The 56,479-nt window shown below is 46.5% G+C and overlaps 9 protein-coding genes across 9 annotated transcripts; 6 read left to right on the top strand and 3 right to left on the bottom strand.

The window, feature by feature from the left end:
- Positions 1 to 27,152: 27,152 nt before the first annotated feature.
- Positions 27,153 to 30,701, top strand: MYCFIDRAFT_178849 (uncharacterized protein; the record flags this gene model as incomplete). Its single annotated transcript, XM_007932841.1, has 17 exons — positions 27,153 to 27,167; positions 27,212 to 27,588; positions 27,624 to 27,646; positions 27,686 to 28,019; positions 28,063 to 28,073; positions 28,108 to 28,146; positions 28,170 to 28,346; positions 28,384 to 28,485; positions 28,551 to 28,589; positions 28,628 to 28,755; positions 28,789 to 28,851; positions 28,928 to 28,957; positions 28,988 to 30,331; positions 30,364 to 30,409; positions 30,439 to 30,477; positions 30,521 to 30,636; positions 30,666 to 30,701. The coding sequence occupies 17 exons, from the start codon at positions 27,153 to 27,155 to the stop codon at positions 30,699 to 30,701; spliced, it is 2,919 nt and encodes a 972-aa protein (XP_007931032.1).
- A 127-nt stretch (positions 30,702 to 30,828) lies between these two features.
- MYCFIDRAFT_78435 (uncharacterized protein) lies at positions 30,829 to 32,007 on the bottom strand (the record flags this gene model as incomplete). Its single annotated transcript, XM_007932626.1, has 1 exon — positions 30,829 to 32,007. The coding sequence occupies one exon, from the start codon at positions 32,005 to 32,007 to the stop codon at positions 30,829 to 30,831; it is 1,179 nt and encodes a 392-aa protein (XP_007930817.1).
- Positions 32,008 to 33,667: 1,660 nt separating this feature from the next.
- MYCFIDRAFT_178847 (uncharacterized protein) lies at positions 33,668 to 34,144 on the top strand (the record flags this gene model as incomplete). The annotated part of the gene is made up of 4 exons (XM_007932840.1): positions 33,668 to 33,839; positions 33,871 to 33,973; positions 34,002 to 34,061; positions 34,090 to 34,144. 4 exons carry the CDS (start codon positions 33,668 to 33,670, stop codon positions 34,142 to 34,144), a joined length of 390 nt encoding a protein of 129 aa, XP_007931031.1.
- A 38-nt stretch (positions 34,145 to 34,182) lies between these two features.
- On the bottom strand, positions 34,183 to 37,472 carry MYCFIDRAFT_178846 (uncharacterized protein; the record flags this gene model as incomplete). Its single annotated transcript, XM_007932839.1, has 19 exons — positions 34,183 to 34,200; positions 34,240 to 34,269; positions 34,303 to 34,347; positions 34,381 to 34,447; positions 34,478 to 34,516; positions 34,542 to 35,953; positions 35,987 to 36,195; positions 36,219 to 36,246; positions 36,297 to 36,364; positions 36,391 to 36,487; positions 36,529 to 36,539; positions 36,568 to 36,603; positions 36,628 to 36,761; positions 36,830 to 36,959; positions 37,000 to 37,084; positions 37,116 to 37,213; positions 37,255 to 37,270; positions 37,330 to 37,402; positions 37,450 to 37,472. The coding sequence occupies 19 exons, from the start codon at positions 37,470 to 37,472 to the stop codon at positions 34,183 to 34,185; spliced, it is 2,619 nt and encodes an 872-aa protein (XP_007931030.1).
- A 45-nt stretch (positions 37,473 to 37,517) lies between these two features.
- MYCFIDRAFT_178845 (uncharacterized protein) lies at positions 37,518 to 38,864 on the top strand (the record flags this gene model as incomplete). Its single annotated transcript, XM_007932838.1, has 1 exon — positions 37,518 to 38,864. One exon carries the CDS (start codon positions 37,518 to 37,520, stop codon positions 38,862 to 38,864), a length of 1,347 nt encoding a protein of 448 aa, XP_007931029.1.
- A 36-nt stretch (positions 38,865 to 38,900) lies between these two features.
- On the top strand, positions 38,901 to 40,567 carry MYCFIDRAFT_209059 (uncharacterized protein; the record flags this gene model as incomplete). Its single annotated transcript, XM_007932837.1, has 8 exons — positions 38,901 to 38,932; positions 38,984 to 39,030; positions 39,087 to 39,213; positions 39,291 to 39,512; positions 39,545 to 39,731; positions 39,763 to 39,810; positions 39,844 to 40,114; positions 40,155 to 40,567. 8 exons carry the CDS (start codon positions 38,901 to 38,903, stop codon positions 40,229 to 40,231), a joined length of 1,011 nt encoding a protein of 336 aa, XP_007931028.1. The 3' UTR covers positions 40,232 to 40,567.
- MYCFIDRAFT_157487 (uncharacterized protein) lies at positions 39,230 to 41,244 on the bottom strand (the record flags this gene model as incomplete). Its single annotated transcript, XM_007932836.1, has 1 exon — positions 39,230 to 41,244. One exon carries the CDS (start codon positions 41,242 to 41,244, stop codon positions 40,228 to 40,230), a length of 1,017 nt encoding a protein of 338 aa, XP_007931027.1. The 3' UTR covers positions 39,230 to 40,227.
- Positions 41,245 to 43,013: 1,769 nt separating this feature from the next.
- On the top strand, positions 43,014 to 47,052 carry MYCFIDRAFT_216745 (uncharacterized protein). Its single transcript, XM_007932835.1, has 6 exons — positions 43,014 to 43,630; positions 43,748 to 43,765; positions 43,976 to 43,994; positions 44,556 to 44,911; positions 45,070 to 46,678; positions 46,728 to 47,052. The coding sequence occupies exons 1-6, from the start codon at positions 43,571 to 43,573 to the stop codon at positions 46,847 to 46,849; spliced, it is 2,184 nt and encodes a 727-aa protein (XP_007931026.1). The 5' UTR covers positions 43,014 to 43,570; the 3' UTR covers positions 46,850 to 47,052.
- Positions 47,053 to 47,914: 862 nt separating this feature from the next.
- Positions 47,915 to 51,678, top strand: MYCFIDRAFT_78429 (uncharacterized protein; the record flags this gene model as incomplete). Its single annotated transcript, XM_007932622.1, has 4 exons — positions 47,915 to 50,011; positions 50,068 to 50,251; positions 50,307 to 50,365; positions 50,431 to 51,678. 4 exons carry the CDS (start codon positions 47,915 to 47,917, stop codon positions 51,676 to 51,678), a joined length of 3,588 nt encoding a protein of 1,195 aa, XP_007930813.1.
- Between the last annotated feature and the right edge of the window lie 4,801 nt (positions 51,679 to 56,479).

Raw genomic sequence — 56,479 nt, 5'->3', positions numbered from 1 at the left:
GGGAAGGGGCGGGGGCGTAGCGTATAGTAGTTATTATCGGTATAGGTATAGAGGAAGAAGTTAAAAGTATAAGAATATCGCGAAGCCCTAATTGTTGCCGCCTACGTAACGTTATATAGGTAAGCTTTCGCAACTACGGTAACTACGCCCCGGCAATAGTAACTACGCCCTAGCAACGGCAACTACGCCCTAGTAACGGCAACTACGCCCTAGCAACGGTAATAGAGCGTAGTAAATACAATCTAGTAACTATTATAGCCGGCAATCGTAGCCGGCAGTCGAATAAGAGTGTCCTTATAGCAAAACTACGCCCTAGCAACGGCAACTACGCCCTAGCAACGACAACTACGCCCTAGTAACGGCAAAAGAGCGTAGTAAATGTAATAGAGTTACTATTATAGCCGGCAATCGTAGCCGGCAGTCGAATAAGAGTGTCCTTATAGTAAAACTAATATAGTCTCTAGTTTAAACTAGGAATCTATGTAGTTCGAAAAAACCAAACCGGAACTAGGGAGCTAGTTCGCCGCTAAGAAACCAAACTATATACGTTTGGTAGTTCGGAAACCGAACTACTACGGGGTCTATACCTAATACAATATTATAACTAGCTATATTAGTAATATCTAAGACAATCTCCTCGTAGTGCTATTAGATAGCTAGTAGTAACGGTATCGTCTCTCGTTCTATACTAGGTAGCGGTAACCTATCTACTGCTATAAGTTTATACGCTCCTTCTCTTCTACTTCGGGTTACGATCCCTCGGCTTTTAACGAATAATTCGGAGGCAAAGTTCCCGCTCGCTCCGGAATCTATTAATATACTCGTCGGGTGCCCGTTAATAATAACTTTTATACGGAAGACTACTATTAATGCTTAAGCGCTTTCGGTGTTAAGGAACTCTCTTAGAACGCTCTAATCTAGAGAGTTAGTCCGTTTCCCGACTAATTAGTAGCCTAACGTTATTCTAACTAGCTACGGATCCGTAGTCCTACCGTTCGTGCTTCTTCGGTATATAATTTTTCTTCGAGGGTATCGTTATATATATCCCGTCCTTACGCTACTATAGCCTTTCGGTATTACTAATTTAATCGCTAGACCGTCTAACGTATATTTTAAGTAATAATCGTCCTCTCGTCGGGTAGGACGTATCCGTAGGGCGTAATTATACTTCCTATCGGTACTCGCTCTATAATAAAGTTATAGTACGTATAGTCTATAGGTATCCGGGGGTAATTCTAGAATTTTGCCTGTAAGCTTATCTAGAAATAATTAAATTAGATAGGATCGACCTTCCGTTACCCGTTAACCTTTAGAAACATTTCCTCGTATTTACGTACTAGATATAAGGCGATTGTTCGCGCTGCTATAGGTGTATCTATTATAAACGTAAGGATCGTATCGTCGTTAATCCCGAATTCGTCTTTACTTTCTTTATTTATAGTTTCTTCCTCGGTATCTAGACTTCCTTCTAAATCTTTTTGCTATTCCTCCTCTTACTAAGGGGACTCCGGTACTTCTAGGATAGCTCCTAACTCCTCCCTAGGAGGGAATAAAGCTTCCGGATCTCGGTTTTCTTTATCGTCGGTATCTAAGCAAGATTTATTAATCGTTTCTTCTTCTAACTAGGATTTCGTATCTTCTCGTACAAGTCGCCTAATCTAAGGGAAGAATCCTACTTCTATCTTAGTAGAATAATAAATTTAGTATTAGTCGTCGTAATAGAATCTCTAGTAAAGGGTTCTATATATAGGTTCTTATCGTCGTGCTATTATATAGATTTGTCGTAGCTCTTTCTTTACGACCTCTATATAGGTCCTCGGCGCGTTATTAATAGAGTATAGCTCTACTATTATTCGGTAGCCTTCTCTGCCTAAGTCCTTTCGTTGTATTATATTAAACTATTAGCGTCGCACTATATTCTTGCTATAGTAGTTCCGTACTATATAGCCTTCCTTGCTATACGTATAGTAAGTTAATCTTCCTACTTTCTTAGGCAAACTCTTACCCTTTCTTCCTTTAAATACTCGACCTTTCTAGGTAGCATCTAGCTCTATTAGTTGCGTACTATAGTAGTTGTTCCCCTTTAGTTTATCGTAGGTACTATAGTTTCGTCTATTATCGTATCTAGGAGTATAACTAGCTTTTCTAGAAGTCTTAGAATCGTAGCGTCGTTCTAAAGCTCGTTCGTAGAGCCTATCGTCGAGATCGATCGTAACCTTAACTAATGTTCCTATATTATCTATTTTTCTACCGTCGCGTATAAGCTCGTCCTTAACGTTATCCTTAAGACCTCGCCGATATATTGTTATAAGAGCTTCGTCGTCCTAATCCGTAAGTTAGGCGTATTCCTAGAATTTAGCGGCGTAATCGGTATATAACCCCTTCTAAGTTAAGTGTTAGATAACCCTAACTGCGGTAGCAACCTCGTTAGAAGATCCGAAGACCTTCTTTATCGTACGCTTAAGATGTTCGTAGCTTACGAAGATTCTATTCGAGTAGTCGGTCCCGTTACTATCTAAATAGGTCCTAAGAAATAGTTTAACCTAATACTAAGCCCTACCTCGTATAAACGTCGTTGCGAAGACTAGCTTTAAGTTGTCTTAAACCTAGTTAAATATAAAATACATATCTATCTAGCTAACCTAGGTATCGAACTTATCTCGGTCGCCGTAATAAAAGTCTAGCTTTCCGATCTTAAAGGAATCGTTTCCGGTATAGGTTCCTAGTATACTACTAACACTAGAGGTAGTACGTCGAGTACTGCCTATCTCGCTAGAGGCGGGAGTTCCCCTTCCGACTTATAATAAGGCACTTATCCTAAAGGCGTTTAAAGTATTACGGTTACTCGCGATAGATCGTTAGGTAACTTCTTATTACGTATAAGCCGAGGCTTCTTTAGAGAGGCTAATATAAGCGGGAGGTAGAGACAGAATAATTAGTATAAAGGTAATTCTAATTAGTAAGTAGGTAATATAAGTTAAACGCCTCGAGCTATAAGGGCATTCCGGCGTTCCTAAATATAAAGGAGACATCTTATCTATAGTCGTAAGCGACGTAAGCAACGCTATCGCTCTCGACCGCTCCTATCGCTCCTAGTAAGATAGAGCGATAGCTTAGCCTACTAGTCTTAGCGTCGCTCTAAGATTATATAAGGACTCTAACTAATTAGATCCGTAATATAGATACCTAATCGAGCTTTAGGAGCCGAGAGAACCTTTAAGCCGAAATCCTCTTTACTAGTCTAGTAAAGGACAAGTCGAAGCTATAGAGAAGCTACTTTTCTCGGAGCGAATAGAATAACGGAACAGTAACTTAGTACCTATATATAGGCCTTAGTTATATAGTTTCGGCAAACGATAAGAAGGGCACTATAGTGCGTTCGTATAGTTCCGTATATAAGGTTAGCGAACGCCTATAGTTATATTGTTCTCCGACCGTTAGACGTAGGCTAGTCTACTTAGTTATATATTACAAGGTTTGCGAACAAAAGTTATATAGCCGCAGATAGAGACTAGCAAGATTTGTCTAGCACTAAGCGGTTGCCTAATACATCTATATATAGAAGCGTATCTCTAATAAGACCGAAGTCGATTAGATATTATAAAGTACGAAATGTCGTACTAACCCGTAGAATAGCCGTAGTACCGTATACCCGGAGTTTGTTAGCGATTCGCTAACAAATAGTAGGCCGGCGGTAAACAGTATACTCTTTCTAGCCTAGTAGCATTCGTAGTATCGATTAGGGTTAAGAAGTAGGCTAATCTTAAGCCTCTCGTTTAACCTCTAGTAATTAGCGTTTAAACCGTTCTTAATAAAGCCTCCGGACCGTAGAAGACAGCCGCCTAAGCATAATATTAAGAAGCTAAGTTAGATAAGTAAACAACTACGCCGTCGCCGGCGCTAAGAGACCTCTACGGAGCTACCTACGCTTATAGAAGACGACGCTCTGCTTAATACTGCTACTAGAAGCGACAGTAAGGGCATAGAGGTTGCTAAAGAAGCCGAATAAGAAGAGCCTATCGACTAAGAAGACTATATAGAAGCCGAGGAACAAGATAAGGATATAGAGTAAGAAGATAAAGAAGAGTATAATATTAACCTGCTATAGACTATTGTTTGCGGCCGCGACGTACTATCTAGCAAGCTAATAAAGATAATGTCTAGCAACGACTGCACTATTTATAAGGACAACTAGACTAAGTAGAAGAACGATTAATAGACCCGCCTTCGAGAGCGTTATAAAGAGCTACGCTTCGAGACTATTGCGAAGGCTAAGCGCTATCTATAACACCTCGAGACTAATATATCTAGAGGGTGTATTCGAAGGGCTTTATAATAGCTCTACGAGTAGCATCTGTAAGGCAAGAAGGGCCTTACTATCTACCTAAGAATACTAGTTTCTAGGAAGCCGCCGCCGCTAAGAACGCCTGCTTCTTAAAGCCGTAGCAATAGTAACGCAACGTAACAAGCTATTCGTAAGCTTCGTGCGTCTTAGCGAGCGGCAACTGCTAGAGCTAAAGACGTAGATTAAGAGGCCGACGAGACACCTATACCTAGCGGAGATTATTAATATCTATTACGCAACTAGTAGGTCTATAAGGATAACAACTACGCTAATCGTAGCGGTTACTGCTAGATTAATAGAAGCTAACGGTCCGAGAATTATATAAAGATTAGTCCTAACGTGCTTATTCGATAGGCTAAGGCTATTCGAATAGGCTATAATCTACTAGATCCGACGGCTCCGCCTATAACGATTAATTATCTAGGTAAGAGCCTAACGGCGACAATAATAAGACAGAAGGCAAGGGCAGAGGTTGTAGCAAGCGGCAATCTAAGAGCTATAAAGGGCACTACTATAGGCAGTAGAATAATTACTATCTATAATTATTTAGCGCCCTATTCCGAGCGGCTAACTAAGAGGTTACGGACCGACAATTATAGGTCTAGTCCTATTAGATCTAGCACTATAGCGCCTTCTAGTCTAGCTAGTAATCCTAAGCGTATAATAACGCCGCCGGACATTTAACTAGACGTGTTCTTTAACTAGTTAAGACGATAAGAGCGTAATAGTTAGCGAGAGCGGAAGACTAATATAAGGGCAATCTATAACGTTATAAAGGGAGGGGATTACAACCTAGACTAAGTAGCAGTAGTAATACTGTTAGAGTAGAAGACAATAGGTTTGAAGCTAGGCTAATACGGTCGGATAATGCGTATACTATAGAAGTATAATAGAAACGAGCGAGCGCTATAGGAAGACCTATATTAGAACGCCGGTATATAGATTGCTATAGGTCGATAGGGCGGCGGTATAGCCGTAGGATTTCGGACTTTACTATTATACTATATCTTAGCGAGTATTAGGTAGTTTTATACGGTATAAACGGGAGGTTCTTCGTTAGTATTAAGAGTATCGCAATACAATTAAAAATGTATTAGTTACCTTATATAGTAGTATTATTCTAGGTGCCTATCGTTAATAGTTAATCGCGGCTTAGCGCGTTAACCCTAGTAACCGCAGACGCCGAGATATCGGCGGTTTCGGACCGAAATCTCCGGTAGAGAAGGTGTTAGAGTATCGCGAATTTCTAATATCTTGCGAGCGCTATATCTTTACGCTAAGTGCATATTTTTAAAAACGGATAACGGGAGGTTGTTTAGCGGCATTAATAGTGTTGTTTCCTACTAAAGACATAATATAGATATATTGTTGTAGTACTATAGTAATGCCCTATTAGTCGTTATAGATTCCGGCTTTATAAGCGGGTACTCTCCGGATCGCGACTTAATTGCGACACGAATATAGCGATATACTAACGGCGCTAGCTTAAATAGTTTCGAGGTGCCGCTAGCGATTAAAATAATTGCGAAACTACTAAATTCTAGGCTCTTCTATCGCAATAGCTACCTATAGCGTATTAGAGGTATGCCGATTAGGTATCTTTATAAATTTAACTAATTTCGAGTAGATTGCGGACAGTTAAGGCGACGAGGAGATTGTCGCTATACTACCGCCGAGAGGCGTAGAAGGGCATATCGATACTTCTACTATATCGCCTTCGTTAGCTTATTCGAGAAGCTTATCGCCGTAGCTAGTATTGCCTAATCTATAGTATATAGAGGCAATTATAAAGGACTATACTGCTAATACTACGCGTACTATAGTAGAAGAACTAAGACAAGAAATAGAAGACTAAAAGAGCCGTATTGCTAAGCTAGAGATAGTTATCGGACTTAATGAGTCTATAGTTAAATAAGTAACTATAGTTAGCTATATTATACAATATCTCTCTCTCTATCTCTCTTAATTAGTAACGATATCCGCACTGCTAGAACTACGCCGCTACGTATCTCGAGATAGCTGTCTCGTTAGCCTCTTTAATAGCGTATTTAACAAAGTATCCGAAGTCTTCGAAAGCGCCTACGTCTTAAATGTAATGCTTAATCTAGGCCTTTAAACTAGCGAACGAGTTCTCGATAGGGTTGTAATCTAGTAAGTACGGCGGCAAGTACTTTAGTTAGACTCTAGTAGCGGTATAGAGGTCTTTAACTCGGTAACTTCTATAGATTAGCGCGTTGTCTATTATAATCTACTAACCTAAGCTAAGCTATAGTAGTACTATAAACTCGAGCTAGTCTTCGAAGATAGCGGTAGTAATAGATCCTTAAAGAACGAGGGTGCCTTCGAGATAGCCGCGAGAGGTTATCGCTAGTAATATACTCTAACGCTTCGACCTCTATATAGACGCGTCGAATTAATAAGGCACGCCCTTCGGTAAGTATCTAGTCTTCCGCTATCTAGTGCGCTTATTACTAGTACTCTTATCGATATAATATACCTTATCCGCGTTCTTACCGGTTTGCTAGATCTCGAAGTCCTTACGTAGCTCTTAGTTGCGCTCCTTCGTAATCTATATACTAACTTTCTTCGTCTATTTGTTACGCTTTAGCGTACGAAGGATAATATAGCGCGAGGCGACGATATCGAAGGTCTCGTAGAGATACTAGATAATCTCTTCGTAATAGGCGATAGGATATTTAGTAAGGAACTCGAGGATGCGCTAACTAACTATTAGTACTCGAATACCGACCTAAATTGCGCCCGAATACCTACCTGCTAAAGGACGAAAACCAATACTACTACTACTACTAGCAGCAATAGTATAGGCAACCGAGGGTAATATAACCTATAGCAATATAGGCAGCTATATTTAGCAAGATAGGATAACGAGACTGCCGCTTAGGCTAATAACTAGAGCCCTGCAATATAGGCATTATAGAAGTGTAACATGAACAATGTGCTATACGAGGTTAGTACTCTATCTACTCTATAGAAGGAGGCCTCTTATATAGGCTTAAAACTAGCCTATAGGTATAGGGCCGGTTACTAGCTAATATCCCTCCCTTTCTTCGTATCTAACTAGACACGCTTTACATTGCGCGCTTAAAACAAACATGTATGCATCCTTAGCGCTCTTAGCTAAGGCTATTTTTTTACAACTCCGTAATAATACCCCCGGGGTAGCATTAATCCTAGATACTATAATTATGCAAAAACGACTTCCTAAGTAACACTATACAGACCTACTATTGCTTTAACGCGCCGTAATCCTTACTAGCAATAACCTTATCTGCTAGTCGGCTCTCGAAATCTCCTCCGTATACGTTAAAGCTGTTAGTACCGAAGTACTGTCCCTCGTAGAAAGCTTAATTAACGAGGAGGTTAGTAGCCTTTTCCGTCGTAGCTTTCTCCTAATCGTATAGATACTCCTTAAGTCCTTCGTTATTAAGCTAGAGGATCTGTTTAACTTCGTTCTAAACAACGTAACTTAACTAAGGAATCCTACTAACTAGGGCGTCGGAGATATAGCCGAGGCCTTCGACTAAGATAGCCGTAGGGAAAGCGAATAGTACGAAGGAGTTAGAGGCTAGGAGGGCGGTTAGATTGCGGTGCGCTTTAGTAACCTAAGGGACTATTAAGTTCTCGTAGCCCTTAACCTTAGTGCCGTTAATAACGCGAGAGTAGCCTAGGTTAATTAATATACGGTTGCTCTTAGTCTTTAGATTACTATATAGCAGGTATAGCATCTAAATAGAGACCTCGCACTCCTTTAGAGGGTTGAGGATCTACTCCGCTTTACGTCCCTTACTATTAGGCTAACTATCGAATATATAGTCGAGGTCGTTGTCGGTAAGGTGCTTGTTAGTAAGCTTGCCGATCTTACTTAGTAGGACTAGGCTACGAGCCTTAAGTTTCTCAACCTAGTTGTTAGGGCTAAAGAGGCTATACGTGATTAGTATGTAATTAGGCCGAGTGAAGCCAGGGTCTTAATGCCTTAGGCAGGGCTTGGCGCTTAGCGTTAGGCTAACTCTCTTACCTTCCTCCCTCTCCTCCTAGATCCTTATCGAATACTATACTAATTCACTACCACCCTATCTACCTACTAATATAACCCTTCTTATACAGTATTCGATCTACCCTTTAAGGGTAGTAGCTAGATAGTCCTTATTTCAAGCTTTTAGCGGTATAGCTACGAATAAGACTAATCTAACTATATTGCGCCCGAAGAACGGGACCTATACGTACTATCCTATCGAAACAACCGTACTAATTATCAAGCAAGGCCTTCTACACGGCCTATTATACTAAGTTAAGCATACTAAGCCGATATCTACTAATTCCGCTATATCCGCATCTTAGGGGCTAATAATACATTATTAGTGTCGCCCCTTATAATAGCCGGTTTATTACGAAACAACAACCGTACTGCCGCTAGTAGCGCTAGTAACGACAACGCTAGTAGCACAGTTCCCGCTAAAGTGCCTACTAAAGTGCCTCCTACTAAAGAGCCTGCCGGAGAGCCTATTAAAGAAGAACCTGCAATTCTAGGTAACGACCTAGAATTGCCTGTCGACGACATTCTTAACAATATTGTTAACCGTCGATATAGCTAGCTAGCCTTTAGTCCCTAACTAGTAGCGAGACTTTAAGAAGCTACCTAAAACAGGCTTACTACCTTGCGTTAAGAACAACAGCTAAAGGATAATCTTCTCGAGATTCGCCGCCTCTAGGAATCTCTAACAACCACTGCTAAGCTAATAGTAGGACCTTCTTTACTACCTATCTAAAAGAAGGACGCTAAACTTAAGGACTGTACCGTGTTTAATAGCTCTAGTCGAAAGCAGTACAACGACTACATTCGTAACTGTGAACTTAACTAGCGCAATGCACTAAGAGCGCTACTAGACGACTATTCCTTAGTCGTATACGCTATATAGTACATCAATAGCGACCTAAAGCGTATATAGGATAACCATTTCGACTCCCTTAATAACTAGACTACTGTTTAGTAGCAAACCTATAAAACCATTATGCTAGACACCCTTAGAAACCCTATACTGAGGTAACAATACGCTTAGGACCTGTATCTTCGAGCTAAATAGAAGACTGATCAATCGGCTCGCTTATTTAAAGCCTATTTAAAAACCCTTAAAGACGACCTTCCGCCTAAGACTAATTCTATATAGATCTCCGAGATACGCCTAAAACTTAGATAGGAGCTTATCCTCGAATTAGACCGTCGCCGTGTGTTCGAACAAGCTAATCTAATACGTATTCAATTCATAGTCGAAGTAGAAACAGCCGAACGGGCTGTTTAGCTCTAATAACGACTAGAATTAAGGATCCGACTAGCTAGTACTAACCGTAGCAACCGTAGCCGCGGAGGAAACTAAGGTTCCTACTAGGACAACAATACTAACAATAGGAATAGTAACGATCGTAGAAGAGGCCGTAGCCGCCGGCTATATAGAGGAGGCCGCGACAGGGGCCGTAGAAGGGGCTCGTATCCCTATAATACTAACCGCTCGACTAACAATAGTAGCAACAATAGCTACGGCAACAATCTCCCGACCGGATTGAAGTGCTTCAATTGTAATAGCACTAGCTATCTACTAGGCTAATGCGATAAACCTAAGGACTAGGCCCGAATTAACCGTACTTCCGCTAAGTATAGGAAACACCTTTTAGCCGCTAATGCTACCCTAGTCGGCTCTTTCAATTAGTCGAAAAAAGAGTAAGCGCCGCACTAACTATTAGCCTTATACGGCGTAAGACTATCGACATTGTGCTAGCTATAACACGTTCCTGCCTTGTATAGGACACGAAGGGCACTACCTATTAAACTAAGGTTATGCTAGATCTAGGAAATTCAGTTAGCGCCCTTATTAGCTATCGCCTAGCTAAGCAATTAGACCTTCGACAACTGCCGAAGACTAACCTACCAACCCTTGCTTAGTTTAATAACGCTCGGCACTTGACCTATAGGGCCTACTATGTTCCTATAGCTCTAAAGGACGACCTCGGAAATGAGCGCCTACTAGACTTTACTGCCTACGTAGTAGACATAGACAGCCTCCTATCCGATATTGTTATTAGTAACCCTGTTCTTAAGTACCACGCTATAGCTATAGACCTAGGCCTCTAGAAGTAGCGATTTAGAATCGCTAAGAAAGAGGACATTAAACACATTAATGTTAGCGAGTGTCCTAATAATATTAGGGTCCTATTTATTAGCAACCTAACACTAGCCTCCGCCTTAGCTAATCCGACTGCCGACCTGCTCGGTAGTAATAACGATGAACCTGTGCCCCCTAATAGCATAGATCCTAAACAACTTGAGCGTATACTAGAACCTATTCGGGAGACCTACATTGATGTGTTTAAACACTACCTAGCATCGATATTGCCTATGTTTAAGGAGACGGATTATAAGATTGATATTATAGAGGGCAAGGAGGTTCCTTTTAGCCCCCTCTACAACCTTAGTAAGCGAGAGCTTGCTATATTGCGTAAGTACCTAGAGGAAAACCTAGCTAATAGTCGAATTCGGTATAGTAATAGCCCTGCTAGTGCACCTATCCTATTCGTACTAAAGAAGGATAGTAGCCTGCGCCTATGTATCGACTATCGTAGGCTTAACGCTATTACTATCAAAGACCGCTGTCTACTCCCCCTTATTAATAAGACCCTCGATCGCCTTTCTAGGGCTTACTACTATACTATACTAGACATTAAGGATGCGTACTATCGTATCCGCATTCGTAAGGGTAACGAATAGAAAACAGCCTTCCGTACTCGCTATAGCTATTTCGAATATTTAGTTATGCTATTTAGCCTAGCTAATGCCCCTATAACATTCTAGTCCTATATCAATCGAGCCCTTTTAGGCCTATTAGACTATCTCTGTATAGTTTACCTAAATAACATCCTAGTTTATACACATTTACCTAATATTGCAGAACACTAGGCCGTAGTGCGCAAGGTCCTCGACCGCCTGCGAGCCTATAGACTGTATTATAAACCTTCCAAATGCACCTTTGCTACTAAGGAGGTATCCTTCCTTAGCTTCCTCGTATTAACTAAGGGTGTTAAGGCTGATCCTAATCGGATTAAAACCATTACTAAATGGCCTATTCCTACGTTAATTAAGGAACTATAGTCGTTCCTCGGCTTCGCTAATTTCTATCGTCGCTTTATTAAGGGCTATTTACGGCATGTGATACCCCTAACTAAGCTTACCAAAACTAAGGCTAACCCGACTAGGGAGTTTAAATAGACTAACAGAGCATAAGCCGCTTTTAACGGTCTAAAGCAACGCTTTACTAAAGTGCCCCTATTGCACTATTTTGTACTAAGCAAGCAGATCCGTATTAAGACTAACGCTTTATAGTTCGCTATATCGGCTATTATGTTATAGCAATTAGATAAGGACCGTTACTAGCACCCAGTTGCCTTCTTTTTACGAAAGATAATCGATATAGAGCGTCGCTACGAGACCTACGAGCAAGAGCTCCTAGCTATTGTCGAAGCCTTCAAACATTAGAGGCACTATCTCGATAGTACATAGCACACCATTCAGGTCTATATAGACTATAACAACCTCCGTAGCATTACTAAGGTTACTAGGGTTATAGGTCGACAGGCTAGATAGGCCGTCTACCTCGCCGGGTTCGATTTTAATATATTACATCGGCTAGGCGTAAGCAACCCTACTAATAGCCTATCGAGGCGACCTAATTACGACAGCGAAACCTAACACATTAATTCATTGTTTCTAACCCTGTAGCATAAGATTGCTATAGCCCGTATCGTTAATAAGCAAGCGTAGGATAAGCGGACTTCCGGACCCCGCGGCGGCAACAAATACTATAGCGGAGTTGTCGTTCTTCTAGTGTACGTTAAGAAGGACGTAGATCGCTCGAGCTATAATAACTCGATTAAGGACATTGCTATCTACAGTAATAGTCTATATAGCGACAGCACTGTAGAAGAGGTTGCAGTAGTTCCGGCTACTAGTGCTATTAGATGTATATAATACGTACCTCGTTTAATAGCAAGGGTGCTATTAAATAACCTTATAAATAGGGATAGTTAATCGTTTATAGATAAGCTATTACGTGCTTAGCAGAGGGACGCCTTTGCTGTCGAGCGCATTAATAAGCTTGTAAGTAGGCGAACGACTCGATCTAGTAAGAGTAATTAGTCGATCGACGACAAAGGTTACTTAAAGTTCAAGGGTAGATACTATGTCCCCGCTAAACAATCGATCAGATAAGAGCTTTTAAAGAGGCACTATAATAGTGAACTCGCTAGTTACTATAGCATAGAGAGGTCGTACGAGTTACTATCGCGTATATACTACTAGCTAAATAGTAAGCGGCATATAAAGGAGTATATACAGACCTGTATAGTATACTAGCGAGTTAAAGCACTAAAGCACTTACTATTTAGCGAGTTATCTTTACTCCCTGTTCTAAAGAAGCCTTTTATAGAGCTTACAATAGACTTTATTATAGGCCTTCCCCCTACTAAGCGAAGAGGAAGCAAAGACGTCTTTAACGCTATATTAGTCGTTGTAGACCGATTCACTAAGGGTGCTCGCTATATTCCTGCTCGCAAGGATTAGACTGCTATTAATATAGCAGAGGCGCTGTAGACTAACATCTTCTATACCTATTAGGGAACCCCTAAGGGGATCGTGTCCGATCGTAGATCGATACTAACATCTCACTATTAGAGCGAGATTTGCTTGCAGCTAAGACTGAAGCATCGGCTATTAACAGCCTTCTATCTACAGACTAACGGTTAAACAGAGAGGCAGAATGCTACCCTATAGCAGTACCTACGCAGTTACATTAATAAGAGCCCCGAGGACTAGGTCAACCTCCTATAACTAGCTGAATTTGTGTACAATAATAGTGTCTACTTATCTACTAAGGTCTCCCCTTATTTTGCTATAATAGGCTAGAACGCTGCCTTACTATAAGACCTATTTACCTCGCTCGAGGCCGAGCGTAAGGAAAGGGAAGCGCGTTAAGTACCTGAAACACTAGCGGCTATTAAGAGGGTTTAGAAGATGCGAGAAATCTATGCTAAGATAGCCGAGAAGTTGACAAAGGCTTAAGAGTACTAAAAGACCTACTACGACAAGCACTATACGCCGATAACCTTCAAACAAGGCGATATAGTTATGCTAAGCACTAAGAACCTCCGCATCCGCAAGCACCTATTACCTAACGGCAAAACAAGGCCTAAGCTCGTACTAAGATACATTAGCCTATTCCGCATTCGAGAAGTTAAGGGCTCCTCCGTACAGGCCTATTAGTTGTAGCTTCCTCCCTATTATACTATCTATAACACCTTCTATATATCCCTCCTTAAGCTATATTACCTACGCGAGGGGGATAAAGCACCTACTAAACACGAAGACATACTAGCGGATAGGGAAGAGCTATAGTCTATAGAACGTATCCTATAGCACCGGACTAGGAAAGGCAAGAAGGAGTACCTATTAAGATAGTAAGGCTATTTACCTAAATGGGACTCGTAGGAAGCTAAAGGTTCCTTTAAGGACATAACCGAGTTATTAGATAAGTATTAGACTAGCGTAAAGAACAAGAAGAAGGCTAAAAGCTTATAATATTACTACTAAGCCTAGGAACAATGCTACCCCCGGGGTGCTATTAGCTAACTAATTAGAGACAAGCAATTGTTAGTAATAAAGGACAATAAGACTACACTAGGCGCACTACGACGCGTTAACCAATTGCCTGCTCTTTCAAGGACTCTACCTCTTTACTAATGCGCCCTATAAGGCCCTTCTCCTAGTATTTAGGTCCCCCTTTTGTTCCTTTATTCTATCGAGGCCTCGAGGCCTAGGCAATCGGCGCGGCCGGCGCGGCTATATTAGTAACGGTATTACGGAGTGTATTGTTAGTCGAAGAAGGAAATTAGAAGCAAGGTAAAGTTAGCGCTAAGACGACTAGCGCTACTATTATCAATATTACTTACTATTGTCGCTACGCCTATAGACGTAACCTTACCTACACTACGAGCCTAAGGCACCTTTAATCAAACTTTGATTAAAGCTTTGAGCCTATTAAAGGTTTAATTAAAACTTTAAGGCCAAGTCAAAACTTTGACTAAGTTAAAAGATTAAGCGACTAATAGACTAACTAAGGGCAAAACTATAGAGCTAAGCTAGCCGGGGTCGATCTTGCGGATAATAGGTTACTCCTCGATCTATCTAACCCTTTAAGCGAGGCGAACCTCTACTACTACACTTACAATAGCCTTTACCTATAGAAACTAGACGAGCTGTGTTTTTTCTAAAAAAGATAAGATAAGATTAACAATTGAAGGCTACTAAACCTAACTAATTAGGGCTAGTGAAACTACGAACAATAATAGCCCTCGTAATAATAAGAACAAACCCTCGGAAGCGGACAACCCTTAGAAGCGGATATAGCTAGGTCTTTTAGAGTAGACGTAAAGAACTCGGTACGACATTACGTAGAACGGAGGCAGTGCTGCAATACCTCGTACGTCTACCTATTATAGTAGGGAAGACGCGCTCGTATTATAATTAGTCGAAGGCCTCCAATTCTTATAGATATATATTACTTTATAGTTCATTGTATAAGGAGATAGCGCAGTTAGAGTTGCACATTGTGTTATTTAGAGGTAAGGTTTAATATAGTTATATAATCGGTAGTTGCGTGTTTAATTTAGCGCGGATTAAGCAGCTTATTAGACCTACTAAGTTAGCAGCGATAGAGATTGGAACAAGACCGGCTACGAGGGCGCGGCCTTTAGAAGGGAAGCGTATATTAGGGCTAAAGAGGCTACACGTGATTGGCATATAATTAGGCCGAGTGAAGCTAGGGTCTTAATGCCTTAGGCAGGGCTTAGCGCTTAGCGTTAGGCTAACTCTCCTGCCTTCCTCCCTCTCCTCCTAGATCCTTATCGAATACTACACTAATTCACTACCACCCTATCTACCTGCTAACATAACCCTTCTTACACTAGTTCGTAAAGACCTCGGGCTAATATATACCTTCGATAATAGTAGAGTAGCTAGTCTTATCCTTAGATATAAGGCAGACCTTAATGCGTAGGTAACTAGCACCCTCGCTAGCTACGAGCTTAACTATATCTTATCCGAGACGAGCAGACTCCTTAGAAGGATAGTTTTCGTAAGTACCGCTAACCTTAAAGAACTTAGTAGGCTTAGGGACGGAGATAAGCTCGTATACGTAATTAGGTCGAAGGGCGACAGCTAAGAGCTATAGGGCAGGGTGCTAGCGGACAATTTGGTTGCTTATACTATAAGTTTAAAGGGCATTACGGCCTTCTTGCTTAGACTTAGGCATTACACGTATATACTAAAGGTATATTTCAAACTCCTCCTATATTAGATCGATAAGGAAAGGAAGGTATGCTCTACGAGGCTCTTGTAACTAACTAAAGACTTAAGGGAAGATAGCATTGCTAGTCTAGCGAAAGCGGTCGAAGGAGGTGCCTTAGCTAAGGATACTAGTAACGAACTTGCTCTAGCGATCTGTTAGCGTAAGGGCGCGAGTAATAGTACTAGTAGGATTAAACGCGTAGAGTCCTAGAGATGTCGGGGCGGTAATAGGGCGTCTAGGAAACTAGTTAGTATAGACCTAATTAGCCTTAAAGGCAGCGAAGGCATCTTAATTAGCGATATTACGACTAATCTTTAATAGGCGGCTAATAAGGACACTCGTCTTAGCACTAGTATAGAGACTACACGCCTTAGCGGCCTTCTTAACATAGCTAGTATATATAGTAAACGGATCTTCGCCTAGCTTACTAAGGTCGTCGTGCTACTAGTAGATAGATAGGGCGACAGATGCTTTGCCTATATCGGCCTTATAAACTATATCGATCTCGGTAATAAGATGTACGATAGAGTTACTCTTATAGGAACTATAGATGTTCTTAGTTAATAGCATCGGCGAGAGGCCTCTATGCCTACGCTTACTAAAGGAACCTTCGGAGGAAACACTATCTTCTAGTAGCGTATCTAGTATATTAATATCCGAGTTACTATAGTTAGTACTAGAAGGTATAGTAGACTTCTTAGCGGCCTTCTAGAATGCCTAGCGAGCCTACAACGCCTTCTAACGCGCTGCTTCTGCCTTAGCGCGCTTATCTTAAACTTCTTAAGGGACCTTACGGTTGCGGGTCGAGCGGCGATCTTATACCTACATCTCTATAGCGAGTGCTAGACTAGCAGCCGTATCGGCTTCCGTCTTAAGGCGAAGGACCTTACGTTCGAGAACATCTACGATAGGGGCCTCTTAACCCTTAACAATAAAGCCTATACTATTAATGCGATAACCCTTCTCTTTTAGTAGATCTTTAGTAGACTAGGCGTTAAGATCTACCTCGGCAATAGCGTCCTTATGCCGCTTCTAGTAGGCTATTATAAAGTCGTTAAGTGCGAAGGTTAAGTTAACTAATTGCTTGCCGTACTTCTTACTAGTAGTAGAGACTCGATAGATTATAGTATAGGAAAGGTGCTCTACTCCCTCGCGACGGACCGGATACTTGTTAACAAACAACGCAACCTGCTTAGTACGCTCTTGTCTATCGTAGGCGAAGTTAATAAGGCTCTTTAGGAGACTACTCGGACCTCCCTACTACTCGAAGGCTTAATTAAGGTTCGTAAAGCGTATACGAATCGTAGTACCCGCCGTCTCGAGGCTATAGACGATAGGAAAGGCTTAATAAAGCTCTATATCCTAAAGAACGTCTCGCTTGAAGATACGCTTACTAATGTCCTAGCGTAAGTTGTTTATACCGTACGATACTAAGATAGTAGCCTTCTTAATGTTTCGATCGATAACGCGTAGTAAGGTACGAGCGGTCTTAATCTTCTTTTAGGGGTCGTCGATAGCGGTAACGATCTAGAAACAGTGCTCGAGGCTAGTTATAGCGACTAAGGCGCTATCGGAGGGGGCTTCGATCGGGACTAGTACGCCTAGGTTTAGGGCTAGTAGGTTGCTACTACTACTAGCGCCTAGCGGATTTAGAGCGCTAGAAGACATCTTAGTCGACCGGAGCGGAAAAAAGTTAGTAACAAGCTTGTAAAAACGTTCGTAGCTTGTTAATAATAATTAAAGGGTTTAAATAAAAGAGGGGGGGGTAGGCGGTAGTAAGTTAGTTAGTGTTCGAGCAGAAGAAAGAGCTTAGAAAGCTCGCCCTAAATAGGGTACAAAGGTAGCGTAGTCCGTATATTCCGGTAAAGCAAACGGATAACGATTATATATAGACCCTAAAAAGTAAAGCTGCTTACGAGACCCCTTTATTAGTAGGGCAGCTAAAGTTTAACAATCGATCTAGCTAATTGCTAGTAGCGACTACGCGCCTTTATTAACCTCTAGCTTTCGTAGATTTCCGCGCACTTGAAATGTAACTAGTTAGTTCGAGTACCTAGTAGTAATCTATAGTAGTAAGGCTAGCGGGACTAATAACAACCCCGGGGTAGCATTAGCTTTTCTCTAGAGATGCTCGGTAACTAGGAGCAAATCGCCTAGGCCTAGCGCAGCTTATATTAGCCTATAGCACTATCGTTATAGATATAGCATCACCTTTTATAGCAGTAGGTATATAAACGTAGCCCGTGCGTTCTTCTTTCTTCTAGATACTAAGCTTAGCGGCCTAAGGTCCCTATTCTTAGAGGCTATAGGCCTAGGTTGCTACGTCTATCTAAGAGCTAGGAAGGGAGAGGGATCCTCCCTTTCTTAGTGTCCTACGTAACTAATGCTAATTAGGGCAGGAACAATCTTCTCTAGCGGAGTATCTTATTGTCGCTACTACCTAAGGGCGGTTGCTAGAGACTAGGAAACTAGAGGGAAGTAGTCCTAGAAGGGCGGGAGGTTAGGTTCGGCTAGCTTCCGAATGCTACTCCCGGGGTGTTATTCGGAAGTTATGCCTCGTATAGTTCTTTTTTAAGGAAATATAAAAAGAGTAAAGCTATAGCAATATTAATCGAAGGCAAAAGATAAAAGAGCAAAGCAACAGACAAGGTAAAAGTAAAGGAGGGCAACAACTAAGAGCATTAATATCCGTAGGAACTAGGAATAGGCAGTAAGGACTAAAGCTAAAGGGCAGCGCTACATTAACAGCGCGGAGAATAGTTAATAGAGGCAAGGAAAGCAACGTAGTAGAGGCAGGAAAGGATATACGATTATTTAGTCTCGGGGTCGTCTAGCTATAATTCTAGGCAGTCTTTATCGCTAGACTAGTTAGGTTCCTCGGAGTTAGAGTTAGATAGCTAGAAGTCTAGTTTACTATTAGAATCGGAATCAATATCGGAAACGCTCTATATATAGTTAATCCGTATATAACTCTCCCTTTCTTCTTAAGTTATTCCTAATAGCTTACTAAGACGAATCTAGGGATAGGTATAGTTCTTAGGCAGAATAGGATCTAGAATAGCGGTAGGATCCTCCTCCCGATAGGCGTCTAAGGACAGTAGAGGGTCTATAGAGGCACTAACTTCCTCCTCGGTCGGCGGAGGGCGGGCAGGTTCTCGTAACTTAACGATCTTCTTTAGATTAGCCCGAGGGTAAGTGTACTTTAAGGTAGCACTATCTAGCTCCTAAAGAAGGTATACGGAACCCGAGTAAAGGACCTCCTTTACTCTATAAGGACCCTTCTACTTAAAGGCTAGCTTATAGGAGTAACTATACTCTAGTTCGGACCGGTATAGAAGGACTATATCGCTAACCTTTAGAGGTTCCTAATCAATAGCATTATAGTTATTAAAATACTGCTTAGCCTCTTCCCGAAGCCGACGTTGTCGAGCAAGACTCTCTTAAGAAGTCGTAGTTATATCCTTAAGAGCCTTAGCCCGTAGGGCAAGAAGATCTACTCTAGTACGAATAGACCCCTAATCGTAAACGCTATACGTGCGGTAGGACAATTTAATAGGAAGAACGGCGTCCCTCCTAATTATAAGTTCCGCTAGTATAAGTCTAGTCGTATCGACAATAGTAGTTCGGTCCGCCTAGAGAAGGGCTAGGACGCGGGTAGAAATAGGAACTAATCTGTCGCTACTATTAGTTATCTTAGACAGGGCATTAATTAACGACCGATAGCCGCGCTTAATAATAGCATTCGACTAGGGATAGTACGGGGAGATGCGAACGTTCTTAGCCCCGTACGAAACAAGTAGCGCTTAAACCTCCTTAGCTATATTATTCGTAGCGTTGTCTAAGATAACCTCGTAAGGTGTTCCCTAGCGGCAAAACAGATCCTTAAATAGGAAGGTAGCTATATTACGGGTATTAATAGCACCGTAACCCTTATAGAAATAATAGGCCTCTAGCTATCGAGAAAGACCCTCTCGAATAATATATAGGCTATTATTGCGGCTAAGATAGACCCTATCGCTATACTACCGCTCCCTAACTAACTAGGTAGTAGGGATACGCAGTTCTCTTAGACGTCGGTAGCTATTCCTAAAGTTGCACTTAGGACAGCTCTTATAGTAGCGGGAGATATTAGCCTATACGCCGTCCTACTAGTAGCGACGACGAAGGACATCGAAGGTGCCCTCTGCCGCCCGGTAGCCGAGCTTATCGTAAATAGAACGAAGGATTTCCTATCGGGCTACTAGATCGTTAATAATACGCTAGAGCGGTGTATTAATTATAGCCTATCGCTAAAGGATGCGATCTTTAATAAGGAACCTCCGAGAATAGCGAATAATACGACGGTATTAACTCTTTAACAAACTAGGAGCTCTCTTCGTATAGGTAAGGAAGTAGGCGATATTATAGGAGTCGTCGGAGTAGACCCTATTAAGGATATTATCCCTGCCTAGTTCGTCCGCCTTAGCATCGTCCTAGCCCTCGTTGTTAGTAGTAGGGTCTTCGTTAGTCTAGTTAGTAGGTTAGTCGTCGGTAGTAGGCCTAGTAATTACCGGCATAGCATTAATATAGAAGGCAGTAAAGAAGGTGCGGTTAATAACCGCGTCGATATCCTCTTCTTCTATTATCTCGGCGATGTCCTCTTCTATAGTAGGCCTTCTAGAAAGGCTATCCGGTCTAGTGTGCTTCTTACTAGGAATATAGAAGACGTCGAAATTAAACAAATAGATCTAGGCAACCTACCGGGCTATCGTAGAGTTAGGTAGGTCGGAGGCTGTACGGTTAAGTTAATAGACTAGCGTCTAAGCGTCGACTTCTAGGCGAAAGAACACTCTAAAGAGCTAAGGTCGGAACTTCTTAAGAGCCTTATAGACACTAAGGTACTCTCGCTTGCTAGTATCGTATTAGGCCTCGATAGGTTTCTATAGACCGGACTCGTACCGGATAGGGTAACGTAAGGAGGGCTCCTTACGATTATACTATATTAGTATCTCGCTATAGCCTTCCCTACTCGAGTCGATAGCAATAATTAGCAGACCTGCGCCTTCCGAGTAGTTAATAGAGGTAAGCGTAGGCGCGCTAACAAGTGCCTTAGTAACCTTGTCCTTAGCGGCTTAGTATACGGAGGTCTATTTAAACTCTGCATCCTTCTTAAGCAAGGCGTATAGAGGCTTATATACTAACGCAAAGTTTTCGACCTAGATACAGAAGTAGGAGACTACTCTAAGCTAGATCCGGACATCTTTCTAATAGGTAGGGTCTAGCTAGGACACAATCTTTAGGACCCGTACATTATTAGGATAACGGCCGTTCTTATTAGTAACAAACCCGACAATATTTATACGCTTGTATAGGAGCTAAAGCTTCTCCCTATATACCGTTAGGTTGGCTCGCTCTAGGTCGTAGAGGACACTATCGAGGTTCTAAATGTATTCGAAAAAGAACCTATAGATACTAGGCTCTACTTCTTTATTATCGTACCTAGTTTTAGGGCCCTTAATACCGATATCGTCGAGGAAAGGCATCGCTATATAGGAGATATAGGCCGCGAGGACTTGGTTTATAATGCGAACGAACTAGGCTACGGAGTTAGTTGCCCCTTAGGGAAGGGTAGTTTGCCTATATAGCCTAAGAGGTGTCTCGAAACTAGTAAGGTCCCGGCTATTAGGGTAGAGAGGTATCTAGTCGTAGCCCGAGAATATATTAACTAGCGAGGCTACTATATAGTTAGCAAAGGCTTCTAAGAACCTATTAGTCTCCGGAGGAAGATTAGTATCTCTAATCGTAACTGCGTTAAACTTCTAGGTAGCGTTAATTAGCCGATACTTCTTTAGCTCCCTAGGAGCTGTCTTCTTCTAAACTAGGAAGTATAGATTGCGATACGAGGCATAGGAAGGCTCTAAGGTACTAGCCTTTATACGCTGCCGTATTATGTCCTTAACTATACCTCTTAGGCTTAGGTTTAGCTCAAACCCTAGGTAAGCCTAAGGCTTATACTCGATCGTTCGGATCCTCTATAGAGGGGCAACCTCCGGGTTAATCCTGCCTAGATGCGTAAAGTTATATACTAATACGGCTTCGCGGTTGTATAGAAGCTCGTATAGCAAATCTAGTTTAAGATCCGAAAGCTCGATACTAGGTTTAATATTCGCTAGTCTCTCCGGCGTTAGCCTCGATCCCCTAGGAATAGCGGAGAACTTTTTAGTAATATACCTCTAGTCGTATAGAGTATCCCTAGGTGTTAATATCGCTTCGCGGTTAAGGCACTTTCGTCGCTAGTTAGGATTTCCGCTAGGATTAGACCTATCGGTTATATATACGCTGCCCTTTACGGGCTTAATCTTGTTAGCTACCCTCTTATATAGGGTATATATACTAACCGCTTATAATACCCGAGCCCTTTCTCTTTAACGTTAGGCCCGGAGATTAGCGTAATAGAATAGCGCGTAAACTTTATCGGAAGTCTCCTTAAGTTAGTAGGTATATAGCTAGTAATCCTAATTTATAATTCCGGCGAAAACGTTAGATTCCTAATAATACCCCCGAGGTATTATTCGATCGGCGCTCTAATTAGTTAGTTCGGATTCGGGCTCGGGTAGATCCGCTTCCGGCGGCGATGCCTACGATAGCATTATTACCGAGATTCGTATACTAGGTAGTCGTTATACTATTATGCTCGCTGTCGCTTCGAGCATTCGTCTCCTTAGTATAGAGCCTAGAAACTAGCCTTGTCGTACGGAGCGGCGTACCTCTAGATATAACCTATTTAAGCTATATTAACTTATAGCGTAGATTGCCGGTCTTATAACCGCGCTATAGCGTTTCCCGAAGAGCGTTTAGAAGTAGCAAGGATATCCTCGTAGGATTTGTAGCTAGTGTTTCCGATATAACTAGTAAACACGACTCGGTTGCCCTTCTAGTTAGCGATAGTTCCTTCCTAGGAGCTATCGTCGTAGTTGCGCTAGACACCCCGGGTTATACGAGACTATAGACGACCTAGAATAATTAGCGTGTTCGGGTTAGCGGCAATCTAGAAGGTAAAGGAAAAGCATATACCGAAAGCGTCTACTATAACATTGTAGCAGGCACCTACTAGCGTAACCTCCCTATTTACTCCCTATATACTAAGGGAAATATCTCTATTTATTAGCAGTCGGAGCTGTTTAGCCTAGCGCTTACTTATAATAAGTGACTCTAAACTATTATTAAGTATTACTAGCAACTGCTAACTATAGCTTCCGATAGTAACTTAAATATAGATAGCGGGAACGACGGTAAAGGAACGGGTAACTGCGGAAAGGTCTATATTATTAGGGATAGAGTAAAGTTCCTTAGGTCGAGGAGGTCCTACTCGACTAATTTATTAGCTAGTAAATCGGACAGCCTTAATAGAAACTAAAACCGAAGCAGGGTCGGTATTATTATTATCCCCTCGGCCTATCTCCTTAATCCCCTCTTCGTTAGCATTATCGATAGTCTCCTAGCTCTCGTAGGTTACTAATTCGCCTTCTACTAACTCCTAGGCCCCTAAAAATTCAGAAAGGAACTATAGGGAAGAGACGTCGATATAGTCCTCTTACCCCTATTTACGTCGGAGGGCTACAAGGTCTTTTATAAAGGTAGCATCGTTAGGAATCCGGCTCTAGAACAGGTTAGTAGGCAAGCCGTATACTAGAAGCTCTCCTATAGACACGTTAGACTTAAGGTCTAGAAACTATAAAGCCTAGAAGAGAGCATTTGCCTTTATATCGTAGGAGTTAGTAGGCCCGGCACTATACTTCTTTATATACCTATTAAAGCGAAAGCTCTTTAGGTCGGCTAACTTTCGTTTATAGGCCGGCGGGTTAGCTAGGCCTAGGGTACTACTAAGGTCGGTAGTATTATCCTCTATATCGATATCCGGAGTCTCTAGGACCTCCGGAGAGGCTATACTAGCTCGGGTTGTACGGTCTTCGGCTGTCTAGAGTGTCTTAGTCTTAGCGACTAATTCTCGCTGTTTCTTAGCCTTATTAGCTGCCTGCTTCTTAAGTATCCTAGTAGGGGCTACCGTACTAGGGCGGGTAGGGTTCTACGGGCTCTTACCCTTGCCCTAGGACTAGGTTTAGGACGACTAAGTTTAGGACCTTATAGTAGCGTAGACATCTACGCTGTTCTTAGTAACCGCGTAAATATTAGTAACTGCGTCCGGGTCCTAAGAAACAAAGTTGACTTTAATAGGCTTAGTAGTACCGTTACTACTCCGCTCCTTAACCTGTTTTGCCCTAACCTTCTAAGTTTCTCGTTTAGTAATAGCGGCGAGGATACTGTTCCTAGTGTCCTTAAACTCGATCTTGCTACTATACTTCTTCTCTAGAAGACTCCTAAGTTAAGGTAGCTTCGGGGCTCTACGATCCTACTCGAAGTTAATCTTGTCGCCGGTATCGGTATAGTAGAACCGACTATTTACTTATATAACGAGCTTCCTCTTAAGAAGCTCCTTCTAGATAGGGTAGTCTAATTAAACATATTTAAAACCGCCGTATATCTAGTACTTGCTATCTAAGTTAGAATAGATCTTCCGTATAGCGTAGACGTTAACTAAAGGGGCCTTAGGGTAGTTAGGATTAGAGACCTAGTAGACTAGTAGTATATCCTTTAGTATACTAGTATTAAGGACCTCCCTAACTCGCTATAGTGCTTTCGCATTAAGGTTGAGCTAGGCTAGGGATTTAGCCAAGTCCGCAACGTCCTAAGAATGCTTAGTAATAGTAGGAGTTACGGTACTAGAACTACTTTGCGATTTAGGAAGAAACTTAGGCCCTCTAGTTCCCGAGGTATCGTTCCTTACCTAGGCTAGGTTATTCCGGTCCTCGCTATAAATAAACTTCTTTATATCGGCGGAGCTGTTAATGTCGTCCTTAATAGTCTCTAGGACCTCTTTATACTTCCTAAAGGTCTCGGGATTAGCTTCGCTAAGCTTATAGCGACGGAAGACACGCTTAGCCGTAGACTACGGCAGCCCTTTAAGGAGTAGCCTCGTTCTCTAAGAATTCTCGAGGTCCTACTAGTCGATACCGTCCGCTAACTTAACAAACTCGCGGACGTACTCCTTTAGGTCGTTATCTTCGGTACGCCTCTCTATATAGAGGTTCTTAAGCTACGTACGACTACCTTTAATGCGACGGCTGTCGCGATCCCGATACTCCCTTATAAAGGCCTGCTTAAAGACCTCCTAGTCGGCATTAGACTTGTCGTCCTTTTCTAGGTAGCTAACTAGGGTTCTAAAGGTTCGGTAAAGCTTAGTAATAGTAGTCCTCGTAAGGGACCGGACCTTGTACTAGTCCGACTCCTCTTCGAGTCCGTACTTAGCTAAGTTGTCCTTAAAGCGTTCTACGTGCGCCGTAGCGTTCTACCCTTTAAACAAAGGGTTTCTACTGCTTCCTAGCTCTAGCGGGCGACGCCTATTCTAACGGAGAAGGTTAGTTTGCCCTTGAATTATCTTTATAACGATATTATAGAGAGCCTCGGGCGTAGAAGGCTCGATAGCCCCTAGGTCGACGGCGCTTATAACAACTAGTCGTCGCCTAATTTCTTCGTTAATAGGGTCCGGTAGGTTATTAGATTCCGAAGATTCCGCTAACTCGTAATACTCGCTTTCGCTAGAGCTTATTCGATTGTTATAAAGTAGTTAAAATAAAATGTTATAGGAAAGTGTTTTTAGTATATATTATAGGTTTGTTTCGATATTGCTATACGAGAAAATAGTGTACTAGGCTATTTTATTGCTATACGAGAAAATAGTGTACTAGGCTATTTTCTTCTAATATTACCCCCGGGGTAGCATTAGAGCTTAGCCTCCTAGGGGTCGCCTAGACACCCCTAGGAGCTTTAATTTAGTAATTTTAGACAAAAGCCGCTCGGAGGAAGGAACTACAATCTCTATTCATACCTAGATCCTAGAAACTAGCTACTTTACTAACTATCGTTATCTCCTTTAGCTAGGCGGGAGAGCGGGGACCTTCTTTTTCTAGTAGAAGGCTAAGTACTATCCGAACGAAGCAGCGAATCCCGAAACAATCTACCTAGTTAATAGGGGAACTGTCTAGGCATCCGACCTATAATCTAGAAATTGCTATCGTATAGATAGTCTTAGCAAACTAAGCAAGGCCGATAGGTAATTAGTCTATCTCCTCCTTAGGTAGGGCTTATCTCGAGCAAGCGGTACTAAATAGGTCTTCGACCCGGAGCCGAGTCCTTAGAAGCTAGCTATAGTTATAAACTAGGCCCTAAGCTGTAATAGTCCTAAGGGTTTGTAGCTTTTCGGGGTTAAAGCGATGCCCTCGTTAAGAGGTTTCTCTACTTGTCGTAACGGCCCCTTAAGATACTTCGGTATCGTCCGTATCGTAGGCTCTTATCGTGCCCTCGCTTTAGTTATAGCTATTCGTACCTAGAGACCACCTTTAATATACCCGAACCTGTTAGATATAAAGAGATAGCCCTACCTTCGGCTCTAATAAAGGACGAAAACTAACACTACTACTACTACTAGTAGTAATAGTATAGGCAACCGAGGGTAATATAACCTATAGCAATATAGGCAGCTATGTTTAGTAAGATAGGATAACGAGACTGCCGCTTAGGCTAATAACTAGAGCCCTACAATATAGGCATTATAGAAGTGTAATATAAACAATATACTATACGAGGTTAGTACTCTATCTACTCTATAGAAGGAGGCCTCTTATATAGGCTTAAAACTAGCCTATAGGTGTAGGGCCGGTTACTAGCTAATACTGCTTATATAGCGGCTTTAGCACTCGTTTGCGGCCTAGTTTGTTTAAGTCCTTTATGTACGGTACGCTAAATAGCTCGTATATATTACGGATCTTGTCTATATACCGCCTAGATAGGTTTAACTATAGAGCGAGCTTATTGTTCGATAAAGAGGTAGTATTAAAGAGCTAGAGAAGTTCCTAGGTCTGCTAAATAGGTAGCCTTGCTATAGTAACTAGGCTAAATAAGCAAACAACTCCTAGGACTCGCTATACCGCTAGAAAACGCGACAATATATAATTAAAGAGGTAGAAGAACTTATTCGATGCTAGAGAGGCTATATATACTCTTCTATACCTAATTTCCTTACTAATTTAGGCGGCAAACCTAGGTTATACGAAGCACTATATACGAGGTGCGTACGGCGGCAGTTCTACGGGTTAGTACGACATTTCGCACTTTATAATAACAATCTAGGTAACCTAATTACAGACGAGCAAGTGTCGCGCCGATAGCGCTTTTAGAGTGCGACTCTCCTTAGCGCTAATGCGATAAGGCATCGCGAAAGCCGAGGATAGTAAATATACGGACAGCTACGGATCGTTAAGATTATCGCTTCTCCGCCTATGTAGGTCAACTTAAGGGTTTTAATGCAGCGACCCGCAGTCGTCTAAGAGCCTCTTCTTTGCGAGGGCAAACCACGTGCAAGAAGGGCTTTGGACATTTCGATACTAGAGGCTCCAAGAGATGGAGATGTGCTCTGGCAACGGCTAAAGCGGGAATGGCACATATAGGAAGCCTTCGAAATCTCCGACTACAGCTCCTGGGACCTCACTCGGACTTCACAGCATCTATTCTATCGCCACTCTCAAACGCAGGCAAAATGTTCACCAAGCTTCTCACATTGGCATTCGCTGCCACATCTCTCGCGACTGCCCTTCCCCAAAGCGGTGATCCCGTCGACTATGGTCCCATCTCCGGACCATATTTGCCCAATGGCACCGGTCCAGGTCAATGCACCAGCGACTATCGTCTCCGAGGAGCAAAGCAAATCATCTTCGCCTACAATCTCGTAGAACCGGGAGAGTCTGCAGAGGCATTCCAGAGATTGCCATTGAAAGACGATTGCCATACCTACATGTAAGTCCACATATCCCAACGACAGACACTTTTCGATCCTGAGCTAGAATAACATACCTACCTAGCAACCCCAACGGCGGTCCCGCAATCCCCGTCGCCATAGACCGAACAACAACCTACGACTTCGCTCTGGGCACCCGCCAGCTCTTCTCACGAGTCACCGGTCTGTACACAGACTACAACAACGGCACAACCATCATTCACACCAACGTTACTCTCGGTGTGCTGCACAGTGTCGCGATCCCAGTCACGTTCTATGCCGACGTCTACTTGTTCTATGACCTTGCGGACTGCTTGATGCAGAAAATCCAAGCTTTTGCAACGATTCCCACTCAAGTTGGAGGTGTGGAGATTTCGCCCCCGATTCTTCCGCAGATGTTGGCGGCTTCGGATTTGTATAGGGGGGTTTCGATGGATCAGCTTCCGCAGGCGTGAGAGGGGAATTTTGAGGAGTTGGTGGGTGAGGAGTTGGGGGGGGGGGGGGGGGGGGGTTCCTACGAAGAAGTGATGTTTTGTGATCTAAGTAGGATTCAATGGGATTCTTGTGCAACTGATCTTGGATTTATGTTACATCGAATGCAGGATATGCACAACTACCAGCCGGCCGCTCCGGAGGATCTTGCCCGTCCCAATATGCGCTGTGGAGCTCCCAGAGAACTTCGAAAATGATGATCTCAAAGATATGGTCGCGAAGCTCACGAGCAGTACTAAGCATCATCGGCGCTCTAGCTCTGGCGTAAGCAGCTCTGATTTCGAGCAACTGGAAACGACACGGCTATGAACTACATGCAGGTGTAAGTGTTCTCTTTCCCGAAGACCTACAACTCTTTTGTATGGATACTGGTAACAGCACTAACGGACTACTCGGGTTCATTCCGGATAGATCTCTCGTGTCTTGCTTCGACGAGGCTGCGTTTCTGGCATAGACATTTCAAGAACGAACGTTCGTGCTCGAAGGTCTTTCCCCGGATGTCCTCCCGCACAGCCTTGGCCACAGCATGCTACCTCGATGAGGCTTTGTCTCACCCTAAGACATTCGGCTGTCGAGTAACAGCCTCATACCGTCTCTGTGTTTCTGCGGCTTTGTCTCGTTTCATGCGTCTTTACTCACTCGTGAACAATAGCCTTGTTTACGAAACAGCGAAGCTTTCACTTGGCCCTCACCACCTAACACTCGAGGTGAACAGAAATGCCTTCCACGTCCAGGAAGTCTATAAGAAGCTCGATTCCCCTGCCCAAGGCAAGATCATCTCCATACATAGCTAAAAGCAACTCGGGAAGATAGACCAATACCACAGATCTCAGAACATCCCGAGTAACCCGATAAACACCGAGAAGAATTCAGAAATCCAACCAAAAGCAGCAAATCTTGGACATCATGTCTGGTCAAGGTTTCGACAACACTTCCAACTACAACTTCGACCAGGTCGACCCAGACTTGCTCGAGGCCGCGAACGCATTGGACGAGCATGGTATTCCATGGAACCTAGACTACTGTCTCTTTTGCAACGAGCCACGCCTTGGACCACATGCCGCCGACTGCCCTCTGCAACAACAACACCCAGCACAGATCCCAAACCATGCATATATTGGCGTGCAATCGTACGGAGACACTCAAGGCATGATTGCCACACCTACCCCAGTCCGAACGGGTGATATGCCCGCTGAGGAGGTTCGGGATGCTTACGCTCCTCCCACTCAAAGCGAAGAAAACTTGATGCAACCGTTAGGACCAGTCAGGTTGAACCCCTACAGCTTTGGTCAGCAGCCGCCGAGTCTGGCAGCTCCCATGTTTACATCACCACTGCAGTATGCTTCAACACCGCAACCACTACCCACCACACCTGTTCCTCCCGATCAAATCGCATACACCGGCTACTTCAAGTCCTTTGCCGAAGCCCAATCCGCCCTCCAACCCCAGCAAACCGACCCAATCCTGTCCCTCAACATCCCAAACGACGACTGGCAACAAATCAAGACCCCCAACATCTTCCACACCTACGCCTCCCGTCTCCTCTCCGCAATCCAACAAATCCCAACCTCAGCCCCAAAACTCCTCACCTCTGACTTCGCACGCCAATACTACTTCGACCACCAATCCAACACCTTAACCAGCATCCTCAACGCCCTAAAATCCAACCCCATTGTCGCCGAAGCTAGGATCCTCGTGTGTCTTCAAGAAGTACTCGACATTCATGAATTCGGTCTTCCCGCTTCCGTCCTCAATCGCACGAGTTATAAACAAGGGTATAAAATCGAAGGGGGCATGCTTTGCTCCGAACGTTTGGAGAGAGTCATTTACGGAGCCTTGAACGACAAATACATCGCCCACGATATTCTCTCGGGACTCAATGTCAAAGACTACGTGAGAAGTCCGAACCGGTTTTTACAGAGGAAGCAGGAGAATTGTAGGGTTAATTCTAAGAAGGCGCTGGATAAGAAGACTTTGGATCTCAGTATGGGGAGGCAGGATGAGAGGAAGGGGAAGGGGAAGGTTGAGATTAGGAAGAAGAATAGTGTTGCGACTAAGGGGAGAGGGGAGAGGAGGACTGAGTTGTTGGGGGAGCAGATTCCACTTCCGGATTTTGCGACGGTGTTTACGCCGAATGAGGATGTTGCGACGCCGGATACGATGGTTGCTGCTACCCCGAACTCCAATGCTGATATCGACTTTGCTGGACAGGGCGATGTGAAGATGGAAGAAGGGTAGGGGGTCTTGAGCTGGTCCTAGGCAAGAAATTGGGGGGTTTGAAATTCGCTGTACGGCGTTGAAGGCTGAGCATTGAAAGGCATAAGATGGACAAGGATTGCATTGGGACGGGACGGGAGATCTAGGTAGGTAGGACGAGTTGTTTGGGAATTTGAGACTGAATTTGAGACACGAGTAGAACATACATGTCCCTGTCGGCAAACTACAACGAGCCCCGAAGGAAACGAATAATGACTGGAAATCTCACAGTCTCGAAGCTCACTTCAATGCCGAAGACCATCATGGTCAACGGAAATTAATCTCTTGAGTCGAGAGTCTAACGCTATGCACGATCAATCCAAGCCCTTAATCATACAATAACCAGAACGCAAAACAGTTCATAGTAGGCGAGTCATTACCGCCTCCAATATATGCAACGCTAATGCTCACTCGCGCTTCTAAAGCCAAAAAACCACCTCCGATACCAATTTTCCAGCTCACTGCTCCGGCTCGCTCTCGTAAACAATCGCCTCGAAATTCGGGTCCGTCACATCATTCAATCTGCCTCCTCGTCTTGGAGTCTGTCTGCTCTCATCGGCCTGAGCTCCTGGTTCCGGGTAGACATCGCCAATTCTCGATTGAGATGGTGTCTGTCCTGTGGTGCTTGGAGCAAGTGGTGTAGAGTTGATAGAGCTTTGGTGTGTCTGAGCTGCTCGACGTGGAGAAGTGCCAGAGGAGGACTGACGGATAGTGTCCGGCTTGCTCACACGGCCACTTCGCACGCGTTCGCTTCCGCTAGCAGAATGCATGCTTGATGTACTCAATCCAACGTCGTTGGCGTTGGAGACTTGCCTCAATGGAGTCGGATTGATTGGCGCTGATAGCAGTGATGGGCGACTTGCTGTCGTGTGGGATGGAATCAGAGGCATCGCCTCTGTTGCTGCTGAGTGTGCATTCTGCCTGTTGGTACGGTGGATCGTACCACGGCCTTCTCTCATTGGATCTGCAATCGAGCCAACACCATAAGCTTCGGGATCCTCAGTCACCAGACTTCTAAGTGAGTTTGGTAGTCGATTCGCCGTGAAGCCAAAGTGCAGATTGATATCTGAATCGGCATTGTCATCCTCAAGATCCCCAAACATCTCACCGCCAGCTGAGTCGTTTTCCAACTCGGCAAGGAGCCACTCGATGGTTGGTCGTCGCAACGCCGGGGCATCGCGAAGGTATGAGGAGACACCTTCGAGATGAGGCTGGGCTCCAGCATCTCGTGCCAACTCTACACGCCGCAGGATAGTGTCAATTGGGTCGGCGGCCGGGTGGAGGCGAACGTGATCTTGCTGAATGACTCGCTCGTGCGAGTAGAGGGCGTCTTCGGAAATCCATCTGGCGTTTCCGTCTGCATCGTCGAAAAGGCGTACCGCTTGATCCACAGGGAATCTTAGCAGGTGGGCGTGCTCCTGCGGCGGCCGTGACAGGTGTGCATCCGCGGGCGGAGTCGTGCGCAGCTCGGTCAGGAAGATCCTGCCGTAGAAAAGCGTGTAGTCTTCCTCGGGCGTGTATCTTGTCGCGTATGGATCGCCGACTTGAGCGACTCCCTGAGCAGGAGTGACCTCTGCATTCTGTTCCTGGCTCGAGTTCTCCTCAGCGGTCCTGTGTGCTTCTGGTCGGCGCGTCATCCTGATTGCGTTGTTGCAGGGCGAAGAGTATGGCTGCAGTTTGGACGGGCTGGCGACTGTGTATAAGAACAAGATATGTCGAAAGCGCGCTTTGAAGAAGTCGAGGGTGCGGAAGCTCGAAAATCCACAGGCAACCGCTTAAGTCATCATTCACTTTCACTCGGAAAGTCTTGGCAATGCCAAGAACTGCTTGTGACAGCCGCCCAAGCATGCATTTTCGGCCAGACGACATGCTAGGCCTTGGTCGAATGAATGCATCTGGTGTCTCAAGAGGTAATACAAGGCTATCGTCGAATATATACATTGAGTAAGCACGAAAGTACACGATCAACCAGCGGTATTGATGGAGAGGGTTCTGAGGAATTGAAGGAGATTTAAGAAATTGGCAAGGTTAGAGCTACCCCGACACATATCTAGGTCTTCCAAACTCTCAAAGAAGCTATGAGGCAAACTGGAGTTGTCGGTCACAAGAAGCAGAAATGTTTGCTGCCCTTCTTTGAGCAGTCTCAGAAGTACTGGGCAGCATATGCAGCTGTTCCAGACGACCCCTGGCATCGATATGGAAATGGACCAAGACGATACCTGCGGTCTTGCGATGGCAGAGCCAAGTCAGCCATTGCTGCACATACTGACCTCGGTCCGCCACAAAGGCATGTAATGAAAAGAGACGACAAAGAAGAGTCTCTTCGAAACAATGGCTCAGGTCAACTCCTCGTGCATCAGATGCAACGACAGCCACGTTCCTCTTGGCATCAGTAGCATAGCTCTGCTGATTAGTCTCTTCAAGCGAGCGATGCATATCCAAGGCAGGCAACCTCTCAGCTTCAGGACTGTTAGAAGTACGACAAGAACTATCCCGGGACAGAACTTACTCTATTCATGCAGTGCTTCATACTGCACGACTCTTGGAACAGTTCTTGGCTTGAACGCCATCACGACAACGAAGAGCTGACTTATTAATCGCTTAGCGTAAAGCTACATCCGGAGAACATTGCAGCATTTGTGTGTTTTGCTATTTTTCACACCACTATCGCAGCCATAGAACGCCGCGCTGGTTCTGAAGAAGACACCAGCACGGATTCTTCAGCAGCTAACCCCTATTACCGAGAAGTATTGCCACGGTGAAGTTTGATCGATATCAACGTAGCTGTCACATAGGACTATCTCCATTACATGAAACCTCATGCAAGTGTTTGATCATGATATGCATGGCTTGAAAGTTAGGAACCCCTGAGAATAGAATTGGTGAGGTTGTTCAACCAAGCACTTAACAGCCTTGTCGGCTCCCGTTCCTGCAACCCTTGGCTTTTAAAACGTCGAACGAAGGTACGCGCAAGTACCGAGCAGCATTCATGAGAGCGGAATTTCATTCTGAAGAGCCTTCTCCTGATATACCGTTGCTCACTCACGATAATCCCTCAGTGCTCAGTGACAGATGCTTTAAAAGCCGAATACGTCTGACGAATTGAATGCTGAGTACAAAGCTCTACTCAGAGACCTGCGATTTCTCAGGACCTTAGGTGGACTCCACTTCTCTCAAGGCGTCCACTACACTCCAAAAATCTCATATCATTGATATAGCATCGGTAGGTCCGACCAAGCCTTTGCTTGCTTGAAGGGGGCATAGCTGGAGAGCTTTGCTAGCACAGTCCCGGCAAAGATGGGCGAGCGAATCTCTCACAGCTCTCTTATCGCTTTGCAACTCTGCAAAGCACAGATGCCACAGCTATCATTGCCTGGATCACGCTACTCTGGGCTCTTGCGAAGCTCAACGAAGTGGATAACGTGTCTTGCCTGGCGTGAAGGATCCATCTTCTCACAGCCTGATTGCTGTGCGTCAGCTCTGACCTAGACATCTGTCAGTATTTCATATGCCTGGTAGGTCATTTGCGAGACAGTCATTACATCCGAAGAGCTTCAAAGATATTTCAAACCCCCGGAGAATTTGTGCTGATGATCTTGTATTGTCACTTCGAGTTTTCTCGCAACCATAGCCTGATCGTGTATAGCTATGAGTCTGACCGTGGAAACTTAGCAAAACTGATGGCCCATGAGTTTCAAACGATTTTGAATTCAAGATAGATACTACATAACCTCCACGTCGTATCGAATAGGGCTTGTTCCAGAATTCAATTGAACCATGGAAATCGTTAACCGCTATATCAATTGCTCAATTCAGTTGTACGATGCGAGCTAATGCTGGGAAACAACGATATTATTGAGACAATTCACAGTCTCACCAACCAGCTCTTCTATAACTACCTTGGTATATCAGGAATTGATCGAAACGGTGACCGCTTGGAGCCTATCCGATGCTGCGAGATCGGGACAGAGAGACTCCTCACCAACTTAAAACTTTAGAGAGGAGCAGACGCTTCGTGACTTGAATCTTGAGAGAACTATACAACGCTCAAAGTATATCACATTGGAATGCAGTGCTCTTAATTCATGTGAAGCGCCTTAGTCCAACTTCTGGATGATTCCGAGCCAAGCCCAGCTTCTCTGCTTACTCGTATCTGTCCTCATCGAAGAACTCTCCAGGAGCGTCCTCGTCCTCTTCCGCTGGAAATTCGTCATCGAACTCTCCGTCGTCGTCGTCGAAAACGTCACCCTCATCGTAGACACCGTCGCTGGCGGCTCTGTCACTCAAGGAGTTTCCGCCAATCGAGTTTTCGGCCGCAGTGCTTGTCGTGGTAGCTCCGGCCGCCATAGCAATAGCAAGACCTCCACGACTCCAGAAGTTCTCGAGGAAGTTATTCAGCTCCGTTGAGGTCCTTGGAACTGGCCCATTTGGGGCAATTGGTGCAATCCGGTCCAGAGCTTCCTGAGGCTCTCTCGCAATCTGGTCGGCCGTGCCATTCTCCAGCCGCTTTCGATGCTTTTCCACGAACTCATCGTAGCGATCCTTGCCTCGAGCAGAAGATCTTGGACCGCGCTTCTGTTTAGCGCCTCGTGCGCTACCTTGGCGAGTCTTGGTCACTCGCCCTCGAGATGTTTTAGTGCCACTGGAGTTGCCTTTACCACTGCCTCGCTTATCATGCGGTGCTGGAGTTGGGGTGGGCATTTGTGGCTCCCAGTCGTCTTCTTCGTCGAGATTGAAAGCGTGAGGAGCAGAACGCATATACCTGGGAATATCACCGCCACGAGCTCGACCATTATTGGCTACTGGCAGACTGTTTGAGAGTCCGTAATGTCCTTGTAATCCTATGTCTGCTTGAGTGAATGGCAGTGGCAGCTGTCCAGGTGAAGTGTACGCACACTCACTGGCAGTATACCCAAAGTCAGTTCTCAGCGGCCAGGCGCTATCTGGCTGGGTTTGCTCTTGGCCAGACCTCAAGGTATAGTTGATAGGATATCCTGGTGGAGCCCGATAGCCCTCGCCTGAAACATGCTGAGTATTTTGGACGTTTTCCGCTGGTTGCTGGGTCGCAGATGTCCAGCCCAGAGCATCAAGTGAGTAAGCCGAGCCATTTTGCGTGAATCGAGTGGGCAGATTGGTTGCATGATCAATAGGCTGGTTGGCCCTCGACGCTGATTGTGATCCAGATGTTGTCGAAGATGTCTGCTGAGATCTGGGAAACCCATTACCATAGTCAACCCAGAAGACTGGTCGGGTACGCGCATCAGCCAGTATCTCAGCCATCGGAGGAGCCGCTGAATGCAGTTCTGGCAGCGGTTCCGCGCCTTCTGCTCCACGAGCGAATTGCTCTTCGGCGTAGAGCAGAGCATCGCGAGGAATCCATTGCGCCCCGCCGTCGTATGGGTTGTCTGGCAAACGGACGGCGAGGTCCGCTGGGAAGTCTAAGGCATGGCCGACAAGGGGATGGCTGAGGGATGGGTGTTGTGCTGGGGTGAATCTAATGCTGAAGGCGATGGATGGATGATGCCAGAGCTTCAGGTCTTCTTCAACCCTCTTGGAATGTTCTTCTGCCATGGCACTGTGGAACTGTTAGTCGCTACTCATGCTTAGCAGTGCTACAAACTTGCTGTGTAGGCAGTATGTATGCGAAGCTTGGTCTATGGTCTCGGTCGATGCAAAGGATGTTATGGAAGAATTAGAAGCTGATGCGTCTTGAAATAATATTCGAACTTGGAAGGCAAGACGCACAGACTCAGTTGTCTCAATGCCGTCCCACTTTTCTGTTACAGCGGCGCCAAGAATTGGCTTGTGACAATAGGAGTGCTTCACTGAAGTGTCTATTAAAGTCCACGGACCCATTCATGTTCACTTCGAAGCACCTGACAGGTCTGTCATGTGCATTTTAAATCGCGTGAAAGCAGTGATTCACTCCATGTCGGAAGGAACGCTCCGCGCTCTTGTTGTCCAGTTGCTTGGCCACCCAAGGGATGTCGATGTCTTCCAAGATACTTAGTTGTATTCACGCATGACATCAACACCATACAGCTGCTTTGAATGGTCGGTATAATATACTGGGAGATGTATATACAGAGGTGATTGTTGTAAAAAGCGACGCCGCTTCTAACCCTAAGTTAGAAGTAGCTTATACAACTCTATCGTACAACAGTGATAGCTTCCTTGCTTTCCTGCAATTGTGTGACGAAGATGCGGCAGAAGAGATACAGCGTCGACGTGCGCTTGCACTATTGCCTCTAGACAACGTCCATGGACCATCATTGGTGTATTTGGTTTTAATATGATGGATTGTGCAACGTCCTGTGGTTTGTTAATGGTGATTTGCTTCGTGGTGCAAAAGCTCCCAAAGGGAGCATTCTTGCGCGCTTTCACAATGGCTCTTTGACGATGTATAACAAACCGTGTTTCAAAGGCTCGTCGCTTTGTCTAGTAGACTAAGACGGCAACAACTGTTCCGCCGTCCCGAGTTGTAGATGCAGTATGGGACAAGACTGTATCACGGTCGTCCAAGCAAAAGCAAACTTTTGCTGTATACATCTTCTTCCCTTCAGCACACTTATTTCGGATGAACCATCCCCTGGCGGTAATTACTTCTCCTCTTCTTATAGCACTGTCACCAGGTGCTTCGATCATTACCTGTACCACAGCAAGAGCCAATATGTCACTTCTCGCGGTTGTCAGAAGCCATTGCTTGGCATCGCTCTAGCCAGATCGGGAAGCCGTCAAGCGAGACTGCGGGTCTACTATGACTCGACTTCAGCTCCCCGAGCAGCGACTTGCTGAGACAATTCCAAGCGGTGAGCCTGAATAGCTGGCATTTACTCAAATCCACTAATCTTGTGCTATTCAGACAATCTTAATTATGCGCTGACATATGCAGCGGCCCATCTCTTCACTCAATTATGCGCTAGTTGCTAAGCCAACAATCGAAGTTAAGCGCTATATACCCAGTGAACCGGCGTATACTCACTCATTTCGTCACATGCATGAATGCTGTGGAGACTGCCCTGCGTCAATGAGCTTCGAGGGTCTTCGTCACAGCCCTATATAACGGCAAGGACTCCCACTTCGAAGTAGAATTTCTCTTCATCAACACTCCGAAAACAACAACCTACACAGGTCCTCTCAAATTCCCATGAGTCTAAACATGTCTCAGTCCTTTCAAGTCCGATTCATCAGCCTCAATGTGGTCAAGACCAGGCCAGTCGATCCATCGATCAGACACATGCCGGCGGATCTCGCTCATCTGGCTATCGGCCCACCTGAGCAGATGGTTCGTCTGCAAGACCACTCGAACCGCGACGCACTCTGGATTTCTGGTGACGCTTTTCGATATTATCACACCATGCTATCCGATCAGACTTGGGCGCTACCTCTGCATGCCTCAGCACCGCCACAGCAACAAATCATGCACAACTCTGCAGAACCGAACTACATGAATATCTTCTTCCCAGGCACTCCCACTGTTGACGAACCTTTTGGAATCGGTCCTGATGTTACGGCTGGTACTACTAGCCAGGCTACCCAACCCACTACAAACCAGAGTGCGAAGTCTTTGCAGATGTCCGACTCACGCCCGCCTGAGGGGATGAGATCAGATCCACGCTGGCAGCAGACTGTTGACGCACTGGCTCGAGAGGATTCCCTACAGCAAGCTTTGTATCAGACTCAACAGCAGGCCATGCAGCAGACTCTGCATCGAACTCAGCAACAGCAGGCTCAGCAAGGCTTCGTGGGTCCATACGGAAATTTCATCACTGGGCCGCCTCCAAATGCTCAGAGTGGCACAGCCTTCCCAGAGCGCGATGAACATTTCATGCATGGACCTCATGTTCTCCAGAGCGGAGGCGATCAGGGCGAGCAGCGACGATTCTCTCGCACAGGAAGCAGGAGTCTTCTAACTCGGACGTATCGGAACGGTCCAACTCGCCGATTCCCAGCCACATCATCCATTGGCAATTTCGACACAGAGAGCGAGCTGAGTGAAGATGGACCCAACTTCACTCCCGCATCTCGTCGTGGCAGTATGCAGTCACGTGGACGCACCAGCAGATTTCGCGGAGCAGTTTCAAGAAGCTCTCGTGTTACCAATGCAGGTGGACGGCGCCGAATTTGTGCCCTTACAGGACTCTCACAGCGCCAACTCTTCCACATGGAGCGCATGGAAGCGCTCGCCAATGGCACCGCGCTGCAGACTGCTGCAGGTCCCCAGGCCGTGCTTGACAGGGAGGCTCCAATCGTTCCGAATGGCCCAGTACCAGAGTGTCAGGATCTGGCTGATGAGTTGAAACGTAACTTCGGAGGCGAGGGCGGATCATTGGCAAATCGTGGGACTTTCATGTCGGATAAGGCCGCGAGAGCACGAGCCAACCGATTGAATGCAGTGGGATGGATCAGCACCGAGGAGAGTAAGGATGGTGAGGATGGTGAGGGTGGTGAGGAGAGCGAGGATCCCGGCGAGCCAGGCGAGCCAGAAGATTAAGCTGTGGTGAAGAAGGGAGAACCCTCAGGCTAGACGATGAAGCATGATTTATGGACATACCTGAAACTGTATTAATGCGTATACGCTATGATTTCTCAAGTCTTGAATTCATTGCGAAGTACTGACCGCAAGGAAGCTGTAGAACCATCTCGCTCAGCACGGCTGGGTGGAGAAGACTGCGAACGAGTTTCGCTATAAGGGTCTGCGAGTCGGGCATCCTAGCTCGGCTCGGCTACGAGGACGGAGTTGATGCCTCCTTTGCTTCGGTCGTGATCATTAGGAGGTTTGTGCCCAGGGGACATGAAGCAGATGTGGAGAGTCCTCGCGCGACAAGGCTGGGTGGAGAAGAGTGAATACGTTTTGGTCCGCGGCGGATTCGTTTCTAGAATTAGAAAGTGTTAGGCCGTCAGCACCAGCACATGCCAGCGATGTCATGTGCGATCCACTTCTCGAAGCTGGACTGAGACATTCCAAACCTCGCCCCCACGCCAGTAAAGATAAAACTGCTCACGACTTTATGAAACCCTTTCCCGCGTCCAAGAAAACAAGTTGCCCGTCATCACCTGCGCCGTCACGATGGCCGCCCTTCAGCAGCCACCATCTTTCAAGGATCTCCTCTACAGCCTGCCGCAAGAATTATTCGACAGAGTGTACGAAGGAGTCTTGTCTGAGCCGCCAAGGCAAGTCGTACTCATCAACAAGGACTATAAGCCGCCGTCGCTCTTACAAGTTGATCGCGCCACGAGAGCACAGTTCGCCAAGTCCTATTACGCCAATTCGATCTTCGTTCTAGACGGCCGGACTCCGTACAAGTTCATCGACGTGCTCCCCCTACCTCACGTCAAGCACATGAGACACGTCCACGCTGTGGACTCGGTACAACTCTCCCTCAGGGTAGGCGGTCAAAGACCGGAGTCGTTTTATCAGTGGAGATGGTTCTGGTTTCGTCCGCTAAGGCTTCACTGCCATCGGCCCGGAGTACGTACACAATTTCGATCTTGGCGTTAGCATATCCAAAATACTGATGAGTGCACAGATGTGGAATTGGCTGGCGCGCGAAGGATTGGCGGAGAAGAACGACAGCGGCATCTTCTATGCAGGCGTGAGGGTCGCTTCGATTTCGAAGCGAACGCGAAGGTGCTGTCGAGCGACGCCTGAGGAATCGCTGTATAGTGCCGAAGATGACGAAACGATCGAGGCTAGGTTTTCAGAATTCGTGAGGATGAGAGAGATGACGATGATCCAGAGAAGTCAAGGCGGCGGGCAATAGCCATCAACACTTTCATTGAGATCATACGCACGTATACCATGCCAAATGCCATCTCATCATGCAAATTGCAACAACACCACTCCATTTCATGCCTTAGAAAGTCGGAATGCCATTCGTCTCGCCTTGCTCAGCCGCAAGTCTTTCTTCTTCCTTCTTCGCTCTCGCAGCTTCTGTCTCCCTTCGCAGAGCTTCGAGGTTGAACAAGCCATCATCGTCTTCGTCTTCGCTGTCGCTGGCCTCCCAGTCACCCTTTTCGAACAGCGCACGACCGGTATCCTCCTTCATCTTGGCCATTTCTTGCTCGGCAGCCTTCTTGTCCATTCTCTCCTTCTTCCACTTGGCGAAGGTCTCGGGCGTGACGGGGGTGAGTGCTCCGGTAAGCTTCAGACGTTGTGACTCTAAAAAGTCTTCCAAAGTAAGAGTGGCCATAGGAGACTTGTCCATTAAAGCCTTCTCCGCAGCACGTTGCTCCTTGGTCTTGAGCACGAATCCTGGGGGGAGCGAGTGCTTGTACATACATTTGTCCCCACCGTTGGGACAAGTCCAGAACCAACCATATTTCTGATTCTCGACCGCTTCAATGAAGAATTTGCAGACTTTGTCGGTCGTGGTCTTCGGGTTTCCGTGCTTGGAAAGCACGACCTGTCGCAGCTTCTCCTCATCCCAATCCTCCATGCCATCCTTCTGCTTCTTCTCGTCTTCCTCGTCGCGCGTGTCTTGATACAGGTTCTTCTTCTCCTGCTTCCGCTCTACGTCAAGATCGTGCGAAAACTTGCATTTCTTGCCCTTCTCGCATGCGCCCTTCTTGAAGAATTGGCAGAGAACCGTCTTGGGATCAACACCGAACGGCACTTTCTGCGTCTGCACTGGCTTGAACAGTTCTGCCGCTTCCTTTCGTGCTTGCTCTGCTGCCGCCTTCTCTTTCTCTCGCTGTAGCTTCGCAGCTTCCTTTTTCTTTTCTTCAGCAGTACCTCCTGCCGCTGCCGAAGAGGCGATTTGCTTGATCTGTTTCTGGGCGGCTCCACCTTTTTTATTTTTCATTCCAAACGTCTTGTCCTCGACAGTGGGCTTCTTCTTCTTCGGCTCCGGTTGCTTTCCTTTGGGCGGCATGCTGGGCAGTGGTCGGCAATATCCTCGGTGGAATGGATTCTTCGCTCAGCCTTCGTGGGCGGAGGAGAAATATGGTCGTTCAGGCTGCTGGCGAGGGAAAGCTCTCCATGTGGCAAACGAGTCTCACGTCGGCAGCCACGGGTGCTCGTTCGAGAGTGAGTAAGGAAGCAGACTTCTTCACGCTTCAGCTCGTGAGTCGTGGCGGCGCGGCGCTTTTGCTGAGTGAACTCGAAGTGTTCGAAAAGCGACACCGCGAATGACGTCCACTGGTGGCAGCGGAAAGATCCGACCCGGCCGAGCCTTGCCCTCCCTCCCCTCGTCGCGTGTCTCCTACTTTCACAACTCCCCACCAACATGAACACCTTCTCCGTCATTCTGGTGCTCTTGATATCCTTCGCCATTTTCGTGCTGGCCCTCTTCGCACTGTCATCGTGTCTTGGAGACGAGATTCTGGCAGCTTGGCGGGGCAGACGGAGCAGGACTGTGCCAACCACTTACGGACTCCAATACGCTCAATTCATGGGACAAGGCGGGCATGCGGGATACTCTGAACACATTGAGATGGAGAACATGTTGAATCGCTGGAACAGCAATGATGGAAATGATTGATCGGACACGGGATTTCTCGAAGCCCTGGGTGTTTTCTGATATTTCTGGACATTCCGGCGCACAATGTGTTCGTGAGATGGATCTACAACCAAGCGCTGTACGGACCGTATCTCTTGGATCATACATCGATGCTCCGCGTGCCACCAGTCCGAGCTAGCAGCGGACGGCTGGCTCGTCCACGTCATACAATACGAATACGCCAGAGCCGAAGTATGACTTTGCGAACAATTCCCGAGATGCCTTCGAGACGTAAAGCAGTGCTGGAAAAGGGATGGTAGTGGCGATAGACTTGGTGTTAGGATGTCCTGTTGTTGCAAATATCTGGATTCCTGGCGATGCGATAAAAGTCCATTGGAAGATTTCGTCGAACAATTTCTGGGGCAAGCTTTAGGCGCGCTTGCGAGATTGTCTAACACCGTCGGAGGCCATCATTACGATTTGCGCTCCAAGAGCATGCAATGATAAGATACGAAGAGAGACAGCAACGATGCACATCCTTGGAAATTGAAACTGACCTGGGAAGCTCCTCTTAGCCCTAGGCTTCTGGAATCCACGCCTCAGAACCATCAATTCTCATCAATTCTGGCATGACTCTTATGCCTGCTGCCTGTGCCATGCGAGCACTCTAAGGAACAGTTCGTCGCTCCATTCGATATGCGCCGTCTTGCAGGTAATCTTCAAGTCACCATTCCTGCTTGATGACCCGCTTCCATCTTCAACCAAAACAGGTCTTGCGCCAAGCAGCTCTTTGGCTTGACGCATCCCTCTTCAAATATACATGGAAAGCAGCCTCTCGTCCAGGCCATATAACACATCGGGAAGTCGAACGTAGTCCGGCTTCTACAGTCCCAGTATATCCACAAGCTTCTTGACCGGAACTCCAAGCTTGGTGGCAATCTGTACCACATCAGCAATCAATAGCACAGAATTTTCTTGGGAGTGCTTACCACATCGACAACTCCGATTTCCAACCCCAAATGTTCGCTGCAGTCCTGTAAATAACGCTCCTGTATACGCCGAGCGCGAGCAGCATGCTTCGCCGAATGCTTTCTCGTCACGACACAGATTTCCGCTAGAAGTAATCTATGATCGGGCGGAAGTGTTTCAGCCCATTTCGGCACTAGCTCTCGGCCGTGAACGGCGACGAATGCGCCTTGACTATAGTACGACTTTGCGAATTGCGCGCGGGTACTGCGACTGACGTGGAGAAGAGCTGGGAATACGGCGACGTTCGAGTGAACACATTCCTTGCGCCACCAGACGGTGCCACTGGAGGACTTGTATAGAACTCTTTTTTGGGTTGCTGTGTTGAGCTTGCGGATGCCGGTGTCGGCGGTGAAGGTCTGCTCGAAGATTTCGTCGTAGAGCTCTTGGGGAAGTGTCTGCAGGAGGTCGCGTAGTGATCGCGGGGCGCGTGTAGTCATGGTGGCTGGTGTCGATGACCGACGAAGACTCAAGTGTGGTTTACGAAAGATGCGACGCTGGATTGCGAGGAGTCGTCTCGAGCACGCTTGTGGTGGCGCACGGACCTTTTCAGGGCACGGCACGAGATTCTCCCCAGATCACATGACTTCACATGCAAGCACCTCTCGAGTCGTGCAAATCTGGTTAAGAGTGGTTTTTATTTCCCACCACTGAGACGCTGCCAGCATGCCCGTTGGGAGATTGACAGGGAAAATCATGCTATACATTCATTGGACCAGCATTCACCACTGGGATGATGATGGACGGCGAGCTGTGGCCTGAGAAGACCGATGAGCTGGAGGAGATTGTTTTGGTATGACGCCGCGCTTTCCTTTCGTCTCAAGGGCTAGAGCTGGAACTGTGGGCACAGTAGCGGGGCTAGCTAGAGAGCACAATTTGCGGCGGAATACATTGAAGCTACGTGATTCAGCATGAGGACGCTACGCAGGTCTGTCTCCACGTAGACCGTTGCTGATCAAGTGGTCGTCGTCGTGGTGTGGATGAGTGTGAGTCCCATCAACATGTTGATTTCAGCCCCCAATATCAATTTCCCAGAGCCTCTCAGCTTCGGGGATTTCCGCGCCACACGCCTACATCGGGCTAAGCATGAGTCTGAGGCCTGATTTTCGCGATCCTCCATTTCCATGTTTTATCGCAGGTCCGATTCTCTCGCAAAGGTGTGGAAAGGGGAAAAGCGTACCGGTGTGGCTGTGCATTTCGTCGCTGCAGGGATCAATTAAGCTTCCGGACAAGCTGCAAGATGACAAGACTGCCAAGTTTCAGGCAGGCTTGTCCAAGTCGTGTTTATTGAGTGCGTCGGAGGCGTAGCGTAACAGAAGAAAACGGCATGCATCGACTTGAAAGCTGATACGGGGCCGGGCCGGGCCTGTGTACGCGTGTTTTTGCGCCTCTGCCTTCGCCTCACACAAGGACAATGTAGACAATGTATCGCCACTGCTACTGGTAAGGTGAGATGGTGGTGGTGCCAAGGACGGAGTGGGGTGGGGTGGGGGTGGGCTTTGTCGCCAGCAAGCTTCTTCGCCAACTTTGCTCCTGTAGCTTCTTTTGCACTACACCGATCATCGTTTTCACGTCAGGCGTGCCTCTCTAGCCGTGTCGGGCGATCTGCGGTCTGCACAAAGCAGGAATCGAAGCGATGCGATGCGCTGGAGGATTGCCCATGACATGACGGCGCCAAGCTTGAGATGTTCATGCTAAGTAATGCCCTGTGGCTACAGTATGCCTCGTCCTGCACCGCCTCAGATCTGCACGGCCCGGAAACGTGGACGATTGGGTTCGCGAGATTGCAGTCCGCGCCACGGCCACGCCTCTGAGTCTCTGCGAACCACCGCGAAGTCACACCGCACCCGTTAAAAGGAGTTGTGCTGGCCGCCGCCGACGTCCTGCCACCTGCGCTTGCCTTCACAACACATCCCGAATTCACTACATCCTCAGCGTCCATTTCTTTCTACTGATATCGACCCTCCTCGGACCTCCGGACATCGATCCTTCGTCGTGGCGCAGTCAGGCACACCAGCAGCATCCCTCCCGTGACCTCCACTTTCCTGCCACTGCGAGAACGAAGCCGTCATGCGTGAGTTATACCCCGAGACGCCGCCTCGGACGCGCTCTTCGCGACATGCTGCTAACGGGAGCATGGCGCACAGACAGCATCAAACGCGCCGCCAGACGCCAGGCTGTGGGTCGAACGTCAAAACAGAACATCCCCGACACACCGCTGACCATTGCTAGTGGTACGACAACTTGCAAGAAGCCGACCGAGTGCACACTTTCAACCCATTCGGTCGATTCAACCCGAAAGTCCGCCATGGAGCTGGTCCTGAAGCAGACCCGGAGAAACAATTGAACTTGCGCCACGTGCAAAGCGAGCCAGATCCATCCCCCGTCGACAACAAGAACTCCATCGACGCCACTCTTCAACAACCACACCCCGCTCACCACGCCACCTTCCCGACAGGCCCAGAATGGGATCCTTCACCTGGCAAGAGCAAAGGCATAGAGGAGTTCGAACAGAACCAGAGTAGTAACCAGACCGAGAAGAATGCCCCGGACAGCATAGGAGCCGAATCATCGCGAGAGCTATCGAGAGAAGCGAACGAAGATGGCAAGCCACGAAAACGGAAACGAGCATTCTTCGCACTGGGCAAGAAGGAGGGCGACGATAGCCATGACTTCCACCACACCGACACCGAGAAGTCGAAGGAGAAGAAGGAGAAACACCCGAAAATCCCCTTCATGAGCCAGTTCAAGGCCGTCTTCTTCAGCTGGATCAACATTCTGCTCATCGCTGTGCCAGTCGGGATTGCCATCGAATATGCCCACGTCAACAAGATCGCCGTCTTCGTCGTCAACTTCATTGCCATCATCCCCCTGGCAGCCATGCTGTCTTATTCGACCGAAGAGCTCGCCATGTATATTGGCGAAGTGCTTGGCGGACTTCTCAACGCCACCTTCGGAAACGCTGTCGAGCTGATTGTCAGCGTCATCGCCCTGACGCAGGGAAAGGTTCTCATTGTGCAAACTTCGCTCATCGGATCTATGCTCTCCAATTTGCTTCTGGTCTTGGGAATGTGCTTCTTCTGTGGTGGCGTCAACAGAAAAGAACAGCACTTCAACATCACCGTCGCGCAAACCGCTGCATCGTTATTGGCCCTCGCCATCGGGAGCTTGATCATCCCGACCGCTTTCCAGATCTTCGCCAACGTCGACAATGGCGTTGTCCCAACCTCGCGAGGAACTTCTGTTCTGCTCCTGCTGGTATACGCCTGCTACCTGTTCTTCCAGCTACGCACCCACACCGACATGTACAACGAGCCCAGCCAGAAGACGCCAAAGCGATCATCTGGCAAGAAAGACGCAGGCGAGGCAATGAAGGGTATCGCCATGATCGGTGCTGCAAGTGGTGCTGCGCCCGCTGGTGGACGTGTCAACCAGGAAAATCTAGTGCACGAGCAGGAAGAAGAGGAGGAGACGCCCAATCTCTCCATCACTGGTGCTCTCGTCACACTGGCCATCTCGACCGTCTTCATTGCTCTATGTGCCGAATACATGGTCAGCGCAATCAACGATGTCGCAAAAAGCGTCTCCCCCGAATTCATCGGTCTGATTCTCCTCCCGATCGTGGGAAACGCAGCAGAGCACGCCACCGCGGTCACGGTCGCTATCAAGGACAAGATGGACCTGTCGATTGGTGTTGCCGTTGGTTCTTCGCTGCAGATTGCATTGCTCGTCCTCCCGCTCATGGTCCTTTTCAGCTGGTTCGGAATTGGCAAGCCCAACGTGCTCAGCCTTGATTTTGATGGATTCTTGGTTGTCATCCTGGTGCTCAGCATCTGGCTCGGTAAGCTTTTCGCTCCACCTCGAGTCCCAACTCCGCTAACGAATTCCAGTCAATTACCTCATCAACGACGGCAAGTCACATTGGCTGGAAGGCGTTCTCCTTATGATTACATACCTCATCATCGCCATCGCCGCCTGGTTCTACCCAGCCAAGGGCGATGTGGCCGGTTAAGCGAAACGACACTCCCTCGCGATTTCCTGTAATTTATCGGCGCCGAGAATGCACGGCATACGACCTCATCTTAATCCCGTACTCTTCAGAACAAACACTGCGACAGAAAGAGCTATCCAGAGAAGCAGCGGCGCGGAGTTCGATTGGAACTTTCTTGGCAGTCTTTTTTAGATACCCCGAATGCAAATGAGTATTGATGGTTTAGGGCCTTTTCAGCTCATCTCACTATAAACGCTTACATGACTGCCTCCTCGACTTGAGAATTTCGCTGGAAGACCTGCCCGTTCTATCAACGCCGAATCGTCGACGAGCGTTTACGCTAATCGTGAAAGACGAACCGATATCCTGTGTGCTTCGCCGCCCCGGGTCCGAGGACACAGTCCCGGTTGTCGGCCAGTGTGCGTGACCTGACATGAGACACGGAGCTGCTGTCGACAACGAAACGCTACAGATATGTGAATAGCGTGTGAGCTCACTCGCTCTGCCTCACGCCAAGGCCTTCTCGCGTGCAATGCTGGCTTTCGATCACAGTGCGCGGTTTGACACCTCGGCACGGAGCTGACGGGACAGATGGAACGCTAGAGATATGTGAACAGCGTGTGAGCTCACTCGCTCTGCTCGAGGTCTCTAGTGCACCGGGCTTTCGATCGGGGTGCGTGGCCTAGCTAGCATACGACAGAGCTGCTGGGTACAGATGGAACACTCTGGCATCACTTTCCATATCAGATTGGACCGTGCATACCCCTCAGTTGCACATGCTTTCTCGCCTCATCACCGGCGCTCCTGCCCTCACATGCGCGCATTGCGGCTCACTGGCCACGCCGCACATGACTATATCAGACCACCTCAACTTCCATTCTTCCACACCCTCAACACGACAACACACAACAAGCAACACCAACCATCCTTCAGCCCCTTCAAGCTGCTTATTCAACACTACCATCACCACCTTCACAACACATCACTGACCAATCAGCGGCCAGAATCACCCATTTTTAGCACGACCCATCACTTTTCACAAACCCATACCCATACCAATCCTTCCCTTTTTCACGACTCTGCACAATGGACGGAACCTCTCCACAGCAGCGCGCGTCCGCTGAGCACGATATCCCAATGGACGACTTTCAGCGGCCGAGCGAGGACCCTGAGTCTTTCGATCCCTTTGCCAACTACGACAACTCTGCCATGCCGGACCCTCCGCCACTCACTCCGACAGACGGGGGCCAAGATCCTCAGAGCGAGGCTGGAGACGAGGTTGTGATTGCTACGACGGAAGGGCCAGATGGCATGCAACTCCACGACGCTCCAGAAGAGGCCACCAAGCAGGAGCAGGTCATGCCTCCAGCAAAGTCCAACACACCTCCTGAGAAGCCAAGAAGCCTCAATCTTGGCGTTCCAATGCTCAAGGGCTTGGATAACAAGACCAAAGTGCTCGAGCGGCAGCAGAAGCTCATAGATTGCTTCCGCCAGAAACAGTCAGCTGTGGTGCCACGAGCTGCTCCGGAGCGCTCGAGTCGCCATGATAGCATGGAGCTAGACACGAGCGCTACTCAAACTCCTTCTACGCCTATGCCTCCGCCAGCCATGCCTCAGACTTCTGATTCAGCTGCCGAGGAATTCAAGAAGCACAAAGAGCGATACTTCCGCAGAAGAGCGGCAAAGCTTACGGATGTTGAGGAGGAGATCGAGTACATCCAAGCAGAGTCTCGAGAAGCGTCCAGACTACGCAAGAAAGAGGCTGACGAAGCGTTGGCTCTGGGTCTTTTCGACGATGATGAGGACACCGAGGACAATCAAAGCAGCGACCTTTTTGTGTCCGGTGCGATGAGTCCAGCTCACTCGAGCCAGCCTTACAGTAGTCTGTATTCTGATGATCACGATGACGATTCAGCTCCGCGTCGTCGCAAGGACAAAGGCAAGCGGAAGCTTGGCGGGCTCTTCAACGGCGAAGATGACGAAGAGTCACTCCGCTCTCGAAAGTCAAAGGCTCGCAAGAAGTCTAAGCACGGCAAGCGTGGTAGCGACTATACTGATCAGGATGTCGAGGATCTTTTGCAGAAGGCTCAGCGAAAGAGCAAGCTAGGTGGCAAGAAGAAGGACAGCCGCTCAAAGAAGGGTAGCCGTGCTATGGCCAACCTGACTTCAATCTACGGCACGAATGTTTTCAAGGACACTCAACAAAATGCCGAGAAGCCAGACCAACCAACCTTCAACAAACGCCGCAAGGATGATGCCCTGAAGCAATTGATCGCATCGGTACCTTCAGAGAACCGCAAGATCGCCTCGGCAGACAAGAAGTACCTGCATGAATCGACCAAGGCCTTCACTGGCCAGGGCGCTTGCTTTCCTAGCCAGGATGGCAACTGGCATCTCAAAGGCTTGAAATCCACCCTTAAGCATTATCAGGTCCTCGGTGCTGCCTTTATGCGTAAGCGTGAGGGCGAGGTGACCGAGCCCAGAGGTGGCATCCTTGCAGACGAGATGGGTCTCGGCAAGACGGTCATGATGCTTGCGAATGTCGTTAACGGCAGAAATCCGTCTCCGACAGGCCCTGTATGCACCTTGATTGTTGCCAGTCCAGCTCTGTGTACGCAATGGGATGCAGAGATCGCAAAGCATTGCTGGACGGGCAAAGATGCCCACCGACACGGTATCAGAAACTGGGTGCAGCATCGCGCAGGTAACCGGATTGGTGGAAACGAGGAGCGCATCATTCAGACGATTCAGGAGGCTGACATCTGCCTGACCACCTACCACGAGATCGGCAAGAGCTATCCCAAGGCACCAGTTCCTGTGGAATTGACAACGGCTGAGCAGAAGGACGCCTGGTGGAAAGACTTCCTGCAAAACAACAAGGGCCTCTTTCACAAGATCAAGTTTCATCGTGTCGTGCTGGACGAGGCTCAGGCGATCAAAAACCATACTGGGCATACAAGCCTTGCCTGCCGTGCTGTCATGGCAACTCATCACTGGGCTATCTCTGGCACGCCCATCATGAATCGCTTGTCAGAATTCTACCCTTACTTCAAGTTCTTGCGCGAGCCTCACACGGGTTCCTTCAAGATCTTCAAGGAGAACTTTTGCTGCCCGGACGATCCAGACGGTACTGGAAAATTGGCCGTCTTCCTTCGAAAGATAATGATTCGACGAACCCACTTGGTACGTTTTCAGACGTTTAGACTCGCGTCTCGACAATGGAGTGCTGACTTTTACAGGACACTCTTTTTGGCGCTCGACTTCTCGATCTGCCACAACCGAAGCAGAGTGTTGTCTGGCTCAGCTTCAACGAGACCGAGCGTGCGATCTATGAGATCGTCAAGAACCGCTTCGTGCAGCGCATCAACACCATTTCGAAGAATGAGGGCAATGTTGGACTTTCCAACCACTACAACCACATCTGTAAGAGCACGACATTGCAGGTGATTTTGAGGATGTTTACTGACCTCACCTACAGGGACCATGCTTCTGCGCCTTCGACAGCTCTGCGCTCATATACTCCTTGTCCAGGGCACAGTAAGTCGCTCGAACCGCGGAGCTGAACTCAGCTAACCATTGCTTAGATCTGCGACTTGCTCCAGCGCGAGGACTTCGAGAAGCTCAACAAGCTTTCTCAGTATACAAGCCACTCTGACGATGGTGCCAATATCCTGATCCATCTCCGCAACGTGCTTCAACAGTCTCTCGACCAGGAGAACGTAGAAGCCGGCGCTGCGGGCACTGCTCGAGTCATCAGTGCTTACGAGACCGCCCCAATCAACGCCAAGGACTACATGAACCACGAGGAATTAAACGATGCTGGCGGCAAACACGGTCAAAGCTACAACTTCGGCAAGTACATGACAGCTTTAGCCAAGAGCGACCGTTTTGAAGACATCATGGACCGCTCGACATGCTGCGCTTGTCGTCAAGACCCGGACAACCCACACGTCACGTCATGCTTCCACATCTACTGTCTCCAATGCCTCTACGACCTCCAACACCACGCCGCCAACCGCGGCCGCGACTGCGCAACATGCTCCGAATGCGGCTCCGAATACACCTCCGTCGAGCCCTGCAAAATCAGCCCCCCGGAAACCCCCCAATCCTCCACCATGCACACCCCTTCCTTCGACGACGAAACCGCGACCGGCAAAAAGAAACGCAAGCAAGAAGAAGCCGACTGGATCGGCCTGAAAGGCGAAATCCTCCCCTCGACAAAAACCATGGCCGTCAAAGCCCAGATCTTAAACTGGATCACCGAAAACCCGCGCGTGAAAATCATCGTCTACACGCAATTCATGCCGGTCGTCCGCATCCTCTCCAAAATCTGCCGAACCGAAGGCTGGGGCTCCGTCACCTACACGGGCTCCATGTCCCACGAATCCCGCAACGCGGCCATCTCCACCTTCTCACACGGCGACTGCAACATCATGCTCGCATCCCTCCGCTGCGGCGGGCTGGGGTTAAACCTCACCATGGCCTCCCGCGTCATCCTCATCGACCCCTGGTGGAACTCGGCGATCGAGCAACAAGCCTTCTGCCGCGTCTTCCGCATCGGGCAGGAATTCGAAACGCGCATGACGCGGTTCGTCGTCGAGAATTCGATCGATTCGGCCATGATGGCCATGAAGGAACGCAAGGAAAGGGAAATCGATGAGGTGATGGAGAATCCTAGACTTCGGGAACACTTGAGTGTTGAGGAGTTGCTTGGGTTGTTTGGGGATGTTGGGAGGGGGGAGGGGGGGAGGGCGTTTGTTTTTGCGAAGGAGACGGAAGGAGATGGGGATGGGGAGAGGTTTTTGGAGGTTGAGGGGGAGGGGGAGGGAGGGATGGGGAATGAAGTTTGATTTTTAGTGAGGGGGGAGGGAGTTTGGTTTGGGGGTTGTGAGGGGAGATGGGATGGATATGTGTATTGTATGTAAAACTTTGGGGTTGAGATTTTTAGAGATGTATATGGTAGTCGTGACATACAAGAAGTAATCCCGGGACGGCGCAGTCTATCTCTACCTCTTCCTGAGAGAAGGCCTAAAAGCCCCCGAAGGATATGCACAGTTGTCGATCAGGCGTTGAGCAGAATGTAGATGATGTTCTTGCTCGGGAGGAAGTTCGGTGAAGTTCGGAGCCTTGGCGTTCACGGACCCTCAACTCCACCCTCAACATCGCTATCTCCACTCAGACTAGTAACAAAGGGTGTTCGTGCATGTGATATAGAATCACGTGTTCCGTAGCAGACTTTTCTAAACCCGCAAGTAAACTTTCCAACCCCTATACTAATTAAATAAACTCCCGTATAGACTATATAATACTCTTTATTACTAGTCTAATCCGTTTCTATCGGGTTTTAGTACGCGTATATAGATAATCGTAGTAGTAGGTAGATGCTATTAGCTACAATACTATTATATATCGGAAATCGCAAAATCCGCTATAGTAAAGCCCTACGCAGTTACGAAAACTATCTACCTCGAAAATCTAAAGAACTTAGGTCTACTACTCGCCGGGGAAAATCTATATATACGCGAAAATCGAATATCGCTTACTATATTAAAGCTAGACGCGTCTACTCTACTACGACCGTAGATCGATAAACTAACTCCGTAACGATCGAAATAATATCCGCGGCGGGTAAATATAATACCGCGAAGAAGCTCCTATAACTCTTATCTACCCCCGATGCTATCCCGTCTAGCGCTCGTAGTCCTTTTGCCTAATATTATCGGCTAGGTATCGCAGCTCCGAGTTAGTAAGAGATGCGTTTAGAATACCGTAATACTCGAGCCGGTTTTAACGCTACGAGTAGGGTAGGCTCTACGCGTTACGGGTTAGAGAAGGGCCGCGACTAGAGGGCAATTTGTGTAAGAAGGGTATGTTAGCAGGTAGATAGGGTGGTGGTAGGTATAAGTAGTATTCGATAAGGAGCTAGGAGGAGAGGGAGGAAGGTAGGAGAGTTAGCCTAACGCTAAGCGCTAAGCCCTGCCTAAGGCATTAAGACCCTAGCTTTACTCGGCCTAGTTATATACTATCACGTGTAACCTCTTTAGCCCTAATATACGCTTCCCTTCTAAAGGCCGCGCCCTCGTAGCCGGTCTTTGTCCTAGTCTTAACCTCTATTGCTACTAACTTAGCAGGTCTAATAAGCTGCTTAGCCCGCGCTAAATTGAACACTCAACCACCTAATTATGTAACTATGTTAAACCTTACCTCCAATAATATAATGTACAACTCTAACTGCGCTATCTCTATATACAATAAACTATAAAGTAATATATATCTATAAGAATCGAAGGCCTTCGACTAATTACGATACGAGCGCGTCTTCCCTACTATAATAGGTAGACGTACGAGGTATTGTAGCACTACCTCCGTTCTAAGTAATGTCGTATCGAGTTCTTTGCGTCTACTCTTAAAAGACCTAGCAATGTCCGCTTCCGAGGGTTGTCCGTTTCCGAGGGTTATTGTTCTTATTATTCGTAGTTTCGCTAGCCCTAATTAGCTAGGTTTGGCAGCCTTTAAGTGTTAATCTTATCTTATCTTTTCAAAAAACACAGCTCGTCTAGTTTCTATAGGTAAAGGCTATTATAAGTGTAGTAGTAGAGGTTCGCCTCGCTTAAAGGGTTAGATAGATCGAGGAGTAACCTATTGTCCGCAAGATCGACCCCGGCTAGCTTAGCTCTATAGTTTTGCCCTTAGTTAGTTAGTCTATTAGTCTACTTAACCTTTTAAGCGGCTTAAAGTTTTAACTCGGCCTTAAAGTTTTGATTAAACCTTTAACAGGCTTAAAGCTTTAATTAAAGTTTGATTAAAGGTGCCTTAGGCTCGTAGTGTAGGTAAGGTTGTGTCTATAGGCGCAGCGACAACAGTAAGTAATGTTAACAATAGCGACGCTAGTCGTCTTAGCGCTAACTTTACCTCGCTTCTAATCTCCTCCTTCTACTAATAATATACTCCGCAACACCGTTACTAATATAGCCGCGCCGGCCGTACTGTTACAAGCGCGACGCCGCCCTCGCCGATCGCCTAGGCCTCGAGGCCTCGATAGAATAAAGGAACAAAAGGGGGACCTATAGGGCGCGTTAGTAAAGAGGTAGAGTCCTTAAAAGAGTATACGATTGATTGATTAACGCGTCGTAGCGCGCCTAGCATAGTCTTATTGTCCTTTGTTACTAACAATTGCTTGTCTCTAATTAGTTAGCTAATAGTACCCCGGGGGTAGCATTAATCCTAGGCGACATTATAGGCCCTTAGCCTTCTTCTTGTTCTTCGCGCTAGTCTAATACTTATCTAACAACTCGGTTATATCCTCGAAGGAATCTTTAGCTTCCTATAAGTCCTATTCTAGTAAATAGCCTTGCTATTTTAGGAGGTACTCCTTCTTGCCTCGCCTAGTCCGATAATCTAGGATACGTTCTACAGACTACAGCTCTTTACTATCCGCCAGTATGTCTTCGTATTTAGTAGAGGCTTTATCCCCCTCGCGTAGGTAATATAGCTTAAGGAGGGATACATAGAAGGTATTATAGATAGTGTAATAAGGAGGAAGCTATAACTAATAGGCCTATGCGGAGGAGCCCTTAACTTCTCGAATACGGAATGGACTAATGTACCTTAGTGCCAGTTTAGGGCGTGTTTTACTATTAGGTAATAGGTGTTTACGGATACGGAGGTTCTTCGTACTAAGTATAACTATATCGCCTTGTTTGAAGGTTATTAGCGTATAGTGTTTGTTATAGTAGGCCTTCTAATAGGCCTAGGCCTTTGCTAGTTTGTCAGCTATTATAGCGTGAATTTCTCGCATCTTTTAAACCCTCTTAATAGCCGCTAGCGTCTTAGGTATTAGTACTTAACGCGCTTCCCTTTCCTTGCGCTCGGCCTCGAGCGAGGTGAATAGGTCTTATAGTAAGGCGGCGTTCTGGCCTATTATAGCTATATATAGTGAAACCTTAGTAGATGAGTGTACACTGTTATTATATACGAATTCTATAGGCTATAGGAGATTGACCTAGTTATTAGGGTTCTTATTAATATAGCTACGCAGGTACTACTGTAGCGTAGCATTCTGCCTTTCGGTTTAACTATCTATTTGTAGATAGAATGCTATAGACAGGCGATACTTGAGTCTTAGCTATAGGCAAATCTCACTCTAATAATAAGATGTAAATGTCGAGCCTCGGTTAGAGACTATCCCTTTAGGGGTCCCCTAATAGGTATAGAAGATGTTAGTCTATAGCGCCTCTGCTATATTAATAGCAGTCCAATCCTTGCGCGCCGGGATGTATCGAGCGCCCTTAGTAAATCGGTCTATAACGACTAGGATAGCGTTAAAGATGTCTTTGCTTCCTCTTCGCTTAGTAGGGGGAAGACCTATAATAAAATCTATTATAAGCTCTGCAAATGGCTTGTAAGGGATTAGTAATAAGGATAACTCGCTAAAAGGCTAATGCTTTAGTGCCTTAACTCGTTAATATACGGCATACGTGTTTACGTAGTCCTTTATATCCCGCTTACTATTTGGCTAGTAGTATATACGCGATAGTAGCTCGTGCGACCTCTCTATGCTATAGTAACCGGCAAGCTCACTATTATAGTGTCGCTTAAGAAGTTCTTATCGGATCGAATGTTTAGCGGGGATATAGTATCTGCCCTTGAACTTTAAATAACCTTTGTCATCGATCGACTAATTGTTACTCTTGCTAGATCGAGTCTTTCGCCTACTTACAAGCTTGTCTATACGTTTAGTAGCAAAGGCGTCCCTCTACTAAGCCCGTAACAGCTTATCTATAAACGATTGACTATCCCTATTTATAAGGTCATTTAATAGTACCCTCGCTATTAAACGAGGTACGTATTATATATATCTAATAGCACTAGTAGCCGGATTAACTGCATTAGTGCTTTAATCGCTGTTACTGTATATAGCGATATCGACTAGGGAGTTATTATAACTTCTCCTGTCTATGTCCTTAGCTCTTGCCTTAACACGTACTATTAATATAGTAAGAGCATTAATATACTTTAAGCCGTCGCGGAGTCCGGTAAGCCGCTTATCCTACGCTTGCTTATTAACAATACGGGCTATAGCAATCTTATACTGCAGGGTTAGAAACAAAGAATTGATGTATTAGGTTTCGCTATCGTAATTAGGTCGCCTCGATAGGCTATCGGTAGGGTTACTTACGCCTAGCCGGTATAATATATCAAAATCAAATCCGGCGAGGTAGACGGCCTATCTAGCCTATCGACCTATAACCCTAGTAACCTTAGTAATGCTACGGAGGTTGTTATAGTCTATATAGACCTAAATAGTGTACTAAGCACTATCGAGATAGTGGCGCTAGTGCTTAAAGGCCTCGATAATAGCTAGGAGCTCTTACTTATATGTCTCGTAGCGACGCTCTATATTAATTATCTTCCTCGAGAAGAAGGCAATCGGGTGCTAGTAATAGTTATTATCTGATTGCTAGGACATAATAGCCGATATAGCGAACTGTAAAGCGTTAGTCTCAATTCGGATCTACTTGTTTAGTACGAAATAGTGTAATAAGGGGACTTTAGTAAAGCGTCGCTTTAGACCGTTAAAAGCGGCTTGTGCTCTGTTAGTCTATTTGAATTCTCTAGTCGGGTTAGCCTTGGTTTTAGTAAGCTTAGTTA

Source organism: Pseudocercospora fijiensis (genome assembly GCF_000340215.1).
Source record: "Pseudocercospora fijiensis CIRAD86 unplaced genomic scaffold MYCFIscaffold_9, whole genome shotgun sequence".
NCBI lineage: Eukaryota > Fungi > Ascomycota > Dothideomycetes > Mycosphaerellales > Mycosphaerellaceae > Pseudocercospora > Pseudocercospora fijiensis.
Note: the sequence above shows the minus strand (reverse complement) of the source record. Positions and strands in the feature narration are given on the sequence as shown.

Bases quoted from the DNA above. Each gene is read 5' to 3' on its own strand.
- MYCFIDRAFT_216745 (XM_007932835.1), top strand. From the start codon at position 43,571: ATGATGATGGACGGCGAGCTGTGGCCTGAGAAGACCGATGAGCTGGAG. The intron at 44,912-45,069 runs GTGAGTTATACC...GACCATTGCTAG, and splicing joins CGAGAACGAAGCCGTCATGC to TGGTACGACAACTTGCAAGA. The intron at 46,679-46,727 runs GTAAGCTTTTCG...AACGAATTCCAG, and splicing joins GGTGCTCAGCATCTGGCTCG to TCAATTACCTCATCAACGAC.